General features: G+C 44.6%; 1 protein-coding gene across 1 annotated transcript; it reads left to right on the plus strand.

Annotated features, from left to right (window-relative positions):
* Positions 1-32,363: 32,363 nt before the first annotated feature.
* LOC122939300 (tigger transposable element-derived protein 1-like) lies at positions 32,364-34,385 on the plus strand. Its single transcript, XM_044295371.1, has 2 exons — positions 32,364-32,436; positions 32,572-34,385. The coding sequence occupies exons 1-2, from the start codon at positions 32,364-32,366 to the stop codon at positions 34,383-34,385; spliced, it is 1,887 nt and encodes a 628-aa protein (XP_044151306.1).
* Positions 34,386-72,089: the final 37,704 nt, after the last annotated feature.

Here is a 72,089-nt window from a genome sequence, read left to right on the forward strand (position 1 = left end):
TGCGCGCGGTTGCCCTACCTCCGCACCGCCCATACGATTGTGCCATAGAGTTACAATCCGGTGCCGTTCCTCCTCGTGGCAAAGTCTATCCACTGTCGGTAGCGGAGAATGAGGCCATGGAGGAGTACGTGAGGGAGGCGCTTTCACGCGGACACATTCGCAAATCCTCATCCCCGGCAGGGGCTGGATTTTTCTTTGTGAAAAAGAAGGGCGGCGAGTTGAGGCCTTGCATCGATTACAGGGGTCTCAATCGCATCACGATCAAGAACGCTTACCCGATACCCTTGATTTCCGAGCTGTTCGATCGCCTCAAAGGGGCCACGGTCTTTACCAAACTCGACCTGAGGGCGGCATATAACCTGGTAAGGATCAAGGCGGGCGATGAGTGGAAGACTGCGTTTAACACCAGGACCGGTCATTATGAATCCTTGGTTATGCCCTTTGGGTTGTGCAATGCGCCCGCAGTCTTCCAGGAATTCATCAACGATGTTTTCCGTGACCTGTTGCAGCAGTGTGTGGTGGTCTATTTGGATGACATCTTGGTATATTCTGCATCCATGGAGGCCCACATTCTGGATGTCAGACGAGTGTTGCAACGCTTACGAGAGAACAAGCTGTTCGGTAAGCTTGAGAAATGCGAATTTCACCGATCCCAGGTAACCTTCTTAGGTTACATCATTTCCGCTGAGGGGTTCTCCATGGATCCTGAGAAGGTTTCGGCTGTCTTACAGTGGCCCCAGCCCAGTGGGCTTCGTGCCCTGCAGCGCTTTTTGGGCTTCGCCAATTATTATCGGAAGTTCATCAGGGACTTTTCCATGCTAGCCAAGCCTCTCACGGATCTGACTAGGAAGGGCAGTAATCCTCAGGTCTGGCCGCTCGAGGCCATCCGAGCTTTTGAGGCTCTAAAGTCCGCCTTTGTGTCGGCTCCGATTCTGTCGCATCCCAACCCTGGGTTGCCTTTTGTCCTCGAGGTGGACGCGTCTGAGACGGGAGTAGGCGCCCTCCTGTCTCAGCGTAGAACACCAGAGGGTCCTCTGCTTCCTTGTGGGTTTTACTCCCGGAAACTGTCTTCCGCGGAGTGCAACTATCAGATTGGTGACAGGGAGTTATTGGCCATCGTGCAGGCCCTTAAAGAATGGAGGCACTTGCTCGAGGGCTCGGTGGTTCCGGTTCTCATCCTGACGGACCACAAGAATCTGACCTACCTCTCTGAGGCCAAGAGATTGACACCACGTCAGGCCAGATGGGCTCTGTTCTTGTCACGTTTTAATTACGTGGTCTCCTACCTACCCGGCTCCAAGAACATCAGAGCGGATGCCTTATCACGGCAGTACTCCGAGCTGTCCGGGGAGGAGTCGATTCCGACTACGGTCATACCCCCGAACCAGATCCTGGCCGCTATTCGCACCAGCCTGACTTCTCCTCTGGGTGAGCAGATTTTGGCGGCTCAATCTGGTGCTCCCTCTGGGAGACCCAACGGCAGATGTTTTGTGCCTGAGGAGTTGCGCACTCGGTTGTTGCGAACCTACCATAACTCCAAGGCCGCGGGGCACCCTGGAAAGAATCAGCTGTCCTGGGCGGTTTCACGTCTGTTCTGGTGGCCTTCTCTACGTTCCGACATCGCCGCATATGTAGCGGCATGCTCCGTTTGTGCCCAGAGTAAGTCCCCTCGGCACCTTCCGTTGGGCCTTTTGCAACCCATAGCCACCGGGGAGCGTCCATGGTCACACCTGGGGATGGATTTCATTGTGGACCTCCCTGCATCCCGAGGCCATACGGTCATTCTCATGATTGTGGATCGGTTTTCCAAAATGTGCCACTGTGTTCCTCTCAAGAAGTTACCCTCTGCACAAGAGTTGGCCTCGATTTTTGCCAGGGAGGTCTTCCGGTTGCACGGTTTGCCCAAGGAGATTGTGTCGGATCGGGGGAGTCAGTTTGTGTCCAGGTTCTGGCGCGCCTTTTGCTCCCAGTTGGGGATTCATCTCTCTTTCTCCTCGGCCTACCACCCTCAGTCCAATGGGGCCGCAGAACGATCCAATCAGGCCTTGGAGCAATTCCTTCGTTGCTATGTCTCCGATCACCAAGACAATTGGGTTGACCTCCTGCCTTGGGCTGAGTTTGCCAGGAACACGGCGGTGAACTCTTCCTCTGGGACGTCTCCCTTCATGGCCAATTATGGGTTCCAACCTGCCGTGTTACCGGAGGTATTCTCTCCCCAGGATATTCCGGCTGTGGAGGATCACCTTTCCGTCCTACGTGCTTCTTGGGTACAGATCCAGAGGTCCCTTGAGGTCTCTGCGCAGCGCCAGAAACTCCAGGCTGATCGCAGACGAGCGCCCGCTCCTTCCTACCAGGTCGGAGACCGCGTATGGTTGTCCACCCGCAACCTCAACCTTCGAGTGCCCACTCCCAAGCTGGCGCCTCGCTTTGTTGGTCCCTTCCGAGTGCTTCGCAGGGTAAACCCGGTAGCCTATGCCCTTGCGCTTCCTCCTGACATGCGGATCTCCAACGTGTTTCATGTCTCCCTGTTGAAGCCACTGGTGTGTAATCGTTTCACTTCCTCGATTCCTCGGCCTCGTCCGGTCCAAGTGGGCAATCGTGAGGAGTATGAGGTGAGCAATATCCTGGACTCACGCCTGGTCCGCGGCCGGGTGCAGTTTTTGGTCCATTGGCGTGGTTATGGTCCAGAGGAGCGTTCCTGGGTTCCCTCCGCAGATGTCCATGCTCCTGTCTTGCTCCGAGCCTTCCACGCACGCTTCCCTCAGAAACCGTTCCTTACTCCGCGGAGGAGGGGCCCTTGAGGGGGAGGTACTGTCATGGTCTTACCTCCTTGCTGTTCCCTTCGTTTGACATGTGCTGGCGGCCATCTTGGTTTCTGGGTTTTCTTGTAGCCTCCCACCCTGCGGCTCCTCCTTCCCACTGGGAGGAGCTGGATGCCCAGCTCATATATATAGGAGGTCTGTGGCTTCAGTTCCCTGCTTGGTCCTCCTGTGTTCACATGCTTCCAAGACTGCTGCTGCTTCTGGTTCCTGATCCTGGCCTCGTCTGACTACCCCGTTGGTTCCTGATTCCGGCTTCGTCTGACTACCCCGTTGGTTCCTGATTCCGGCTTCGTCTGACTACCCCGTTGGTTCCTGTTCCTGGCTTCGTCTGACTACCCTTCTGGTTCCTGACCTCTGTCTCCGCAAGACCCTGCTTCGGTTTAGCCATCCGTTCGGACTTTGCTTACGGCTTGCTCTTCAATAAAACCTTCTTATTTTCCACTTATCTCTTGTTGTACGTCTGGTTCATGGTTCCATGACAGGAGTCTTCCCTATCCTCCTGTCCTCCGCAGGCTCTGGCGTCATCCCCGCCGTCCTCCTCTGAGTCAGGTAGAGAATTATGCGGCGCCATCTTGTGTGTGCGCGCCAGCGCGAGTGCCAGGTATTTCCTCACATGCCGATCCATCTCTGTCTGCCCCTTCTTGTGTTTTTAAGGGTTGTAGGGTGTTCCCTCCGCCTGTCTCTCCTGATCTTCACCATTTTTATGCTGCTTGGGGTGTCTTTGTGTAGACTCCATCTCGCTCAGTGGTCAGGCTCCACCCCCTTACAGTCTGAAAAATATGGTAAGTAAATCATATATTTGTAAACAATCTCTTTTAAATGTATGTTTTTCATTTATCTCTATTTTTTTTATTTATTGTACTGTTGTTACCACATTGCAATTTCCATCTTTTTAGGGATTAAGTTTATCTTATTTTATTATCATGTACTTCAAAGTATCCATGAATCACTGCTAAGGTTATTATGTAGTAATATACAGTGACCTTTGCATAATATAGTAATATCAGCTTCTTCCAACCAGTAATGTAATCATAGGTCTGTATTAATCAAGGATGATCGGTCATTGATGTCCATAGCTTCAGAAACCCTTTTTCAGAGTCGAAGAATTAAGGCAGAGCTTAAAACATAATGAGAAATATCTGGGTCCAAGATCCACATTCATCTGGAAAATATCAGTGAACGGGTATCAAAGCACCCATATCTCGCATCTCTATCCATGTGGAGACTCCTCTGTAAATCTAAGTACATGTGTACCAGAATAGCAGGGATTAGCCTCTGCTACTGATAAAGTGAGGGCTTGGCAGGCAAGGCTGCAACTATCGGAGGGACGTGTCAGTAAATGTCCTTCCATTCTTATGTTCATCAAGCAAAACAAAGTCTCATCGCTGCTACTTTCTAAAGCATGGGAACCGGAATCTAGAATGGAAGTTTCCTCCTCAACTACAAGTCACCTATGTCCACAGAGTCCAACACACTATCAAGCCGATGCCATGTCCCCACACATAACTGTATGTCACCCTGATTATTAAAGAGGTTCAGGCTTCCAGTCCCTTTGGATGTCAGCCATCTAAACTTCATTAGATATGTTTTGAACTCTCCATAGACACTCATTTGGTCACAGACTATCCTGCCCGCTTCCATAATCGTCTACAGTTGAGCTTATTCATATATAGGGAATGGGATAAGGGGCTGACAGACATCTCTGGCACTGCTTATCTTCTAGAGAAACAAAAGATTAGGCAGGCTAAAATCCAATATGTACAAACCTTCTATCACCTGGACTAATGGGATTGTTGGGGGATCCAATCCAACAAAAATCTGGTTTCTATGCCAAGCAGAATACATGTACTGTTCATCCATTAGTGGGGCTCGTAGAAGAGAGGGGGTCCTCATAGGAAAGTACCCCATTATGGTGCTGGATTTTGCCAGTTGCATTCTTTCTAGACACGAGAGTCCTGCACAGGTTCTACATAGTTTGGCTCAGAGGCCACAAGGCACCATGAAGGTTTAAACTCCAAAATTGGGGACCAGCAGCCATGTCCTTCTCTAAGAAAGTGGCCAGGGGTGGATTTGGACACCATGCAAACAACATAATTTCATGGGGCCCCAGAGATCACAGGGCCTCTTGCTTCCCCATGCCAAGGCTTCATTCACAAGTCAGTGATTCACAGACATGTGCTGTCCATGTTCTCCACAGTTGACACACATACCTATTCATCTTAATGTGTGTATCCACACAGCAGTGTTTTAGCCAGGGCTTTTTTTCTCAGAGAAAAGGTGGTGGAACTCACCCCCCCCCCTACCCTGGCCACGCCCCTACCCACCCCTAGGACCGCCCCCTAAAACCGCCCCTTTAGAGAACAGGGATGCAAGTAAATCAGGGGCGGATTAAGTTTATGATAGGCCCGGGGCTGTCTAACCAACTTGGGCCCCCCCCTTCCCCTCCATTTTAGTTTAGTTGTTTTTTTTGTATGAAGAGACTGCGGTGCTTCATGAGCGCCACAGTCTCTTCTTAGGCCATATGACATCTTCAGACAAAAAAAATTACCCTAAACTGAAAAATTTGGTCGCCAAATTTAAAATACATATAATTATTATAAAAAAGACATGGAGGAGAATACAGCACCACTTACATCCATTGACATCTCCTGTCATGTAGACCTTCTCTTTCCTCTTCTCCTCCATTTGACCCAGACCACCATGGCAAATTCTTTCAGCCGCATCTCGTCTCTACAGTTTGTAACACAGACACGTTAGATTTCTCAATTTTTCCATCAACCTCCTCATCCTGGTGTCCCCACAGTGTCATCCTGCTGCCACTCCCAATACTGTGCCCGTTTTGCTCCCCAATGTTCAAGGTACTATAATGCTGAAAAAATTGTGACCTTAATAGACATAATTGGAGTCATTTATCAAACTGGTGTAAAGTAGAACTGGATTTCCAAAAGAGCTGTCAAATATGAAAGGTGGAATCTGATTGGCTGCTATGGGTAACTAAGCCAGTTCTACTTTACACCAGTTTGATAAATTACCCCAAATGTTCCTATAGTGTCCACAGCAGCCATAATGTCCCCTAGAGTTCCCCCAGTAATATTACCACCCTCTATTGTGCTCCAGGCAATAATCCCTGTATAGTGTCCCCAAAAATAATAGAATTGCCCCTACAGTGCCTCCCCAATAGCAACACCCCCATATAGTAATTTCCACCATACTGCCCCCACATAGTAATCCCCCCATAGTAATTTGCCCCCACACAGTAATTCCCCCCAAACTGCCCCCATATAGTAGTTTGCCCCCACACAGTTATTTCCCCTACATAGTAATTTCCACCACACTGCCCCCACATAGAAATTACCCCACACTGCCCCCACATAGCAATTTCCCCCACACTGCCCCCACACAATAGTTTCCCCCACACTGCCCCCACATAGTAATTTGCCCCCACATAGTAATTTCCACCACACTGCCCCACACTGCCCCTACATAGAAATTTCCCCCACACTGCCCCCACATAGCAATTGCCCCCCACGCAATAGTTTCCCCCACACTGAAATTTCTCCTACATAGTAATTTGCCCCCACACTGTCCCCACATAGCAATTACCCCACACTGCCCCCACACAATAGTTTCCACCACATCTGCCCCCATATAGTAATTTGCCCCCACATAGTAGTCCCTTCCATAATAATTTAGCCCCCCATTCCCCCTCCCATGTACTCGAGGTCTCTTCCCTAATATGTCCTCCTCTGTGTGTCGTCCCCCAAAGTAGGCACATGAAAAAAAAAATTAAAAGCTAAATACTCACCGTCCAGGGCCAGGCACTTACTCGCAGAAGAAGGCGGGATGAGGCAGGCGTGCACACGTCAATGTGCTGTTTCCCGGCACAGGCACGTGATGACGTCATCATGCACGCCTGCGCCGATATTTCACTACCGCATAGGCCTCAGGCCTATTAGGCCTGAAGCCTATGGCGGTGATAGGCGACGGGACAGGGAGCTATGCGCTCCCGTGCCCCGCCGCAGTATGTACCGGGTCGGCGTTGGGGCCCCCCCAGCGGTGCTGGGCCCGGGGCTGCCGACCCGAACGTCCCTATTGTAATCCGCCACTGGGCTAGGCCCAGTAACTAAAGGGGGGCGGGGCGAGTCGCAGAAAATAGGTGGCGGAACGCCGTTCCGGGGCGTTCCGCCAGAAAAAAAGCCCTGGTTTTAGCACAGAAGCATGCCCTATTTTGTTCGTGTTTACAAATCCATCACACCCATTATATTCTATTCTATGTCAGTAAAAAACATGGATGCAACACAGATGCCATCTGTGTTTCATGGACCATTAAGAAGAGATGTTCTGAATAATTAATTTTCAGTTAGGCAGTGTCTGTGGAACATGGATGATACACGGACAGCAAGAACAGACACATGGACCAAACACGGATTCTTTACAGAAATCTTCACAGATGAAACACTTACCATTTTATCACAGATTTCATCATGGACGTGTGAAGCCTAACTGGGATCCACCAGCAGGAGCACCACTTTCACCTGCATCTGCAACTCCCTGCTTCACCCTTCACCCTGTGACCAGTGATGTGGTGCTGGCAGGCTCAATGAAGTGACATCACTAGATCTGCTGCACCTAGCCACCAGATAACCCAGAGCAGATCTGCAGTAAGACATCTGCTCCATTAGTCATGGGAATATGGGCTAGGTGAGTATTCATTTTGGAGTTCTAAAATGGTATCATATGGTGTTGGGGCACATAAGGGGGCACTATTCTGTGTTGAGAACACATAAAGAGGCGCCATATTGTTTTATGGCACATAAAGAGGCACAATATTGTGTTGGGGGCACTATTCTGTGTTGAGGGCACATAAAGAGGCACCATATTGTGATGGGGGTACGTATGGAGGCACCATACAGTATTATGGCACATAAGGGGACGCCATATTGTGTTGGGGCACATAATGGGACATTATCCTGTGTTGGGGTACATAAGAGAACATCATACTGTGCATATGGGTTATTTAATGGGGCATTATACTGTGTGAGGGGTCATCATCATCATAATAGGGGTGCGACAGAGTGGAGCTTAGTGGTGCGTCAGGGGACCCCAGACATAATTTTACTTGGAGCCATGTAAATACCAAATCCACCCCCTGTATTAGTGCTAGTGGCATGGTATCCCTCCTATGGTAGGGTCCTTATGGATAACTATGGAATTTTTTTTCTTTTACATTCCTGGACTTGTTCTTCTATGGACTTCCTGTAAGTTACTCATCTACTAGGACTCGGCTCCCACTTGGCTCCATGAATACAAAACAACCAAATCCTTTGCTGTCACGAGTATTGTTATTTTCCTCTTCTCCCTTAATCACACATTTACTATGACCATTTACTTGGCTTGATATTCGGTATCGTATTCATCCGAACAGTGTGTTGATTTGATATGAACGGCTTTAGGGATTTCAGTATGTTTATCCACGTTGTTCTTTGGGGCGAAGAAGTTGGACAGATATGAAGCCGGATCTCTGCAGAGTTTTGCCAAGGCTCACACTTCGAAAGGTTAATTTATAAAGTAACTATGGTTTTATTTCTATTGTATTTTTTCTTATGACTGTTATACTCGGCAATAAATGGCTTAAATACTCTTTCCATTGATTGCAGTGACATATGTGAAGACCATTTGTTAAGGAAGCAGATTGCATAACACATCTAGAGCCAACTCCAGGGTTTGACAACAATATTGGAAACCTTTGGTCCAGCCAAATGCCAATGTCTAGAAGAAGTCGTGTCGGCTCTTCAGCTATATGATTCACTGACACCATGGCATAGCAGTAGGTGGTGCAGACAATGTGCATACAAAAGAGGTTCTCATAGGAGTTATATGTTGGATGCATGAAAAACGTCCAAGTCCCTGAGCCAGTATCCAGCTCCAAATGTACAAAAAGCTAAATGGGGTCCAACACTCCACAATAGTAAAACAACACACAGCAAATCCATTAAGAAGCAAGAAAAAGCTTATGGCACCAAAAATCTAAAATAGGCTGACATGTTTCAAGCTTGCCTCAGCTCGCCTCATAGCATATTGCAGTGCATAGGTAGCAGTCAAACCTGAACCCTAGTGCTTCATGGGGCCCAAAGGTCTGTTTACCACATAAGAAGACCCCAGTGTTATAAATGGTCCATGGTAATTGGGAGGCGATGTGACCTATTATGCCACTGGTAGGAGGTGAACAAGTCTAATTGGTTGCGAATCTCATACCTGGTGAACAGAATATACAATTTCTAGTTCCGGTGGGTTTCAATTTTAAGAAAAATAATTCCTAACTACAGGTATGATTGCTGGTGGTCCCACCACTTGGACCCTCAGCATTTGCTAGGATAGGGGTCCAGAGTTTGAGCTTAAATGGGATGCCATTGGGTTGGTTGTCACACCTGCAAGCTACTGCCTAACCCAGACTCTTTGGAACCCATGAGGATGTAGTACTAGGCTATCTTAGTCCCAGAATTATTGAATACAGCTCCATTGTCTACACGTGACCACTGCTCTATTCCATGAGAGGTTTAAACTGGTAATTAGTGGAGGTCCCTGTAGTGAGGCCTCCAAGCAGTCATACATTTAGCACCTCTCCTGGAAGTAGTATCCTATCTACTTCCAGATAACTTATTTTTATATGTCTACCATGGATTGTGTAACTAATAGAAGAAGGTCTTCTGCTGTGGCCTCTTCTACTTCTAACAGTCAAGCACAATATCAAACACCTCTTGGTATGGAGGTTTACACAAGTCCACCTAGAATGCGTAGAACATGGCACTGCAGTTCCACCGTGGCTAACAAGAAATTACGGATGCTATACAATATGACAGACATGGGGCTTAATTTGAAACAGGGTTGTCCACCCCGAATTTCCCGAGACCCAACAGAAGTAGAGTACAGCTAAACTTCTCGAAGTCCAGAACATTTCCTGGAAAAATCTGCTGGTTGCTGCCACTAGGGGGAGCTTGTTGCATTTTTTTAGTTGTTTTTGTTCTGCCAGTACAGATTAGTGGGGTAATCTGTTGGCAAAAGTGTAATCTATAAAGTTAGAAGTAATAGCAATAATAGAACGTAAAAAAAAAAGTAAGAGAGCAGTGTGAGTACTATGCATGCATGAGGCTGTAAAACACAATGTACTTGCACAGCGTGAACAGACAATATGTAGCGTACAGCACAGAGGTGGAGATCTGGGCACGCAGGATAGGACTTGGCAGGGTTACATACATTTCTACAGTGTTTTGGCAGGAAGTCTTAGGCTGGGTTCACACCTGAGCGTTTTACAGCGCGTTTTACAGCGCGTTTTACAGCGCGTTTTACAGCGCGTTTTACAGCGCGTTTTACAGCGCGTTTTACAGCGCGTTTTACAGCGCGTTCCTACGCGCTGTAAAACGCTCAACAAGGAGAAACCAATGCTTCCCTATCGGCATGGTTCTCACCTGGGCGTTTTACAGCGCGTACGATCGCGCTGTAAAACGCCCGAAGTACATGAGCTTCTTTGGGGCGTCTTGTCGCGCGTTCCCGTACCTAGACTTTCGGGAACGCGCGACAATGGGCGTTCGCTTGTCTCTGTATGCGCGATTGCAAACGCCGGTACAATCGTGCATACAGAGCACTCCATCGCGAACGCTCAGGTCTGAACCCAGCTTTAACCTTTCTTGTGTTTTCGTACAAAAAGGAGAAACTTTACTACAACTTTACTTCAACTTTTTTGACTGATTGGGCCCATTGAGCAGATAAATCGAAGGCAGACATATATAGCCCAAGCAGCTCATTCAGGGGGCCCAGAGCAGCAAGTGGACCACAATGGCCACAGATATTCTGCTTCTCTGGTCTCATCCCCCTACTCACGTTCTCAAGGGGTTTCTCATAGACACTGCATTATCCAAGTCAGCCTCAATAATTGTCTATGCTGCTCTGTAATGGAGGAGCAAAATGAAGGAGTCCTGCAGCATTAACCCCTTCCTGACGCAGTGATTTTCCATTTTTGCATTTTGGTTTTTCACTCCCTGCCTTCCCATAGTTACATAGTTGATACGGTTGAAAAAAGTCATAAGTCCATCAAGTTCAACTAAGGGATTGGTGGGGACACAAATCCCAGAAGGAAGTGAGACTTAGATTTCTACACGTTTTCATAAGCATTAATGTTGTTTACTTTTAAGAATTCATCTAAACCCTTTTTAAAACTGTCCACTGTTCCTGCTGTGACCACGTCCTGAGGAAGTCATAGCCATAACTTTTTTATTTTTCTCTGTTCACTAAGGCTACTTTCACACTTGCGGCAGGACAGATCCGACAGGCTGGTCACCCTGTCGGATCTATCCTTCCGCTGTTTCGTCGTGCCGCTGGACCGCCGCTCCGTCCCCATTGACTATAATGGGGACGGGGGCGGCGCTCCGGCGCACTACGGCAGTGCACGGCAAAAGGCCGCCGGACTAAAAGTCCTGCATGTCCGACTTTTTAGTCCGGCGGCCTCTGACCGCGAACTGCCGTACTGCGCCGGAGCGCCGCCCCGTCCTGCCGCAAGTGTGAAAGTAGCCTTAGTCGTTTGAGGGCTTGTTTTTTTGTGGGACAAGTTGTACTTTCTATTGCCACCAATTAATATTGCATAGGATGTAGTGCGAAGCGGGAAAAAAAAATTCCAAATGGGGTGGAATTCGAAAAAAAATCCCCCCACAGTTATACAGGTGTTGTTTGTACAGCGTTCATTATGTAGTAAAAATGACTTGTGGTCTTCATTATTTAGGTCAGTACAATTACGGCGATACCAAAAACTTATCGTTTTTCTTTCCTATTAATACGTTACGCCATTCACCGTTTGGGATAAGTCTTTTTTCATATTTTAATAGTACAGACATTTTCACACATAGCGATACCCATGATGTTTTTTTTTTTGGGGGGGGGGGAAAGGGGAGTGATATGAATTTTTATATTTGTTTTAACGTTATTTACAACTTTTTGATTTTAATTTTGGGGAAAGGGAGGTGATATGAATTTTTATATATATTTTTTTTTGTATTTTTTTTTTATACTTTTTCTTACTTTAATTTATCAGGTCTCCAAGTGGACCACAACATGCAATCATCAGATTGCAATTTGTATAGGGTAATGGAATTTTCTCCATTATCCTATACAGAAGTAGGTATATTACAGTTCAGTGTTGCCACCTGCTGGCCTGAACTGTAATATACAAGTAATGAGCCTGGAAGCCTAATACAGGCTCAGGCTCATTACTTTAAATGAACGCCTTCCCAATCTCTACCGGGGAAGGCGTTCCAGCCCATGAAACAGCTTTGTCCTATCATAACAACCCTTCACATATCTACAGGATAGGTGATATGTATCTGATCGGTGGAGCCGATGGGAACTCACTGATCACGAGAACAGGGTCGCAGAATCTACAGGGTAACTGCCGCTTCATTCGTTCAGACACTCTACTATCTCCGTGTCACGGATGGTGTTACAGAAAACTAGAAGACACAAATGAAGATCCGACTGACTTGATCCAAAACTAAGGAACAGGAGGGTAAGCCCTGTAAGAGCCCTAGCTCTCTCCCTTACTGCTCAGCCTATGCAAAAATCTCAATGGTAGAAAATAGCATACCCTCGTTCCTCGACTGTATGACACCTGAACACCCTATAATAGTGAGGGGACACGACCACCGGCTCCCTACACTTAATACGGAGGGAGTCAGGGTCACCTAGGATCAAGCCCACAGGCAAGCAGAGATAAAGAAAACAGACTTATCTTGTGGATGCAGCAGTAACAGCTTCTAGCATCAGCACACTCCAGGAAGTTGTATAAACCGCAAAGTGATGCAGTATGGGAGGGGATTTAAAGGGATGCAATCAGTGCAACTAGATGACAGCTGAGAGTGGGAAACGAGATGACAAAACAAAAGCAAAACAAAAGAACCTCAGGCAGGAGGTTCTGAAGAACGTCTGTCAGAGCTTCTCAGATGTCTTGCTGTGAGAGTACCCCTCCTTCTACGAGTGGACTCCGGACACTCAGAGCCCACCTTCTCAGGATGGGACCTATGGAAAGCCCTGATGAGACGAATGGCCTTAATGTCCGTCACTGGGACCCACATCCTCTCCTCAGGACCATAACCCTCCCAATGAACGAGGTACTGGAGAGAACCGCGGACAACACGGGAATCCACAATCCTAGACACCTGAAATTCAAGATTACCATCAACCACAATCAGAGGAGGAGGCAAAGAGGAGGGTACAGTGGGTTGGACATAAGGTTTTAATAGGGACTTATGAAAAACATTATGGATCTTCAAAGTCTGAGGAAGATCAAGACGGTAGGCAACGGGATTGATGACGGACAAGATTTTGTAAGGCCCAATAAACTTAGGACCCAACTTCCAGGAGGGGAACCTTCAATTTGATATTCTTAGTAGACAACCATACCAGATCACTAACATTCAGGTCCGGACCAGGCACACACCTCTTATCCGCCCCACACGCTTATATCTCTCACTCATGCTCTTTAGATTATCCTGAATCTTTTGCCAAATAGATGACAAAGACGAGGAGAATCTCTCCTCATCAGGTAAACCAGAAGCCCCTTCTCCAGAGAATGTCCCAAACTGCGGATGAAACCCATATGCACCAAAAAATGGTGACTTATCAAAGGACTCCTGATGACGGTTATTTAAAGCAAACTCAGCAAGGGAGAGAAAAGAACACCAATCCTCCTGATTCTCTGCCACAAAACAACGCAGATATGTCTCCAGATTCTGATTGACGCGCTCTGTCTGGCCATTCGACTGTGGGTGGAAAGCAGAAGAGAATGACAACCGAACCCCCAAGCGAGAACAGAAGGCCTTCCAGAATCTGGAAACAAACTGCGTGCCCCTATCAGAGACTATGTCTGAAGGTATACCATGCAGTTTAACAATGTGATCAATAAATGCCTGCGCCAGCGTTTTAGCATTGGGCAAGCCAGGAAAAGGAACAAAATGCGCCATTTTGCTAAAACGGAATCACCGTCTACCCCGAGGAGTGAGGCAGGTCTGTAATGAAATCCATGGACAGATGTGTCCAAGGACGGGAAGGAATGGGTAACGGAAGGAGAGGACACAACGATGGCCGTGAATGAGGGACTTTGGCACGAGCGCAGGTCTCGCAAGCTGCCACAAAACCCTCAACCGACTTACGAAGAGCCGGCCACCAGAATCTCTGAGCAATGAGATCCACTGTGGCTCTACCCCCCGGGTGCCCAGCAAGGACAGTATTGTGGTGCTCCTTAAAAACCTTGTGTCGTAAAGTGAGAGGCACAAACAACCTCCCAGGAGGACAAAGATCAGGAGCCTCTGACTGGGCTGCCTGCACCTCTGCCTCCAATTCAGAAAAAAGAGCAGAGACCACCACACCTTCAGCCAAAATGGGACCCGGGTCTTCAAAGTTCCCCCCTCCCAGAAAACAACGTGACAGGGCATCCGCCTTCACATTCTTAACCCCAGGGCGGAACGTGACAACAAAATTAAACCTTGAAAAGAACAAAGACCATCTGGCCTGTCTCGGTTTCAGACGCTTGGCCGATTCCAAGTAGGCCAGATTCTTATGGTCGGTAAACACGGTAATAGGGTGTCTGGCTCCCTCTAGCCAATAGCCCCATTCCTCAAAAGCTAACTTGATGGCCAACAACTCCCTATCTCCCACATCGTAATATCTTTCTGCGGAGAAGAGTTTCTTCGAGAAAAAGGCACACAGTCGCCATTTGGCAGGAGAGGGACCCTGAGACAAGACCGCACCCACACCCACCTCAGAAGCGTCCACCTCAACTATGAAGGGCAGAGAGATATCAGGTTGTACCAAGATGGGAGCGGAAGCAAAACTCTCCTTGATACTAGAAAAGGCCTTACGCGCCTCTACCGACCAGGTGGAAAAATCTGCCCCCTTTCTAGTCATATCAGTGAGTGGTTTAACAACAGAGGAATAATTCAAAATAAACTTCCTGTAATAATTGGCAAAACCCAAAAAATGCATCAACGCCTTCTGATTCTCAGGAAGCTCCCACTCAAGCACAGCGCGGACCTTCTCGGGGTTCAATGCGAAAACCAGAAGCGGAGAGAAGAAACCCCAGAAATTGCATTTCTGGAACCACAAACACACATTTTTCCAGTTTAGCGTACAATTTATTCTCCCGCAGGATGAGCAAGACCTGACGTAGGTGGTCCTTATGAGTTTTTAAATCAGAAGAAAAAAACAAAATGTCATCTAGATACACTAGTACAAATTTCCCCATTAAATTATAAAAAATGCTGTTCACAAAATGCTGAAAGACAGCTGGAGCATTCATCAAACCAAAAGGCATAACCAAATTCTCAAAATGGCCCTCAGGGGTATTGAAGGCCGTCTTCCATTCGTCTCCTTCTCTGACCCTGACCAGGTTGTATGCCCCTCTTAAGTCCAACTTGGAAAAAACTTTAGCCCCAACAATCTGGTTAAACAGGTCCGGGGTCAGAGGAAGCAGATAAGGGTCACGAATTGTGATACTGTTCAGCTCCCTGAAATACAGACATGGTCTTAAAGAACCATCTTTTTTCTTAACAAAGAAAAAAAACAGACTCTCAGAGATATAAGCACGCATAGCGACCCTTTCAGGTTGGGAGAGTTTGTATAAACGAGATTTAGGCAGCTTGGCGCCTGGGATGAGATTAATAGGGCAATCGTACTCCCTGTGAGGGGGCAGCTCCTGAACACCACTCTCAGAAAACACATCCAAAAATTCTGAGAGAAAAGATGGTACAGTCTTAGTAGAAACCTCAGAAACAGATGTTGTGAGGCAATTCTCTCTGCAAAAGTCACTCCAACCATTTATTTGCCTCGCTTGCCAATCAATGGTGGGGTTATTTTAGTGAGCCAGGGTAGCCCCAACACTAGAGGAGTAGGCAACCCGCTTAGGACGAAACATGACACATCCTCAACATGAGTATCATTCACAATCAAACGGATATTGTGAACTATGCCCTTTAACGATTTCTGAGAAAGTGGAGCGGAATCAATAGCAAAAACAGGTATATCCTTTCCCAAAGTGCATACCTGGAAACCATGTGGTATAGCAAATTGATTATCAATGAGATTGACAGCTGCTCCACTATCTACAAAATCTCACAAAAAATGTTCTTGCTCTCTAACCTTGCCAATAGTAACAGATGGAACGTTTTTAGAGGATTTTTTTCTTTTTGTTTCTTTATTACTCAAAAAAAAAACTGCCTGAATCTATCTCCTAGAGGGACAAACATTTGCCAAATGATTTATACCTCCACAACAAAAACAAACCCTCCTCTGAGAGCTGAATCTTCTATTGTCAGAGGCAAGCAAACCCAGCTGCATGAGCTCCTGCTCAGAAGGGATTGAGAGAGACTGAGACCCCTGCGCCCTGAATAAGACCGCCGCACTGTCCTTGGACTGAGTATGACAGGAAGGAGTGATCTCTCCTCTCTCTCTAAGACGCCTGTCAATACAAACGGCCCGAGACATGGCAGACTCCAAAGAGATAGGTCTCTCATAAAAGGCAAATGCATCTTTCAATCCCTCTGAAAGACCATGGCAAAATTGACTTCGGAGTGCAGCATCAGTCCAACCAGAATCAGCTGCCCATCTCCGAAATTCTGAACAGTATATCTCTGCGGACTGTTTACCCTGGCATAAAAGACTCAGCCAGAGCAATACGATCCGGATCATCATATTTCTGACCCAGGGCTAAAAAAAATTCATCCACTGAACGGAGGGGCCATGCCCCCACCGGCAGCGATAAGGCCCAGGACTGAGCGTTATCCCTGAGCAGCAAGATGATGATCCCCACCCTCTGCTCCTCATCACCAGAGGAATGGGGAAGAAGGTGAAAATGGAGTTTGCAAGCCTCTCTAAAACGAAAAGAATTCTCACTACCCCCGGAGAACGTATCCGGGAGCGAGATCTTAGACTCAGAACAAACTCCATGAACGCAAGCTGAAACGGTCACCTAAAACTGATATACAGTTTTACGGAGATCTGCTACCTCCAATGAAATACCCTGCATGCATTCAGTCAAATGTGAAACCGGATCCATGCTTGAGACAGTTTTGGCGGTTTATAATGTCACGGATGGCGTTACAGAAAACTAGAAGAAACAAATGAAGATCCGACTGACTTGATCCAAAACTAAGGAACAGGAGGGTAAGCCATGTAAGAGCCCTAGCTCTCTCCCTTACTGCTCAGCCTATGCAAAAATCTCAATGGTAGAAAATTGCATACCCTCGTTCCTCGACAGTATGACACCTGAACACCCTATAATAGTGAGGGGACACGACCACCGGCTCCCTACACTTAATACGGAGGGAGTCAGGGTTACCCAGGATCAAGCCCACAGGCAAACAGCTTCTAGCTGTAGCACACTCCAGGAAGTTGTATAAACCGCAAAGTGATGCAGTATGGGAGGGGATTTAAGGGATGCAATCAGTGCAACTAGATGACAGCTGAGAGAGGGAAACGAGATGACAAAACAAAAGAACCTCAGGCAGGAGGTTGTGAAGAACGTCTGTCAGAGCTTCTCAGATGTCTGGCGGTGACACTCCGGCAGTTCCCTAACCCTAACCTATCACTCCTATCACCCCATGGACTCCGAGAACCTGTTCTCATACATATCACCTGTCCTGTAGATATGTGGTAAGTGCTTATAGTGGCACAACCCTTTTAGGTACAGACAGTTAACCCCTTCAGTGCCCTAGGCCACCAGGAATGTTATCACTAACAACTTCACTGCCCTAGACCACCCATCAGCAATGTTACACTTTACTGCCCTGGACCACCAGGAATATTATCACTAATCCCTTCACTGCTCTAGACCACCAGCTATGTCATTATCAACCTCTTCACTTTCCTAGCCCACTAAAAATTGTATTGTTAATGCCGTCACTGCCATATCCCACAAGTAATGTTATCATTAACCCCATCACTGCCCTAGACCACCAGGGATTATCTCTTTTCCCTGCCCTGGTCTTTCAAGAAAATAATTTTTAAATCCCATCCTTGCCACATTCCGTTAGGAATGTTATCACTAACAACTTCACTGCCCTAGACCACCCATCAGCAATGTTACACTTTACTGCCCTGGACCACCAATAATGTTACCAACAACCCCCTACACAGATAAAACCATAAAACCCTTCACTTGATCTACATCACAAAGGGATGTAAACATTTCCCTGTTCAGGGCCCTAGACTACCAGGGGTATTACCATTGCTCCCTCACCCATGGTATTTTTATAGTTTTTAAATGTTTAAAAAAGGGACATGAATTTCAAGTGTTTTTCAAGTGTTTTTGGTAGCATTAGGAAAAAATCAGGGGAAAAAATCAGAAAAAAATTGTCCAAAAGGTTTGTAATAAACTGCACAATATTTTTCTATTGACTTTAATAGATAACAAGAAATCATTTTTTTACTGCAGTTATTCATTTTAAATACATGATGGAAGTTGCAGGTATGCTGGCAGGGAAGTGGCTGGGGGGGTTGCTGTTTTTGCATAGGGCCTCTCATATGTCGGCCCATATATAAATGGAAGACAACGACTTGGCCCCATTGCATTGCATACCACCGAGCAATGCAAAGTCATGCCTAGACATGGGTTATTGCTCTATATTTCACGCCCATATTCGTATTTTTTTTTTGAAGATGACATCAGTCCTATGCGGTATATCAACCAGAAGTGTAACTGTGTTTATTTGAATTTACAAGCAGTCTACACAGGCCAATAAACACGCCGAGTGAAAATACAGATGTGGCATGTTGGACGCGATTACCAGGCAAAGTTCAAGAAAGCAACAGCTCTGATGTGGAAGGTACAAAATGTTTACATGAGTCTCCTGCCAGCCAAGTGTGGCCATTGGGCCTCCAGCAAAATCATATTGTATGTCTATGTGTAGAGCAGATCAGTTATAATAAAAGGTTAACCCCATATTCGACATTTTAATATATGACCGCCTTTCCAGCTGTTACTGGGGTTGTCAACCAGTCGTCATAGAGTACCTAAAGGGTTTCCAGGTTTTTTGTAAAGAAGGTTTAACCCCTAACCTTCTAATATGCTTTGTGTTTTAGTTCCTCTATATTTTCAAGATACGTTTGCTGTCAGTGAATGAGAACACAATCCAAATATGAAAAAAGTAGGTATCCTGACTCTTAAAAACTTGTTATGTTTAAATACAAGAAAAAGGAGCACATTAGAATTAGTGTTGATCGAGCACCAAAGTGCTTGTGTAGAACACTTCCCGATGCTCGGGTGCAGACAAGAATAGGCATTTCTATGGGGGTGCCGGCCGGGTGTACAGCGGATCCGCAATACACTACGGACGTGTGAATGGACTCTTAGTCCAGAGAAGTACATACAATAGTATCTAGTGTAGACAATGCTCTGGACTCCAGACTGATACATTGTAGCAGACTGCTGATGATGATTTGTCTTTTTTTGGTAGTACACAAAAAGTATTAGCAAGACACAATAATAAAGTCTGACCAGCTTGCTGATGGTTTCCAAGTGGCTAAAAAAGAGGAAGCCACCTGACAGAAATAAGGCTACTTTCACATCTGCGTTTTCAATTTCTCTATTGAGATCCGTCATAAGATCTCAATAGCGGAGAAAAACTCTTCTGTTTTGTCCCCATTCATTTCCAATGGGGACAAAACTGAACTGAAGGAAACGGAGAGCACCAGAATACATTCCGTTCCATTTGGTTGCGTTCCCATCACGGACAGAATAACGTTGCAAGCAGTGTTTTTTTGTCCGCGATGTAGTGCGGAGCAAGACAGATCAGCAATGTAAGTCAATGGGGACGGATCCGTTTTCTCTGACACCATAGAAAACGGATCTGTCCCTAATTTTCTTTCAATGGTGTTCAAGACGGATCCATCATGGCTATAGAAGACATAATACAACCGGATCCGTTCATGTTTGTATTATTGTAATGGAAGCGTTTTTGCAGATCCATGACGGACCAGCAAAAAACTCTAGCCTTAGTTCAAACGTTATTTGAACCTGTTGGGGAAACATGACGTACCGGTACATTATGTGTAATTTCGATCGCCGCTCGGCGGGCGGTGATTGGAACTGGGTGCGTGCTCAAATCATTGAGCAGGCACCCTGGGACAATGTGCGGGGGGTTCCGTGACCCCCCAGGCAGTCGGAGGTGCCATCAGGTCCCCGTGCAGCTGTAATAGGGACCCAATGGCATGGAAGGCATCGGCGCTGCCTTTCGGTGACGAGCCTGTGAGATCCAGCCCCCTGGATCTCACAGGCAGGTAGCTGTATGAGTAATACACACAGAAGTATTGGAATGCATTGTAAAGGGGATCAGACCCCCAAAGTGGGACAAAAAATTAAGTGAAAAATAAGTTGAAAAAATAAAGTTTCCCCCCCCCAAAAAATTTTAAGTTTCAAGTAAAAAAAAACTAAAAACGTAATTTCCCCCAAATAAAGTAAAAAGAAAATTGGTAAAAAAAGTTGACATATTAGGTATCGCCGCGCCAGTATCGACCAGCTCTATAAATATATCACATGACCTAACTCCTCAGATGAACACCGTAAAAAATAAAAAACAAAAACTGTGCTAAATAAACAATATTTTGTCACCTTACATCACAAAAAGTACAACAGCAAGCGATCAAAAAGGCATATGCCCACTAAAATAGTACCAATCTAACCGTCACCTCATCCCGCAAAAAATGAGCCCCTACCTAAGACAATCGCCTAAATAATAAAAAACTATAGTTTAGAATATGGAGACACTAAAACATGATTTTTTTTGTTTAAAAAATTAAATCATTGTGTAAATCTTACATAAATAAAAAAATTGTATACATATTAGGTGTCGCCGCGTCTGTGACAACCTGCTCTATAAAAATACCACATGATCTAACCTGTCAGATGAATGTTGTAAATAACAAAAAATAAAAACGGTGCCAAAACAGCTATTTCTTGTTACCTTGCCTCACAAAAAAAATTATATAGAGCAACCAAAAATCATATGTACCCTAAACTAGTACCAACAAAACTGCCACCCTATCCCGTAGTTTCTAAAATGGGGTCACTTTTTTGGAGTTTCTACTCTAGGGGTGCATCAGGGGGGCTTCAAATGGGACATGGTGTCAAAAAAACAGTCCAGCAAAATCTGCCTTCCAGAAACCGTATGGCAATTCCTTTCCTTCTGCGCCCTGCCGTGTGCCCGTACAGCAGTTAAGACGACATATGGAGTGTTTTTGTAAACTACAGAATCAGGGCCATAAATATTGAGTTTTGTTTGGCTGTTAACCCTTGCTGGAAAAAATTATTAAAATGAAAAATCTGCCAAAAAAGTGAAATTTTGAAATTGTATCTCTATTTTCCATTAATTCTTGTGGAACACCTAAAGGGTTATCAAAGTTTGTAAAATCTGTTTTGAATACCCTGAGGGGTGTAGTTTCTAGAATGGGGTCATTTTTGGGTGGTTTCAATTATGTAAGTCTCACAAAGTGACTTCAGACTTGAACTGGTCCTTAACCCCTTAGGGACACAGCCTTTTTACACCTTAGGACCAGGCCATTTTTTGCAAATCTGACCAGTGTCACTTTAAGTGCTCATAACTTTAAAACGCTTTGACTTATCCAGGCCGTTCTGAGATTGTTTTTTCGTCACATATTGTACTTCATGACACTGGTGAAATGAAGTCAAAAAAATATTTTTTTTTGCACCAAAAAATACCTAATTTAACAAATTTTTGGAAAAATTTGCAAATTTCAAAGTTTCAGTTTCTCTACTTCTGTAATACATAGTAATACCCCCAAAAATTGTGATGACTTTACATTCCCCATATGTCTACTTTATGTTTGAATTGTTTTGGGAATGATATTTTATTTTTTGGGGATGTTATAAGGCTTAGAAGTTTAGAAGCAAATCTTGAAATTTTTCAGCAATTTACAAAAACGACATTTTTAGGGACCAGTTCAGGTCTGAAGTCACTTTGCGAGGCTTACATAATAGAAACCACCCAAAAATGACCCCATCTAAGAAACTACACCCCTCAAGGTATTCAAAACTGATTTTACATACGTTGTTAACCCTTTAGGTGTTGCACAAGAGTTATTGGCAAATGGGGATGAAATTTGAGAATTTCTTTTTTTTGTCAAATTTTTTATTTTAACCCATTTTTTCCACTAACAAAGCAAGGGTTAACAGCCAAACAAGACTGTATCTTTATTACCCTGACTCTGCCGTTTACAGAAACACCCAATATGTGGCCGTAAACTACTGTACGGCCACACAGCGGGGCATAGAGTGAAAGGTGCGCCGTTTGGTTTTTGGAGGGCTGATTTTTATGGACTGGTTTATTTACACCATGTCCCATTTGAAGACCCCTGATGCACCCCTAGAGTAGAAACTCCCTAAAAGTGACCCCATCTAAGAAACTACACCCCTCAAGGTATTCAAAACTGATTTTACATTCGTCGTTAACCCTTTAGGTGTTGCGCAAGAGTTATTGGCAAATGGGGATGAAATTGGAAAATTTCATTTTTTTGTCTAATTTTCCATTTTAACCCATTTTTTCCACTAACAAATCAAGGGTTAACAGCCAAACAAGACTGTATCTTTATTACCCTGACTCTGCCGTTTACAGAAACACCCAATATGTGGCCGTAAACTACTGTACGGCCACACAGCGGGGCATAGAGTGAAAGGTGCGCCGTTTGGTTTTTGGAGGGCTGATTTTTATGGACTGGTTTATTTACACCATGTCCCATTTGAAGACCCCTGATGCACCCCTAGAGTAGAAACTCCCTAAAAGTGACCCCATCTAAGAAACTACACCCCTCAAGGTATTCAAAACTGATTTTACATTCGTCGTTAACCCTTTAGGTGTTGCGCAAGAGTTATTGGCAAATGGGGATGAAATTGGAAAATTTCATTTTTTTGCCTTATTTTCCATTTTAACCCATGTTTTCTACTAACAAAGCAAGGGTTAACAGCCAAACAAGACTGTATCTTTATTACCCTGACTCTGCCGTTTACAGAAATACCCAATATGTGGCCGTACACTACTGTACGGCCACACAGCGGGGCGTAGAGTGAAAGGTGCGCCGTTTGGTTTTTGGAGGGCTGATTTTTATGGACTGGTTTATTTACACCATGTCCCATTTGAAGACCCCTGATGCACCCCTAGAGTAGAAACTCCCTAAAAGTGACCCCATCTAAGAAACTACACCCCTCAAGGTATTCAAAACTGATTTTACATTCGTCGTTAACCCTTTAGGTGTTGCGCAAGAGTTATTGGCAAATGGGGATGAAATTTGCAAATTTCATTTTTTTGTCTAATTTTCCATTTTAACCCATTTTTTCCACTAACAAATCAAGGGTTAACAGCCAAACAAGACGGTATCTTTATTGCCCTGACTCTGCCGTTTACAGAAACACCCAATATGTGGCCGTAAACTACTGTACGGCCACACAGCGGGGCATAGAGTGAAAGGTGCGCCGTTTGGTTTTTGGAGGGCTGATTTTTATGGACTGGTTTATTTACACCATGTCCCATTTGAAGACCCCTGATGCACCCCTAGAGTAGAAACTCCCTAAAAGTGACCCCATCTAAGAAACTACACCCCTCAAGGTATTCAAAACTGATTTTACATTCGTCGTTAACCCTTTAGGTGTTGCGCAAGAGTTATTGGCAAATGGGGATGAAATTGGAAAATTTCATTTTTTTGCCTTATTTTCCATTTTAACCCATGTTTTCTACTAACAAAGCAAGGGTTAACAGCCAAACAAGACTGTATCTTTATTACCCTGACTCTGCCGTTTACAGAAATACCCAATATGTGGCCGTACACTACTGTACGGCCACACAGCGGGGCGTAGAGTGAAAGGTGCGCCGTTTGGTTTTTGGAGGGCTGATTTTTATGGACCGGTTTATTTACACCGTGTCCTGTTTCAACCCCCCTGATGCACCCCTGGAGTCGAAACTCCCTAAAAGTGACCCCATTTTGGAAACTACGGGATAAGGTGGCATTTTTTGGGGGAGTATTTTTAGGGTAAATATAATTTTTGGTTGCTCTATATTACATTTTTGTGAGGTAAGGTTACCAAAAATTGAAATTCTGATATTTCATCTCCATTTGCCATTAACTGTTGAGGAACACCTAAAGGGTTAATAAAGTTTGTATAATCATTTTTGAATACCTTGAGGGGTGTAGTTTCTTAGATGGGGTCAATTTTAGGGAGTTTTTACTCTAGGGGGGCATCAGGGGGGCTTCAAAAGGGATATGGTGTCAATAAAAAAGGCCATCAAAATCGGCCTTCCAGAAACCATGTCGGTCCTTTCCTTTTGCAGCCTCCCTTTTACGGATACAGCAGTTTACGACCACAAATGTGGCGTTTCTGTAAACTGCAGTATCAGGGTAATAAATTTTAACTTTTGTTTGGTTGTTAACCCTTGTTTTCTTACCGGAAAAAACGGACTGAAATGGAAAAGTGCCAAAAATAGCGGTTTTGGCCCCGTTTTTTTGTTTTTTTTTTAACCGTGTTAATCTGGGTAGTTAGGTCATGGGATATTGTTATAGAGGAGATTCTTACGGACGCGGCAATATCTAATAAGTCTACTTTTTTTTACAATTATTTAGGTTTTTGACTATATTATCTTTTTTGATACAACTTTTTATTTGGGTATCTCTAAAGTCTAAGTGTAATTTTTTTAATTTTCTTTTAGCCAATTATCTTATGTGGGGGCTCATTTTTTGCGGTATGAGCGGACGGTTTTATTGGCACTATTTTGGGGGCTATATGACTTTTTGATCGCTTGCTATGAAACTTTTTGTTATGTAAGGTGACAAAAAAAAAATTTTTTGCACCTATTTTTTTTTTTTTTTTTTTACTGTGTTAATCTGGGGGGTTGGGTCATGGGGTATTTTTATAGAGGAGATTCTTACGGACGTGGCGATACCTAATAAGTCAACTTTTTTTTTACAATAATTTAGGTTTTAGACTATATTATCCTTTTTGATACCCTAAAAAAAAATTTGTATCTCTAAAGTCTAAGGGTCATTTTCAATTTTTTTTTTTATCTGATTATCTTATGTGGGGGCTCATTTTTTGCGGGATGAGATGACGGTTGTATTGGCACTAATTTGGGGGCTATATGACTTTTTGATCGCTTGCTATTAAACTTTTTATTATGTAAGGTGACAAAAAAAAACTTTTTTTGCACCTTTTTTTTTTTTCTGGACCGTGTTAATCTGGGGGGTTAGGTCATGGGGCATTTTTATAGAGGAGATTATTACAGACGCGGCAATACCTATGTCTACTTTTAATAAATTATTTTAGTTTTTTTGGGTGTCTCAAGTCTGAGAACCATTTTTTTTTTTTATCCCATGTCAGTCCTAAATTGGGATATAAATTTAGTACTCCATGGAAGTGTGATACTCCCTGAAGCAACCGTCAATGCAGAGGCCCGGATGATCGGGGCATGTGTCGCACTGAGTAGTCGTGTCCTTCCGTATCCCCCTCCTGCGACACACTCTGCACTTTTTTTGGGTTCGTCCCTTCTTTCCAGTATGGGGGACCACACCTGGAAAGTGTTGGCCAGGGACGATCCGGGCGCCTACAGTTCCCGAGGTACTCCGGCCTGCTCTTTCCCGGTCCGAAAAGATCAGGGCCTTGAGGACTGCCTCATAGAACTGGAGGAATGTCCCTGTGCTGCCAGCGCTTCGGGATAGTACAAAAGAGTTGTACATGGCAACCTGCACCAAGTAGACCGCAACTTTTTTGTACCATGCCCGGGTTTTGCGCATGGCGTTATATGGCTTGAGGACTTGATCCGAGAGATCAACTCCTCCCATATACCGATTGTAGGCGACGATACAATCGGGCTTGAGGACCGTTGCCGCGGTACCTCGCACAGGGACAGGGGTGATGCCGTTACCATGAATTGTGGACAGCATAAGGACATCCCTCTTGTCCTTATACCTGACCAGCAACAGGTTTCCAGTGGTAAGGGCACGGGTCTCACCCCTGGGGATGGGTACCTGGAGGGGGTGGGCAGGGAGGCCGCGTTGATTTTTCCGCACGGTCCCACAAGCGGACGTGGATCTGGCGGCAAGGGACTGGAACAAGGGGATACTGGTATAAAAGTTATCCACGTACAAGTGGTAACCCTTATCCAGCAGTGGGTACATAAGGTCCCACACGAGTTTCCCGGTAACACCCAGAGTGGGGGGACATTCTGGTGGTTGAATCCGGGAATCTCGCCCCTCGTACACACGAAATTTGTAAGTGTACCCTGAGGTACTCTCACAAATTTTGTATAGCTTCACGCCATACCTCGCCCGCTTGGAAGGCACATACTGGCGGAAAATGAGTCTCCCCTTGAACGCAATGAGAGACTCATCAACCACGACCTCCCTTCCAGGTACATAGGCCTCCATGAATTTGGCCCCAAAGTGATCGATGACCGGCCGTATCTTGTACAGACGGTCATGGGCAGGATCACCTCGGGGTGGACATGCTGCATTATCGGAATAATGCAGACATTTCCTGATGGCCTCAAACCGGGAGCGTGTCATAACCGTACTGTAAAGTGGGGTCTGATATAGGACGTCCCCACTCCAGTACAGCCTGGCACTGGGTTTCTTGACCAGGCCCATATGCAGCACGAGGCCCCAAAATGTCCTCATTTCGGCTGCACTGACCGGCGTCCAGCCACCGGGCCTGGCCAAAAAGGAGCCCGGGTGTTGAGCGACGAACTGTTGGGCGTACAGATTCGTCTGCTCCACCATCAGATTTACCAGTGAGTCACTGAAAAAATGACAAAAAAAGTCATATTCAGTGTAGCCCACTGTGGAAATCTGGATTCCTGATTGGCCTACAAAATCAGGAATCACGGGCTCGTATCGCTCTGGGCTACACCAGACAAGTTCACCGGCAGGGTGCTCCGGTGGATTTAACTGGTGGGCCGGGAAACCAGTACGAGCCCCAGAGCTGCTCGTACTAGTGTGGGCCACAGGGTCCCTAACATGGCGGTCCCCTTGCTCCGCCTGGCGGCGTCTCCGCCGCCTTGGGGGCTCATCATCATCGCTAGATGATGAGGAGGATGCGGATGACAACAGGAATGTGGGGTCATCCTCATCCTCACTGGGACTCTCGGACTCGGAGGCAAGCTGGGCGTATGCCTCCTCGGCCGAGAACGTCCGGCGGGCCATAGGGGAGTGTGTGTCTGCGTGTATATGTGCGTGTGTGTAACTCTTTATTTGGTGTGCGTGTGTGAGGGGGCACGGGTGTTCACGAACTCACCCTAAAACTAACAGAAAAAAATAAATAAAACTAACTAAAAAAAGGGCAAAAAAGTGAGGAAAAAAAATTCAAAACTGCTGATCAACCGTCCGAAGTTGATCAGCGGTGGGGTGTGCGATGCGCTTACAGTGGCCGGACGCTAAGTGCCGGTCACAGTCAGCGAACTCAAAAAAAAAAAAAAAAAAAAAAAGCACCCCAAAAAAGGTGGGGGGGGGGGGCAAGTGGCAGGGGGAGGGGGGCAAGTGGCAGCACCCCTGGGGGGTCTAGGGTCACACAGCTGTGCTGTGGACCCCAGACACCCTAACTAGGGTGATGCAATAAAAAGTAAAAAAAAACTAACTTTCCCTTTTTTTTCCCTGCCTATCCCAAACTTTCCCTAGCTGTCCCTATGTACCTGATGGGGTGCTGGGGCACAGATCGGGTCCTGGGGGCACAGATCAGGGGTGCTGGCAGCGATGGTGGACACAAGCAGGCAGCTCCTCTCTCCTCCGGCGCTGGAACACAAAAGGAGGAGGAGAGGGGCGCCTGCCTCTTTTGAATCTGCCGCCGCACCGCCCCCTGACCAATCAGAAAGCGATCCTGAGTGGTGATGTCACCATCACCACTCAGGATCGCTGGATGGTGATTGGTGGAGTGAAATCACACCACCATCACCATCCTGTTCCGGGTTATCGGGTCTTCAGAGACCCGAATAACCCGGAAACGCAGAAAACCGCAGGTCTGAATTGACCTGCGGTTTTTTGCGATCGCATACATGGGGGGGTCACCGGACCCCCCGACGCATTTGCCCCAAGTGCCTGCTCAATGATTTGAGCAGGCACGGGGTTCCGATCGCCGCCGGCCGCGCGGCGGTGATTGAAAATGCACAGGGCGTACATGTACGCCCTGTGTCCTTAAGTACCAGGGCACAAGGGCGTACCTGTACGCCCTGTGTCCTTAAGGGGTTAAAAAGTGGGTTTTTGAAAAATTTCAAGATTTGCTTATAAATTTCTAAGCCTTGTAACATCCCCAAAAAATAAAATGTCATTTCCAAAATGATCCAAACATGAAGTAGACATATGGGGAATGTAAAGTAATAACTATTTTTGTAGGTATTTACTTCATTTTACCAGTGTTATGAAGTACAATATGTGCCAAAAAAACAATCTCAGAATGGCCTGGATAAGTCAAAGCGTTTTAAAGTTATCACCACATAAAGTGACAGTGGTCAGATTTGTAAAAAATGGCCTGGTCCTTAAGGTAAAAATGAGCCCGGTCTCTTCTATTTTTCTGATACAGGGCACCAAATCCACTTTCCGCTCTTCCGGGCAAGCCGGACTAACTTTCTAGCTCCCTGATAAAGTGTGATGCATCCATTTGTCTGCCCGTGTACTGACTTCTGCCCGATTTCTGGATCCTTACTATCCACTGCCTCGGACTGTTTATTGGATTGCTCATACTCTGCATGCCCTGACCTCATCCTGTCACTACCTGCAGTTTTTCCTGATCCCTCAGTGCCCCACACCAGTGTTCCTGAACTCTGTGGGTCAGCTTTCAACCACACAGACTACTCCAGGAAGTAGCGGCCTGGTGGTTCCCCTGCAGTAAAGTCAAAATCCCTGAATAGGAGTTAAAGGATGAATACCAGGAGACTGTTGGTTAACTCAGTGATTCCACACCCACAGTTGTCACATAAATGCTAAACTTGTGGATACTTGCTGCTATCACTAGAGAGAGCTTAGAAGCTTATGGCATACTGTGTTATGATTGAGATTAAAGTGCATCTTTCAGCACTTTTAACCATGGTAAACTGTAAACAACACTAGATAGAAGCCGGGGAAAGCAAGACAAACGTACCTTTTGTGCAGCTTTTCCTATCAGGTGTAGTGTAAATTTTGCCAGACTCTGCTCCCGTAAGTGCCCAGGGCAGGGCTGCTCCCTTCTGCTCTGAGTATTGTAGCATGCAACAAAGAGACCACTATTGCTGTCACTCAGAGCAGAGGACAGGGGCTGTGAAGCATCTCGATGAAGAGAGCACTTCAAGGTGAAGCTCTGCCCTAGGCACTTGCAAGAGTAGAATCTGGCAGAATAAAACTTCATATTCACACTACACCGAATAAGAAAAGCTGCACAGACCGTATGTTTGTCTCATTCTCTGTGGGGGCCATTTTAGTACAGTGAACTCATTGTCATGTTCAAGAAACCATTTTTCCAGTCTTCAGCAGTCCAATTTTGGTTAACTCATGCAAATTGTAGCCTCTTTTTCCTATTTGTAGTGGAGATGAGTGGTACCCACTGGGGTCTTCTGCTGTTGTAGCTCATCAGCCTCAAGGTTGTGTGTGTTGTGGCTTCACAAATGCTTTGCTGCATACCTCGGTTGTAACGAGTGGTTATTTCAGTCAACGTTGCTCTTCTATCAGCTTGAATCAGTCGGCCCATTCTCCTCTGACCTCTAGCATCAACAAGGCATTTTCGCCCACAGGACTGCCGCATACTGGATGTTTTTCCCTTTTCACACCATTCTTTGTAAACCCTAGAAATGGTTGTGCGTGAAAATCCCAGTAACTGAGCAGATTGTGAAATACTCAGACCGGCCCGTCTGGCACCAACAACCATGCCACGCTCAAAATTGCTTAAATCACCTTTCTTTCCCATTCTGACATTCAGTTTGGAGTTCAGGAGATTGTCTTAACCAGGACCACAACCCTACATGCATTGAAGCAACTGCCATGTGATTGGTTGACTAGATAATCGCATTAATGAGAAATAGAACAGGTGTTCCTAATAATTCTTTAGGTGAGTGTATATACAGTATGTAATAAACTCCTCCTATTGGCAGCTGCAGAAAACGAGAAAGCTATTGTTTTGACATGGGTGTGGAACTACTGTGTCAACCAACAGATCTGGCTTTGGACTACTCCAAAGCCAGCGGAGAATCATATACCAGGAAACAGGGAAATCATAAATTTCCTACCAGTTTTCTGGCATGAAAAAGTTGCAAACTATTTGTTTGCGAATTTTTCCACACAATTTGTTGCTTAAGTGGCATTTCTCCATCTACTTTGCCACTTTGATGAAAAAGAGGCATGGCGAGGGCAGGGAGGGTACAGGTCAAGCAGAGGCCACGTGACTCGTGTCAATCAGAATGTTTATAGGCAGGGGTCAGAGTGAGGCAGTCATTCTGGGGGACCAAAGTGGCAGGAACCCAAGCAACTAAGTATGCTTCCCTCCAAATGTTCGGCCACGTGGGAAATCTAGGCATAAAGGTCCCCCATAGATTAACATCCCATTAAGCAACTCTCTAACATCCAATGTGGATTCTACTTTAATAAAACTACTGGAAAAATACTATTATTAAAAAAAATTATTGTAACTATATTATGTTACCTATTTAACTGTAACCCGATCACTTAGAAGAAATCTAATCCGCTAACTATTACATCTACTTTACATCTATCTGACATTTACAAGGAGGTTTCTCTGTTCCATTATCACCCACATCTTCTACACATGGAGGTCTAGATTAATGTGACACAGACTATTTATTACATTTGGAAGGTATTGATAGAGAAAGTAATAAAACCTTCTGTTCTGGAAGCGATTGCTGCGCTAACCACGTTGATGAATAGCTGAGAATAATTGGAAGTATCTGAGCTGTTGACTCATCAACAAAGAACTCACGTAATAAGCTTCTTATGTCTTTTGTGTTTTGAGGTATGTTGTGGTTTGGATGATATTTTGACTACTATAATCCACTGGGGAAAAAAAACTTTACATGTACTTTGTTTGTAATTTTACTATGTAGAGTAGTTGCAGTTTGTACTCTAGAGCTGCTCTTCCTACTGTAAATTGAAGTCAAAAAGATCAATCAAAGTGAGCCATTTTGGAGGCCATAAGAAGCTCTCTTTGGTCATTTAGGACAATAGTATACACAATCTCTTAAAGGGGAACTCTCTTCAAGATAACTTCCACTAAAAATGACAATGTGCAGTGTCGATGGGTCAGGGCCGTATTTACAGCAAGGCACATGAGGGCATGTGCCTAAGGTATCTGAAAACTTATTATTTATGTTGATTTTTAGTGCTGCTTTTCATGTGCTCTTATCACAACCTTTGGTTTATTGTAACCAGGAGATTTAAACCTCACACTGCTTACTCACAGCTGATGTAACAGTAATCTCTTCAGGAAGGCCGTGTACAGGTTAAATACCCTGTCCTGTCTCTACAGTTAACAAAAGTAAGTGAGAAAGGGACATCAGAGTAGTCAGATCAGGAGAAAGGTGAAGCCAGTATATGACCCATATGTACATTGCAAACTAGCAGAAAGGATTTATTTGCCTATCACATAGAAGACCATTCCATGATCAATACACTGACACCAAAGACACCTCAGTACAATTCAGATTTTATAAAATGTTTTTAAACTACATGGCAAATAACCACATCACAAAACCATGGCAATCATGGTAAAACCAAGTTTGTTCTCAACAGAAATTTTTACTGCATTTTATGTAGCTACTGTATACCCTCTGCTATTTTCATCCCCATAGCATTGAATGGAGAGGACACCACACATGCGTGCACCGTTCTTAAGATAGGAGCAGATCCTTGGTGTGGGGCCCACACCTATCAGACATTTATGGCATAGCCTATCGATGTGCCTGTAAATGTCCAGATGGGACAAACCCTTTAACTTAAATTGTCTGTCTCACAACTAGACCCAAGCATCGTGTATTGATGGCATGGTGACAACATTTAAAGTGTGCCAAACAGTTAACCAAGCCACTAAATCTATAGACTACTTCTAGCCAATACCACAAGTAATATACAATAGATAGCGCTCACCATGTAAACAGGCTTTAAAGATGGCGTCTCATAAATACACCATGTCTTATGGGTGAATATAGAAGTTATAGGTGGGAATACAGAATAGCTACTACAGTGATACCTCGGTTCACGAACGCTTCTGTTCACGAACAACTCGGTTCACGAACAGAAAAGTTCATAAAAATATGCTCCGGTTCACGAACTCCGCCTCGGTTCACGAACAGGAGCCGCGGCCATTTTAATGCTATTTCCAGGCTGTCACATGGTCGTGACTTCCTGTAGGAAGACCGTGGAGAGAAGAAGAGACACAGAAAGAAGTACTGCTGTGAGTACTCTGCAAACATTTTAAGTGCTTTTTGGTGTGCTTTTTAGCACATACAGTACTGTACAGTTCACTGGACACCCAATATGGCTCCCAAGAAGCATAGTGGAAAAAAGAAAGTGCGGAGCAGCAATGAAGGTGACAAGAACAGAAATGCAGGTGACAATGTGCAAAGTGGAAATGCAGGTGACAATGTGCAAAGTGGAAATGCAGGTGACAATGTGCAAAGTGGAAATGCAGGTGACAATGTGCAAAGTGGAAATGCAGGTGACAATGTGCAAAGTGGAAATGCAGGTGACAATGTGCAAAGTGGAAATACAGGTGACAAGAATGTGCAGCGCAAGCATGGTGGCAAAAAGAAAGTGCAGAGCAGTAGTAAAGGTGACAGCAAGGTTGTGAAGAAAATAACCATTGAGCTGAAGAAGGAAATTATAGAAAAGCATGACCGTGGTATTCGTGTGACTGATCTGGCCTCGGAGTACAAGATGGCAAAGTCAACAATCTCGACTATTCTGAAAAACAAAGCCGCCATCAAAGGAGCTGATGTTGCAAAAGGAGTAACAATGTTAACCAAGCAGAGGACGCAAGTTCTGGAAGAGGTGGAAAAACTTTTGTTGGTGTGGTTGAATGAGAAACAGCTGGCAGGTGATAGCGTTAGTGAAGCTATGATCTGTGAGAAAGCCAGGAAATTGCACAGTGATTTACTGCAAAGAAGCCCCTCTACAAGTGCAGCAAGTGACGAATTTAAAGCCAGTAGGGGGTGGTTTGAAAAATTCCGCAGGAGAAGTGGCATCCACAGTGTGATTAGACATGGTGAGGCTTCCAGTTCTGACAAGGCCGCAGCAGAAGCCTACAAGTTAGACTTTGCGGAATTCATGAAGACAGAAGGATACGTCCCTCAACAAGTGTTCAACTGTGATGAAACAGGGCTCTTCTGGAAAAAAATGCCGAACAGAACCTATATCACGCAGGAGGAAAAGGCACTACCAGGGCACAAGCCCATGAAGGACAGATTGACCCTTTTGCTGTGTGCCAACGCAAGTGCCGATCTAAAAATTAAACCACTACTGGTGTACCATTCTCAGACCCCTCCTGCATTTAGGGAACAAAATGTGAACAAGGCCAGATTGCCCGTCATGTGGAGAGCCAATGCCAAAACTTGGGTCACAAGGCAATTGTTTATGGAATGGCTGCACGAGGTGTTTGCACCCACCGTCAGAAAATATCTTTCTGATAACCAGCTGCCTAAAAGGTGCCTTCTTCTGATGGACAATCCCCCGGCACACCCTCCAGCTTTGGTGGATGATATGGATGCAGAGTATGACTTCATCAAGGTAAAGTTCCTCCCCCCCAACACAACACCACTTCTGCAGCCCATGGACCAGCAAGTCATCTGCAACTTCAAGAAGCTGTACACAAAGGCGCTCTTCACTAGGTGTTTTAATGTCACTGAAGAGACGTCCTTGACTTTGAAGGAATTCTGGAAGAAACATTTCAATGTTGTCCACTGCATTAACCTCATTGACAAAGCCTGGGAAGAGGTCACTCCCCGAACCCTAAATTCAGCCTGGAGGAAACTGTGGCCAGAATGTGTCGCTGAACGTGAACATGACTTTGAAGGGTCTGATGCAGAGGTAGTGGAGGAAATTGTGTCAATGGGCAAGAGTATGGGTCTGGACGTTGATGGTGCTGATGTGGAAGAGCTTGTTGAGGAACATAGGGAGGAGCTGACCACGGAAGAACTTTCTGAACTCCACGGTGAGCAGCAGAAGGCACTTCTTGAGGAGCATTCCACTGAGGAAGAAGAAGAAAGGGAGGAGGTTAGCAGTGATGCCATAAAATCCATTATGCAAAAATGGAATGAGTGCCATGATTTTTTTGAAAAGCACCACCCCAACATAACTGTCATGAACAGAGTGCTAAATCTCATGAATGATAATGTGGTCTCTCATTTCCAGAGGGTTATGCAGCGCAGGAAGAGACAAGTGACATTGGACAGATTTTTCAGACAAACTGAGCCTGCAGCTAGGAGACAAAGGAGAGAGGAAACCCCTGAAGGAGATCCCCCTGATGTCCTTATGGAGGGGGACTCTCCCTCCAAACAATAACTGCCTCCCACCTGCCTTCCTCCATGCCAGAAGTCATCTCAAGCAAGGTTAGTGTCCTCTCTTTATACATTACTATACTGTACTAATGTGTATTGTAATTTGTTTCATATTTTTGTGCTTCAAAAACCCCCAAAAAAAGGTCAGCACGGATTAACCGGATTTACATTGAACCCTATGGGAAAATGTGCCTCGGTTCGCAACCAATTCGGTTCGCGACCAGAGTCAGTTCACGAATTAAGTTCGTGAACCGAGGTATCACTGTACTTCTACATTGGGCAGACCCAATGCATGCATGCTTCACATGGATGGCCATCTATTTCAACAGCCACCATGTCATTCTACATTTTCCCTGCTTCATTAGACAACCACTTTTATTGCACTGTTTAGTTGGCACGCCTGTTTCTTATAGCCCTTGGGCACAGTTGAAGCATTAAGTCCATCTTTGATCCTGGTGTACACCTATACAAGACACTGTACACATAGCTGATAATGAACTTAGTGAGCACATGTAATTTTAATGGTTCCTATAACCAAACTGATATACGTAAGGTGACTCCATGAATCAATGTTAGGGTAACTCAATATCCTTTACATCAGATTTCCTCAAATCATTATACTTAGGTGTGGTTTATACTCTACACAATATTTTACAGCATGAACCTCAGAATAAAATTACTTCCCACCAGTAGAGTTCAGCGAACCCGAACTTTGCCGGAAAAGTTTGGGTTCGAGTTGGTGTTTGGGTTTTTAATAAAGCTTTTGAAAGGCTGCAGGGTAGCCAATCAACAAGCTTTGAAGCTTTTAAGCCATCACAGCCATGCCTAGTAATGGCATGGCTGTGATTGGCCGGTGCATCATGTGACCCAGCCTCTGGATCACGTGTAGCAACGCCCATCAGCTCCGAGTAGTGCAGGGACATGAAGCAGGAAGCTGAAGCGAGGGAAAGGGTTAGGAATCTGGCTATTTATTTTGTGGGTGACCTATAATGATTTTTTGTGAGTTCAATACACCAGCTTTGCACCCTGAAACAGAAATATAATAATACATCTGGCTGTTAATTCTGTGGGTGACCTATAGCGATTTTTGGTGTGAGGTACACATATTCCCATTTTTGGTGGGAGGTACACTTGCACTGCATACGTGACAGGGAAATTAATATAATTAATCCGTCTGTTAGTCTGTTAGTTCAGCCAGTGACATATACCCATTTTTGGTGTGAGATACACGTGCACTTTATACGTGTAAGGGAAATTAATATAGTTAATCTCACTGTTAGTTCGGACGGTGACATACACCCATTTTTGGTGTGAGATACACGTGCACTGCGTATGTGACAGAGAAATTAATATAGATAATCCGTCTGTTAGTTCGGTGGGTGACATATTCCCATTTTTGGGGTGAGATACACATGCACTGCATACGTGACAGGGAAATTAATATAGTTAATCTGTCTGTTAGTTCGGTGGGTGACATATACCCATTTTTGGTGTGAGATACACGTGCTCTGCATACTTGACAGGGAAATTAAAATAGTTAATCCGTCTGTTAGTTCGGTGGGTGACATATTCCCATTTTTGGTGTGAGGTACACCTGCACTGCATATGTGACAGGGACATTAATATAGTTAATCTGTCTGTTAGTTTGGTGGGTCACGTCAAAGAATGAGGAGAGCATCAAATAAGGGACGTGACCGTGGTCGTGGTGCTGCTGGTGCTGTTGGAGCTCCTGTTGCAGGGAGAGGACGTGGTCGTTCTGTGCCAGCTACAAGCCCAAATGAAACACCTTTCTCAGGTATCATAGGTGACAGGACGTTCAGTATCATTTTGTAGGCCCGAATACCGGTATACAAGTGATGAGGTCAGAACAAGTAGAGGTGGTAGTAGATTGGATGGCTGAAAGTGCCTCTAGTTCCTTCACATTGTCTCCCACCCGGTCCCCTGCTGAAGCCGCAGAGTTGGCACCTGCAGCCCATGGGCATCTCTCTTTCACCTCACCCCTTGAAAATCAGCCAAGCAGTCTAAGCCCCAAGTCATGCAGCAGTCTCTTATGCTTTTTGATGACTCTGCTGGCGGGGTTTCCGTGGACCATCCACCTAGCCCTGCCCCAGAAGTGGGAGAGATTGAGTGCACTGATGCCCAACCACTTATGTTTGAGGATGTGGATATGGGAGGACCACCACAGCACGTCTCTGATAATGATGATGAAATACAGGTGCCATTTGCTGCACTTTTCTGCCGTGTGCAGACCGGCAAGGAGGGAAGGGGTGAAGAGTGGGTGGAAGATGATGTGGAGGATGATGAGGTCCTAGACCCCACATGGAATCAAGGTCATGCAAGTGACGTGTGCAGTTCGGAGGAAGAGGTGGTGGTCACACAGCGCCAGCCACACAGCAAAAGAGGGAGCAGGGTGCAAAAGCAGAGTGGCCTTCCCCTAGCCAGTATGCCTGCTACCGCCCACCACACCCAGGGACTGAGCACACCAAAGCCAGCTCCAAGGAGCTCCCTGGCATGGCAGTTCTTCAGACAATGTGCCGACGACAAGACGCACTCGCACTGTGCAATCAGAGCCTGAAGCAAGGCATAAATGTTCTAAACCTGAGCACCACCTGCATGACCAGGCATCTAAATGCAAACTACGAGCTGCAGTGGAGTACCCACCTGAAAAACCACAAAAGATCTCAGGCTCCTCTTGCTCCCTCTTCTGCTGCAGTCTCGGCCTCTTCCTCCCCCTCTGGAGGGACAGTGGCACCTGCCACCCCGCAAACAGAGGATGTGGCAGCAACACCACCACCTCCACCACTGTGACCCAGCATGTCCACACTGTCCCATGGAAGTATAATGCCCACAGATGGGTCCAGTGTCTGGGGGATCCCTTGCCCCTTAGGAGGTTTCTACGAAATATGTCCCTCTTATAGAGCAAGTAAACGTGATGCCAGTTGCAGTTAAGCAATGAGGACAATCTAATCCCCTTTGTAGATAGTAGTGTTGGTACCCAGTGTAGAAAGGCCAGAGTGGTGTTAAATAGGCCACAATATCCCTGGAGATGTTGTGTAGTACTTTGTCACGGTGCTCCTACCTGAATAAGGGTGGATCCCAGACATGGCCGTCCAAAGCAGTGCAAAAGGGGATGAAGAACTTGGATGGGGTAGAAAAAAGTTGAGTCCAGACTTGGTAAACGTTTTAACAGTTGCTTTTACTTGGCATAAACAATAATCCATACAGTTTCCAGACTTTATCTTAGTTTCCAATAGGTTTCAGCAGGCAAATGGCAGGCAAATAATGTATCTGCAAACAAACTCCTCCTTGCTGTATCCTCAGTGTAGCTCTCTCAGCTCTGCTATGTTAGCAATAGTAGTCTGTCTCTTACTCTAGGCAATCCTAGGAACTTCTTGCCCTGGCTTTGAGTACCTCAAGCTTTGACTCAGCTTGGGCGAAGGAAATGCAAGCTGGGGACAAGGGGACATGCAACCAAAATGCACTTTAGAGGCAGGGCCTCTGGGCCTAGCAGAGCAGGCAGAGCTCTGCTATCCAACATACAACCTTTCCCCAGGAGGAGGAAGGGTAGACTCGACCTCTCCCAAGGAGTGTAGACTAGACACTCTCGCTTACACTAAACTCCTCCTCTCCTTCACCCTCTAGAGGGAGAGAGAGAATGGGCAATCCAGTCCATTCCCTGCAACTAACACAGCCAAGTGTTGCTGCCACCTTGTGGTAACCAGGCACATTACATGTAACATAACAATTACATGGAATAAATATGCACATTATTAGGAGATGACATGAAATAGATGACAGGTATTAGCACATAGGAAACAGTAGCAAGGTTCCAAAAGGAGTTGTAATGGCACTCTGGGTCATTACAGAATCGTTCAGCTGTCCATCTCCCAAAACACTGGAGAGAAAGAGGAAGTACCCCCCCACCCACCCGAGATCCCTGCCCCTGAATGCCAGCATTTCAAAATTCCTGGCCTTTGAAATGTTGTCATCCCGTCTGGTGGAGACAGAGACTTTTAAAAACCTTATGGCGGTGGCTGTCCCACAGTATATGGTTCCCAGCCGCCACTACTTTTCCAGGTGTGCCATCCCTGCTCTGCACAACCAAGTGGCGGACAAAATCAGGTGTGAACTGCGCAATGCCATCTGTGGCAAGGTCCATATAACTACCGATACGTGGACCAGTAAGCATGGGCAGGGACGATATATCTCCCTAACTGCACACTGGGTAAATGCGGTGGCTGCTGCGCCACCAAGGAATCCAGGACATTTCTCGTTGCCTCCTGTTGCCTCCTTCTCCTCATCCGGTCAGCGTAACACCTTCACCACCAACTTCAGCACAGCCAGGGGGAAACAACAGCAGGCTGTTTTGAAACGTATCTGTTTGGGGGGAAAACCCCACACCGCGAGCTGTGGACATGCATGGAACAACAGACCGATGAGTGGTTGGTGCCGCTGATCCTCAAGCTGGGCCTGGTGGTGTGCGATAATGGGCGAAATCTCATAGCAGCTCTGGGGCTAGCCGGTTTGACACACATCCCTTGACTGGCGCATGTGCTGAATTTGGTGGTACAGAGGTTCCTGAAAAATAATCCCGATATGTCAGAGCTGCTGCAGAAAGTGCGGGCCGTCTGTGCGCGCTTTCGGCGTTCTCACCCTGATGCTACTTGCCTGTCTGCACTGCAGCGTAACTTCGGCCATCCCGCTCACCGCCTCATATGCGATGTACCCACAAGGTGGAACTCCACCTTGCACATGCTGAAGAGACTGTGCGAGCAGCAGCAGACAATAGTGGAGTTTCAGCTGCAGCACGCACGGGTGAGTCGCTCTGCGGAACAGCACCACTTCAGCACCAACGAGTGGGCCTCCATGCGGGACGTGTGTACCGTGTTGCGCTGTTTTTAGTAATCCACCAACATGGGCAGTGCCGATAACGCAGTCCTCAGCGTTACTATCCCACTTCTATGTCTCCTTAACCACCTCAGCTCCACTAGCTTAAACCTCCTTAACCACCTCCGGACTGCCTAACGCACATGTGCGTTCCGGAGGTGGCAGGCTGGCGCACAGTCACGCATATATGCGTCATCTCGCGAGACGCGAGATTTCCTGTGAACGCGCGCACACAGGCGCGCGCGCTCACAGGAACGGAAGGTAAGCGAGTGGATCTCCAGCATGCCAGCGGCGATCGTTCGCTGGCAGGCTGGAGATCCGAATTTTTTAACCCCTAACAGGTATATTAGACGCTGTTTTCATAACAGCGTCTAATATACCTCCTACCTGGTCCTCTGGTGGTCCCTTTTGTTAGGATCGACCACCAGAGGACTCAGGTAGGTCAGTACAGTCGCACCAAACACCACACTAGACAACACTACACTACACCCCCCCCCCCCCCCGTCACTTATTAACCCCTTATAAACCCCTGATCACCCATGATCACCCCTTATAAACTCCCTGATCACCCCCCTGTCATTGATCACCGCCCTGTCATTGATCACCCCCCTGTCAGGCTCCGTTCAGACGTCCGTATGATTTTTACGGATCCACGGATACATGGATCGGATCCGCAAAACGCATACGGACGTCTAAATGGAGCCTTACAGGGGGGTGATCAATGACAGGCGGGTGATCACCCATATACACTCCCTGATCACCCCCTGTCATTGATCACCCCCCTGTCATTGATCACCCCCCTGTAAGGCTCCATTCAGACGTCCGCATGATTTTTACGGATCCATGGATACATGGATCGGATCCGCAAAACACATGCGGACGTCTGAATGGAGCCTTACAGGGGGTGATCAATCACAGCGGGTGATCACCCATATACACTCCCTGATCACCCCCCTGTAAGGCTCCATTCAGACGTCCGCATGTGTTTTGTGGATCCGATCCATGTATCCGTAAAAAATCATGCGGATGTCTGAATGGAGCCTTACAGGGGGGGTGATCAGTGACAGGGGGGTGATCAGGGTGATCACCCCCTGTCATTGATAACCCCCCTGTAAGGCTCCATTCAGACGTCCGCATGTGTTTTGTGGATCCGATCCATGTATCCATGGATCCGTAAAAAATCATGCGGATGTCTGAATGGAGCCTTATAGGGGGGGTGATCAGAGACAGGGGGGTGATCACCCTGATCACCCCCTGTCATTGATAACCCCCCTGTAAGGCTCCATTCAGACGTCCGCATGTGTTTTGTGGATCCGATCCATGTATCCATGGATCCGTAAAAAATCATGCGGATGTCTGAATGGAGCCTTACAGGGGAGGTGATCAGTGACAGGGGGGTGATCACCCTGATCACCCCCTGTCATTGATAACCCCCCTGTAAGGCTCCATTCAGACGTCCGCATGTGTTTTGTGGATCCGATCCATGTATCCATGGATCCGTAAAAAATCATGCGGATGTCTGAATGGAGCCTTACAGGGGGGGTGATCAGTGACAGGGGGGTGATCACCCTGATCACCCTGATCACCCCTTGTCATTGATAACCCCCCTGTAAGGCTCCATTCAGACGTCCGCATGTGTTTTGTGGATCCGATCCATGTATCCATGGATCCGTAAAAAATCATGCGGATGTCTGAATGGAGCCTTACAGGGGGGGTGATCAGTGACAGGGGGGTGATCACCCTGATCACCCCCTGTCATTGATAACCCCCCTGTAAGGCTCCATTCAGACGTCCGCATGTGTTTTGTGGATCCGATCCATGTATCCATGGATCCGTAAAAAATCATGCGGATGTCTGAATGGAGCCTTACAGGGGGGGTGATCAGTGACAGGGGGGTGATCACCCTGATCACCCCCTGTCATTGATAACCCCCCTGTAAGGCTCCATTCAGACGTCCGCATGTGTTTTGCGGATCCGATCCATGGATCCGTAAAAATTATACGGACGTCTGAATGGAGCCTTACCAGGGGCGTGATCAATGACAGGGGGGTGATCCGGGAGTCTATATGGGTGATTACCCCCCTGTCATTGATCACCCCCCTGTCATTGATCACCCCCCCCCCTCTAAGGCTCCATTCAGACATTTTTTTTGGCACAAGTTAGCGGAAATTTTTTGTTTGTTTTTGTTTTTGTTTTTTCTTACTAAGTCTCATATTCTACTAACTTGTGTCAAAAAATAAAATCTCCCATGAACTCACCATACCCCTCACGGAATCCAAATGCGTAAACATTTTTAGACATTTATATTCCAGACTTCTTCTCACGCTTTAGGGCCCCTAAAAAGCCAGGGCAGTATAAATACCCCACATGTGACCCCATTTCGGAAAGAAGACACCCCAAGGTATTCCGTGAGGGGCATATTGAGTCCATGAAAGATTGAAATTTTTGTCCTAAGTTAGCGGAAAGTGAGACTTTGTGAGAAAAAAACCAAAAAAATCAATTTCCGCTAACTTATGCAAAAAATAAAAAATTTCTAGGAACTCGCCAGGCCCCTCATTGAATACCTTGGGGTGTCTTCTTTCCAAAGTGGGGTCACATGTGGGGTATTTATACTGCCCTGGCTTTTTAGGGGCCCGAATGTGTGAGAAGAAGTCTGGGATCCAAATGTCTAAAAATGCCCTCCTAAAAGGAATTTGGGCCCCTTTGCGCATCTAGGCTGCAAAAAAGTGTCACACATCTGGTATCGCCGTACTCAGGAGAAGTTGGGCAATGTGTTTTGGGGTGTCATTTTACATATACCCATGCTGGGTGAGAAAAATATCTTGGTCAAATGCCAACTTTGTATAAAAAAATAGGAAAAGTTGTCTTTTGCCAAGATATTTCTCTCACCCAGCATGGTTATATGTAAAATGGCACCCCAAAACACATTCCCCAACTTCTCCTGAGTACGGCGATACCAGATGTGTCACACTTTTTTGCTGCCAAGGTGGGCAAAGGGGCACATATTCCAAAGTGCACCTTTCAGATTTTGCAGGCCATTTTTTACACATTTTGATTGCAAGGTACTTCTCACACATTTGGGCCCCTAAATTGCCAGGGCAGTATAACTACGCCACAAGTGACCCCATTTTGGAAAGAAGACACCCCAAGGTATTCCGTGAGGGGCACGGCGAGTTCCTAGAATTTTTTATTTTTTGTCACAAGTTAGCGGAAAATGATGATTTTTCTTTTTTTTTCTTTTTTCCTTACAAAGTCTCATATTCCACTAACTTGCGACAAAAAAAAAAAAATTCTAGGAACTCGCCATGCCCCTCACAGAATACCTTGGGGTGTCTTCTTTCCAAAATGGGGTCACTTGTGGCGTAGTTATACTGCCCTGGCAATTTAGGGGCCCAAATGTGTGAGAAGTACCTTGCAATCAAAATGTGTAAAAAATGGCCTGCAAAATCTGAAAGGTGCACTTTGGAATATGTGCCCCTTTGCCCACCTTGGCAGCAAAAAAGTGTGACACATCTGGTATCGCCGTACTCAGGAGAAGTTGGGGAATGTGTTTTGGGGTGTCATTTTACATATACCCATGCTGGGTGAGAGAAATATCTTGGCAAAAGACAACTTTTCCCATTTTTTTATACAAAGTTGGCATTTGACCAAGATATTTTTCTCACCCAGCATGGGTATATGTAAAATGACACCCCAAAACACATTCCCCAACTTCTCCTGAGTACGGCGATACCAGATGTGTGACACTTTTTTGCAGCCAAGGTGGGCAAAGGGGCACATATTCCAAAGTGCACCTTTCGGATTTCACCGGCCATTTTTTACAGATTTTGATTGCAAGGTACTTCTTACACATTTGGGCCCCTAAATTGCCAGGGCAGTATAACTACGCCACAAGTGACCCCATTTTGGAAAGAAGACACCCCAAGGTATTCCGTGAGGGGCACGGCGAGTTCCTAGAATTTTTTATTTTTTGTCACAAGTTAGCGGAAAATGATGATTTTTCTTTTTTTTTCTTTTTTCCTTACAAAGTCTCATATTCCACTAACTTGCGACAAAAAAAATAAATTCTAGGAACTCGCCATGCCCCTCACAGAATACCTTGGGGTGTCTTCTTTCCAAAATGGGGTCACTTGTGGCGTAGTTATACTGCCCTGGCAATTTAGGGGCCCAAATGTGTGAGAAGTACCTTGCAATCAAAATGTGTAAAAAATGGCCTGCAAAATCTGAAAGGTGCACTTTGGAATATGTGCCCCTTTGCCCACCTTGGCAGCAAAAAAGTGTGACACATCTGGTATCGCCGTACTCAGGAGAAGTTGGGGAATGTGTTTTGGGGTGTCATTTTACATATTCCCATGCTGGGTGAGAGAAATATCTTGGCAAAAGACAACTTTTCCCATTTTTTTTATACAAAGTTGGCATTTGACCAAGATATTTTTCTCACCCAGCATGGGTATATGTAAAATGACACCCCAAAACACATTCCCCAACTTCTCCTGAGTACGGCGATACCAGATGTGTGACACTTTTTTGCTGCCAAGGTGGGCAAAGGGGCACATATTCCAAAGTGCACCTTTTGGATTTCACCGGTCATTTTTTACACATTTTGATTGCAAAGTTCTTCTCACACATTTGGGCCCCTAAATTGCCAGGGCAGTATAACTACGCCACAAGTGACCCCATTTTGGAAAGAAGACACCCCAAGGTATTCCGTGAGGGGCATGGCGAGTTCCTAGAATTTTTTATTTTTTGTCGCAAGTTAGTGGAATATGAGACTTTGTAAGAAAAAAATAAAAATAAAAAATCATCATCATTTTCCGCTAACTTGTGACAAAAAATAAAAAGTTCTATGAACTCACTATGCCCATCAGCGAATACCTTAGGGTGTCTACTTTCCGAAATGGGGTCATTTGTGGGGGTTTTCTACTGTTTGGGCATTGTAGAACCTCAGGAATCATGACAGGTGCTCAGAAAGTCAGAGCTGTTTCAAAAAGCGGAAATTCACATTTTTGTACCATAGTTTGTAAATGCTATAACTTTTACCCAAACCATTTTTTTTTGCCCAAACATTTTTTTTTTATTAAAGACATGTAGAACAATAAATTTGGCGAAAAATTTATATATGGATGTCGTTTTTTTTGCAAAATTTTACAGCTGAAAGTGAAAAATGTCATTTTTTTGCAAAAAAATCGTTACATTTTGATTAATAACAAAAAAAGTAAAAATGTCAGCAGCAATAAAATACCACCAAATGAAAGCTCCATTAGTGAGAAGAAAAGGAGGTAAAATTCATTTGGGTGGTAAGTTGCATGACCAAGCGATAAACGGTGAAAGGAGTGTAGTGCCGAAGTGTAAAAAGTGCTCTGGTCATGAAGGGGGTTTCACCTAGCGGGGCTGAAGTGGTTAATGACCAGACCACTTTTTACAATTCTGCACTACACTACTTTCACGATTTATTGCTCGGTCATATACCACCCAAATGAATTTTACCTCCTTTGCTTCTCACTAATAGAGCTTTCATTTGGTGGTATTTCATTGCTGCTGACATTTTTACTTTTTTCGATATTAATCGAAATTGACCTACATTTTTGCAAAAAAAACGACATTTTGATTTTTAAAAAATGCAATAAGTGTATATTTATTGGTTTGGGTAAAAGTTATAGCGTTTACAAACTATGGTGCAAAAATTTGAATTTCCGCATTTTGAAGCAGCTCTGACTTTCTGAGCACCTTTCCTGAGGTTCTACAATGCCCAGACAGTAGAAACACCCCACAAATGACCCCATTTCGGAAAGTAGACACCCTAAGGTATTCGCTGATGGGCATAGTGAGTTCATGGAAGTTTTTATTTTTTGTCACAAGTTAGCGGAAAAGGATTATTATTATTTCTTTTTTTTTACAAAGTCTCATATTCCACTAACTTGTGACAAAAAATAAAATTTTACATGAACTCACTATGCCCCTCACGAAATACCTTGGGGTGTCTTCTTTCCAAAATGGGGTCACATGTGGGGTATTTATACTGCCCTGGCATTTTAGGGGCCCTAAAGCGTGAGAAGTAGTTTGGATCCGCAAAATACATACGGACGTCTGAATGGAGCCTTACAGGGGGGTGATCAATGACAGGGGGGTGATCAGGGACTGTATATGGGGTGATCACCCCCTGTAAGGCTCCATTCAGACGTCCGTATGTGTTTTGCGGATCCGCGGATCTGTGGATCCGCAAAACACATACGGACGTCTAAATGGAGCCTTACAGGGGGGTGATCAATGACAGGGGGGTTATCAAAACAGTGTCTAATATACCTTTTTGGGGTTAAAAAAAATCGGATCTACAGCCTGCCAGTGAATGATCGCCGCTGGCAGGCTGTAGATGCACTCGTTTACCTGTTTCCTGTGTGCGCGCGTTCACAGGAAATCTTGCTTCTCGCAAGATGACGCGCCGGCGCGTCCAGGAGGAATAACAGGGCCACCGCCAGGACGCAATCCTGCGTGCGGCGGTTCTGAGGCGGTTAAAAAAACACTTTGGGCGATGATGGAAGAGGATGTGGCACAGGAGGAAGAGGAGGAGGAAGAGGGATCATTTCCATGGTTATCCGGCCAGTCATTCACAAGTGGCTCGGAGGGTGGGTTCCTGCACCAAAAGAGGCCAGGTACACAACTGTCCAGCAAGGGCACAGTTCTGTAGAATGAGGAGGAGGAACCATGTTCACAGCAGGGTGGCACCCAAAGCAGCTTATGGGCATCAAAGGAGCGTGGCTGGGGGGATACAGAGGACACAGACGATACACCTCCCACAGAGGACAGCTTGTCATTGCCTCTGGGCAGCCTGGCACACATGAGCGACTACATGCTGCAGTACGACCGCCGAGTTACCCACAATCTAATCAGTGCTGATTACTGGGTGACCACCTGCTGGATCCCAGCTACAAGGACAACGTGCAGTCCTTAATTCCGTCACTGGAGCGTGATTGGAAGATGTGCGAGTACATATGCGCTGCTGATGGCTTTCCCACTTGACAACAGGGGCTCAATGGAAGCACAAGGCGAAGTAAGAGGAGGAGGAGGAGGAGGAGGAAGAAGTCGCCAATGCAGCTGGGGCACCGCCAGCACCTCAGAAGGCAGGGTTAGCATGTCTGAAATGTGGAAAAGCTTTGTCAGCACGCCACAACAACCAGCACCACCAGCTGATATGGAATGTCTTAGCAGGAGGCAGCATTTCAGCAACATGGTGGAGCAGTATGTGTGCACACGCCTACACGTACTGAATGACGGGTCTGCCTCATTCAACTTCTGGGTCTCCAAATTCGGCACATGGCCTGAGCTTGCCCTTTACGCCTGGTGCTGGCCTGCCCTGCGGCAAGTGTATTGTCTGAACGTGTGTTTAGCATGGCAGGGGGCGTCATCACAGACAAGCGCAGCCGCCTGTCCACAGCCAACAAGGACAAGCTCACGTTCATTAAAATGAACCAGGCATGGATCCCACAGGGCTTGTCCGTACCTTGTGCTGAGTAGACAAGTATACCGGCCGCACCCAGCCATTGTTATACTCCAGCGCACTTTCTCTTTGCATTCTCTTTTCTTTTTCCCAATATTTTGGGGGCTTCTCAAATTTATAAAAAAAAATAAAAATAAAGGGAAAAACAAACAAAAAAAAAAACAACAGAAACAGTGTTGGCTACCTCCTCCACCGTCGCTTTCACCTACACCGCTACATCCACCGCCTCCTCAACCTCCTACTCCACTTTGACCTTTGCCTCCTAGTTCAAGATTATTATTATTATTTTTTTTTCTATTCTGTTATTTTAAGTCATTTCCCTATCCACATTTGTTTGCAGGGCAACTGTCCTGCTCTTACCCCCATGTTGCTTCCTATTGCAGCCCTCTAGCCCTTACTACGACTATTTTACAGCCATTTTAGTGCATCAAAGTTCAGTTCCTTATTAACTTCAATGGGGTTTGGGTTCTATTTCGGGTCAAGTTCGGATCCCGAACCCGAACTTTGACCCGAAGTTCGTCCGAACCCGGCGAGCCCGAACATCCACGGGTCTGCTCATCTTTAGTCAACAACAATTATAAAAAGTCTGTAGATTCCACTTCTGGTGACAATTATATCATTCTAGAGTATCATTTCATTAAAGAGGTCCACCGCTTTAGACAATCCCTGACTGGAAGATGCTATGAGGAGCCATTGCTGTCCTCTATGTTGCGTCATGGATGACTTCTAAGTTACTTAGGTTAGTTCTGCTCTTTAAACCCTGAAGAACCAGAGTAGGGTTCTGGTTAGACATTTGAGATGCAATACATAAAGAGTCTTTAGGGCAATGCTCCCTTGGAAAAACTGCATAGTTTTTCCCCAAGGAACATTACCATGAAGTCTCCCAAGAAGTTCCGACTGGTTAATTCAGGGTTGAAATCTGTGGGACTATTTTTGATAAATGTTGGATAATCAATAATGCAAGAGCATTGAAATGTTTTCTGCTTTACTCAGGGGCCAGGCAGCTTCACTTACCTCCACTGCTAGCTAGCTACATGCAGGAATGTACAGCATTTCCCAGCTCACACTAGTGACATGCCTCTGTATCCACATTTGCTATCTTTTGTGTGCCTGCACTGCTTTTTATACATTCTGGGGAACACAATAACATGAACCCCACTCTGATTTGGCGCAGCCTTAGCTGTGTTACCAGACAATTAACCTTAAACTGCCACGGATAACATAATAAAGTGCAACTTGAAACATATACAGTGTTTCTTCCTGATTCCCCCAATATGTTAGATCATCAATTCATATCCCATGATGGTCTCAATACATATAGGGTGTTTTACAAATTGCCAATTCCCTCATATTTGAGGGGAAATTCCCTTTAGATTCGAAATATACAGGAGCAATTAAATCCCTGTATCAACATCCCATCTCCACAAATCTAGTACACATGACACTCAGGAAAATAATCTAATGTATATGACCCACCATAAATCTTAGGGTATCAGTAGATCCTACCAAAATTATCTGAATCTGCATACAAATCTGACAAAAAAGATATATATGGGTTAAGACAAGAGGTAACAATGTTTTCTGGTAAAAGAACCTTCCATAACCTTGGTCAATAAATCTGGTATCTAACATTCAGATATATGGCAGTAGTAAACAGATGTCTCCAAAGCCATAAATGTGTGTTACTCACTCACCTGCCACCCAGCACCACCAGTGGTACTCTGTTACTACTTCCTGGCTGCATCCATGGCAACCTGATTACATCACATTCACTCATCACTGTATAACTATTGAAATCATCAGTGGCCTCCCATATGCTGACTGAACCTTGATGTCATCCATGAGTCCTGCCTAGGTGTCCTTCTTATTTGTATTGGTGGCCTAGTCCTGGCTTGTCTCCTGATTATGGCTTTGGATTCTCCATTTGTTCTCCAGTTTGACTTTGATTATCTACCCAGCATTGACCTTGGCAAATCTGTCACCACCCATCCATATCAACTGCTTCTTCCCCAGTAATCTCTGCCACCAGTCCATGTGGGCAGCGTCCTTGGGATCTAACCATTAGATTCTATACATCCATGAGGTGTTTAAGCATTAGGAATGTCAGCATTTCTTAGGTCCTTACTGAGTTTTACCACTCTGCTAGGCCTTCTGTGGGGCTGGACATTTGATTATGTGAAAACAGTCTTTGCCCTAATACTGTGATGGATCCACTCACTTCAATAGGCAAACAAGTACAAAAGGTTCATCTTTGGACTCCATTTGATCTGAAGAGCATAGTCTGGCAAAAAATAAAGACTTGAATGAATGGCAAACAGGTCAAATGGAGTCTAAAGATGAGCCCTTTGGACATTGTGTCCCTCATTGAAGCAAATGGATCCATCAAAGTATACACGTGAATACTATTTTTGGATATGCAAATACATACCCACAATGGAAAGCCCGGAGTAGTGCTAAAACATAGTGTGAACCCAGCCTTGTGCCCTATTATAGTCATTGCCAAACCGAGGTATATCATCACGGGCTTTGTTGAAAGAATGTGTCAAGGATAGAATCCTGTTTCTCTAGGTATCTTCCAGTCTTCAAGTCATGTATCACAATTAGAAGACCAAGAGAATTATTGGATTCAACAAAAAGGTCATATCCTGGGGTCAGCAGGCGTAATTTAGTTTTTATGTCAATGGATCAAGGGAGCCATATGTCCAACCCTATTTCCAACACATGTTTCACCAGCTATCTGTTTCAATTAGATGGTAGACTGTTATTAGCATTTTACGGTTCATGGTGGTCCCTTCAAGGCTCGTTTCACAATTCAGGATATAACAATATACAGTCAGTTACTTGAGTATTACAGGCGCAAAGAACGATGGGGCTTCATTTTCCTCTGCAAAACATTAATATCTGGGGAGGTATCAAGTGCCAGAAGCTCTGAATTATATTATAGGATATATTGTCTGTGTATTTTTGTGTTAGCACTGTGTCTAGTGTTAATCTGTGTTGGTCTGTGTTCTAGCTTTGCATACCCTTATGCTAGTTTACTGTTCTTCTATAGCTATCTATATAGACCATGCCAGGTTTACCTTTAGGTCCAGGGTGTTAGTATCTATATAACACTTTCCCATGATTGTAACACTGATGGCTTACATCAATATTTGATCAGTAAGGGTCCGACTTTCAGTCAATAAAAGATCTACAACTCTCCTGGATGCACGACATCTCCTACATCTCTACCTAGGCACAGTGGCACATCCGTATAAGCAGTTTTGCCTGGTACAGCCAAGCTCCCACCAATCAAACATTGATGGGCTAAGTATAGGCCATCAACATTATAGGCCGAAAGAACTCCTTTAACTCTTGTAAAGATACTAATGAGCCATGGACATAGGTGTAAACTGACCACTCATAGTCCCAGAAAAGCCCAATGTCTATTCTAGCCTTTTATTTATACTATATAGGTAGACTTTTGGATAATTTAATGGGCAAATTTTGTGAGTTATTTATCTGATCTGATATTTTTGATGTTTTAGTCAGTATCTTTGGGTGCAGAACTGACGGTGTGAACCTCACCAAGTTTTCCTCACCTGATGCTTTTGACTTTATTCCATGAATGAGGATTAAAGGGATTCTGTCTGCAGTTATAACCATGAATAAATGCTTACAGCGCTTGGTAGGGGTGGGAGAAAACACGACAAACATAACTATTACAGAGTTTTTATTATCAGGAGTAGTGTAAATATGAACTTTTATTCTGCCAGGTTCTGCTCCTGCAAATTCACTGGAGACGGAGTTTCACTATGGAGTGCTCTTTAATTTGTACTGAGCTGCTTCACAGCACCTCCTCCTGCTGAGTGACAGCTGTATGATATCGTGGTTAGATGCTGCAGCCATCACTCAGACCAGAGGGGAGGGTCTGTAAAATAGCTCAATATAAACAGTAGGAGCAGAACCCGACAAAATTAAAAATAATATTCACACTACTCTTGAAACTCTCAGTACTGCTCTCCCGGATTCTATATGGTGTTTTCAGCAGATTTGCATGGTTAAAGAGTCATTGTGCTTTCACAAAATGTCATTTCATTTAATAGAGAATAGTGTAACTTGCAAATTTCTAGATCACTTCATTAGGGACCGTGTGCTAAATTACCCAGTATGGCGCTACCCCAACGCGCGTTTCGGCGTGCCTTCGTCTGGGGGTAATGCCATCACTGTGAATGTGGTATTTACAGCCTCTCTCAACCAATGAAACGTTGATACTCACTCGTCCTCAGATGTGCATGTCTGTCGGCACGCGAAACTCCAATCAAACAGTTATAATTGTACAAGGAAGCACAGCCATTATGCAAACTTTTTTTTTTTTTTTTTTTTTTTTACTCAGGTACACTTTAAAACTGCTGACAGACTCCCTTTAATGGCTTTGTTTTTTTGGGTGCATGATGGGATTGAGCATCAGATGCAGATGGCATATTTTTTGGGTAGACCCACTATTATTCATATGAATTCTCTAAAATTATAAAGTATGATAAAACTGGGAATTGTGTGAAGAATTCACCACATTAGTAATGTGTCTAGTTTCTTACTAAAACAATGTACATGTATGAAAGGTGACATGGCTTCCATGCACAAAATGTATAGTCTAGCTCCTTGACTACAGTTAATTCCTAGGATCCCATCCACACAATGCCCAAGAGACAAGGTTAATAGGACCCCAACACTGGAGAGCTCACGGTCACTGGTGTTTTGCTTTACTCACAAAGTATTTGATTTCCCTGCAGCACCACCACAGGTGAAATTAGGTATTCTAACTTTTTCTTAATAACCAGTAGACCATCTGTGCAGTACATGGACATGTCAGGTCCTCCAAAAGGAGAGATGCTCTTTGTAGTAACATCCTATTCATTGGAGGTTTTGAACAAGGGCTGTCCTCTCGGAATGGTCTAGCAGGCAGGGTGCACCACCAATGAGGCCAGGTGAGGCGATCGCCTCAGGTAGCACCACATAGGGGCAAGAGGGGAGCAGCTGAAGGGCCGGGCTTAGGTTAAGAAATTGGCATTGCGAAGGGGGGCGCCATTTCAGTTTTCGCCTCAGACAGCAGAAAGGGTAGGTGCATCCCTGCTAACAGGGTATTTGAAAATAACATTTTTTTAAGCCATTCAGCTCTTTTACTGTTGGTTAAAATCAAAACTAAAATTTTGCAAGCCCTTTTAGTGGTAATATAAAATCGAGATGTCCTATCAAGCGATCCAACATAAACAATCTAACAAAGGCTACATGACAATATATGAATTCTTGGGGGTTTATATCCTTTTTTGAACTGTATATATGAATCTTTTATGCTTCTTTATGATAATATCCATATCAGACCCATAGATTGATGACATGAGATATTTATGGGGATCTCCAGGAGTTTCATGTGGAACCCTGGCAGAAGATGTAAGATGAACACACTGATAGTGCTGTATGTAGGACTCGTTCCAGGAAAGGATTACATCACTCAGGAAACATCAAAATAACAGCAGACAAGTCACAGAAATGATAAAGACCAGTTTCCCTACTTGAGTATATGCATGTTTCTGGATGTCAGGCCGTGTAGACAAAGTAGACAACTAACCACACATTTATGGGTGGAGGGCCCAATGTCCCATTCATCATAAAATTGATACACGTGAGAATGGCAGCACCTCATAAATTGCAAAACTACAATAAAAATAGTGTTATAAATCACAGGCTTTATAGGTAGAACATCTTTTTAACCTCTCAGCTTTGGCCGGAGTATTGAGAAGTTTGGCCAGCTTTGAATAAACATTTATGAAGGTGGATTAGACCTGGTGGGCAGGGATGAGCAGACCCGTGGATGTTCGGGTTCGCCGGGTTCGGCCGAACTTTGGGTCAAAGTTCGGGTTCGGGACCGGAACTTGACCCAAACCCGAACCCGAACCCAAATGAAGTCAATTGGGACCTAAACTTTGGTGCACTAAAATGGCTGTAAAATAGTCGTAGTAAGGGCTAGAGGGCTGCAAAAGGAAGCAAAATAGGGGTAAGAGCAGGACAGTTGCCTGGATAGGGAAATGACTTAAAACAGCATAGAATATAAAAAAATTCTAATCTTGAACTAGGAGGCAGAGGTCAAAGTGGAGTAGGAGGTTGAGGAGGCGGTGGACGTGGCGGCGGTGGAGGAGCAGGTAGACAACACAGTTTTTGTTGTTTTTTATTTAAATATTTTTTTCTTTATTTATTTATTTTTTATAAATTTGGAAAGACCCCAAAACATTGGAAAATAGGAAAGAGAATGCAAAGAGATAGTGCGCTGGAGTATAGCAATGGCTGGGTGCGGCTGGTATACTTGTCTACTCAGCACAAGGTACGGACAAGTCCTGTGGGATCCATGCCTGGTTCATTTTAATGAACGTGAGCTTGTTGGCTGTGGACAGGCGGCTGCGCTTGTCTGTGATGACGCCCCCTGCCGTGTTAAACACACATTCGGATAATACACTGGCCGCAGGGCAGGCCAGCACCTCCAAGGCGTAAAGGGCAAGCTCAGGCCATGTGCCCAATTTGGAGACCCAGAAGTTGAATGGGGCAGACCCGTCATTCAGTATGTGTAGGCGTGTGCACACATACTGCTCCACCATGTTGGTGAAATGCTGCCTCCTGCTAAGACGTTCCATATCAGCTGGTGGTGCTGGTTGTTGTGGCGTGCTGACAAAGCTTTTCCACATTTCGGCCAGGCTAACCCTCCCTTCTGAGGTGCTGGCGGTGCCCCAGCTGCGTTGGCGACTTATTCCTCCTCTTCTGCCTTTGTCTTTTGCTTCCAATGAGCCCCTGGTGTCAAGTGGGAAAGCCATCAGCAGCGAGTCTACCAGCGTGCGCTTGTACTCGCGCATCTTCCGATTATGCTCCAGTGACGATATTAAGGACAGCACGTTGTCCTTATAGCGGGAATCCAGCAGGATGGCCACACAGTAATCAGCCCCTGTTAAAATGTGGGCAACTCCGCGGTCGTTGCGCAGGCACTGCAACATGTAGTCGCTCATGTGTGCCAGGCTTCCCAAAGGCAACGACTAGCTGTCCTCTGTGGGAGGTGTAGTTCCTGTGTCCTCTGTATCCCCCCAGCCACGCTCCTTTGATGCCCATAAGCTGCATTGGGTGCCACCCTGCTGTGAACACAGTTCCTCCTCCTCATCATCATCCTCCTCATCCTGCAGAACTGTGCCCTGGCTGGACAGTTGTGTACCTGGCTTCTGTTGGTGCAGTAACCCACCCTCCGAGCCACTTGTGAATGACTGGCCTGATAACCATGGAAATTATCCCTCTTTCTCCTGTGCCACATCCTCTTCCATCATCGCCCAAAGTGTTTTTTCAAGGAGACATAGAAGTGGGATAGTAACGCTGAGGATGGCGTCATCGGCACTGGCCATGTTGGTGGAGTACTCGAAACAGCGCAACACGACACACACGTCCCGCATGGAGGCCCACTCGATGGTAGTAAAGTTGTGCTGTTCCGCAGAGCGACTCACCCGTACGTGCTGCAGCTGAAACTCCACTATGGCCTGCTGCTGCTCACACAGTCTGGCCAGCATGTGCAAGGTGGAGTTCCACCCTGTGGGTATATTGCATATGAGTCGGTGAGCGGGAAGGCCGAAGTTACGCTGCAGCGCAGACAGGCGAGCAGCAGCAGGGTGAGTATGCCGAAAGCGTGCACAGACGGCCTGCACTTTCTGCAGCAGCTCTGACATAAATTCAGCACATGCGTTAGGCAAGGGATGTGCATCAAACCGGCTAGCACCAGAGCTACTACGAGATTTCGTGCGTTATCGCACACCACCAGGCCAGGCTTGAGGCTCAGCGGCACCAAACACTCATCAGTCTGTTGTTCCATGCCCGTCTACAGCTCCTGCGTGGTGTGGAGTTTTTTTCCCCAAACAGATGAGTTTCAAAACTACCTGCTGTCGTTACCCCCGGGCTGTGATGAAGTTGGTGGTGAAGGTGTTACGCTGACCGGATGAGGAGGCGGTAGAGGAGGAAGCGGAGGAGGAGGCAACGAGAAATGTCCTGCAATCCTCGGTGGTGGTAGGACATGCATCAAACTGCTATCCGCCTCAGGCCCAGCCGCCACTGCATTTACCCAGTGTGCAGTTAGGGAGCTATAATGTCCCTGACCGTGCTTACTGGTCCACGTATCGGTAGTTATATGGACCTTGCCACAGATGGCTTTGCGCAGTGCACACCTGATTTTGTCCGCCACTTGGTTGTGCAGGGCACGGATGGCTCGCCTGGAAAAGTAGTAGCGGATGTGGACATATACTGTGGGACAGACACCGCCATAAGATTTTTAAAAGTCTCTGTCTCCACCAGATGCAATGACAGCATTTCAAAGGCCAGGAATTTTGAAATGCTGGCATTCAGGGCCAGAGATCGTGGGTGGGTAGGGGGGTACTTTCTCTTCCGCTCCAGTGTTTAGGGGATGGACAGCTGAACGCTCCCATGGGACAGTGTGGACATGCTGGGTGACGGTGGTGGAGGTGTTGCTGCCATATCCTCTGTTTGTGGGGTGGCAGGTGCCACTGTCACTCCAGAGGTGGAGGAAGAGGCCGAGACCGCAGCAGAAGAGGGAGCAAAAGGAGCCTGAGATCTTTTGTGGTTTTTTAGGTGTGTACTCCACATTTAGATGCCTGGTCATGCAGGTGGTGCTCAGGTTTAGAATATTTATGCCTTGCTTCAGGCTCTGATTGCACAGCGTGCAAACCACTCGCGTCTTGTCATCAGCACATTGTCTGAAGAACTGCCTTGGAGCTGTCTTTGGTGTGCTCAGTCCCTGGGCACGGTGGGCAGTAGCAGGCATACTGGCTAGGGGACGGCCACTCGGCTTTTGCACCCTGCTCCCTCTTTTGCTGTGCGGCTGGCGCTGTGACCACCACCTCTTCCTCCAAACTGCACACGTCACTCTCATGATCTTGAATCCATGTGAGGTCTCGGACCTCCTCATCTTCCACATTATCTTTTACCCACTATTTACCCCTTCCCTCCTTGCCGGTCTGCACACGGCAGAAAGCTGCAGCAGTTGGCACCCGTGTTTCATCATCACCATCAGAGACGTGCTGCGTTGTCCTCCCATGTCCACATCCTCAAACATAAGTGGTTGGGCATCAATGCTGGGGCAGGGCTAGGTGGGTGGCCCACGGAAACCCCGCCAGCAGAGTTAGCAAAAAGCATAAGAGACTGCTGCATGACTTGAGGTTCAGACTGCTTGGTTGATTTGCAAGAGGGTGTCACGGATGAGGTATGGGGGAGAACATCACACTGACAACAGGAGGGAAGGGAAAAGCCACTAGGCCTCAACGATAGGGAAAGGGAAATGGTCACCTCCTATAGAACCCTACTCCTTGCCCTGACTCCTATCCGTATGGGCACAACTTGAAGGTAGCCTCTCCCTGAGGCCTAGTAACTAAAGACACGGGGAGAGACAACAAAACACAAAATAATGAGACACTTAACTTCTGTAGAGAGATGGACGAGCAGGAACACCAGAGAGGACAACACACCAAGTCTTCCAAAACCAAATGAAACTATCAACCGCATAGCCAGAAGGATGAGGTCAGACTATATAGGGGAGGTGTAATGACCACTAAGCTACACCTGAAGCAAGGGGTGTGGTAACTGACAACAACAACACAGAAGCAAGGGAGGCTGTTATATCCCTTCATGTGCAGCCAGTCTCTGGGATCTTTTGACATCTGTCATGGGAAGGACTGACAGATGCCCATGGGATGCAGGTGCCAACTCTGAGGTTTCAGCAGGGGACTGGGTGGGAGACAATGTGAAGAAACTTCTTCAATAGCCAGATTCCTAACACTCTCCCTCACTTCAGCTTCCTGCTTCCTGTCCCTGCACTACTGAGAGCTGATGGGCGGTGCTACACGTGATCCAGCTTGTATAGAGGCTGCGTCACATGATGCACCGGCCAATCACAGCCATGTGGAGAGAGAGAGATTTTGAGGGTTAATCGGATCTCGTAGGATGTACTGTATATCCAGAAGACCCAAAAGAACTTGAGGCGCCAGGGGATGGAGAGGCTTGAGGGGAGATGGGGACGAGTAGGGGTAGGGCGACTGGAGAGGCTGTTTAAGGGTTAACCTTGCAGACTGGTCTGCAACTGAATACAGTATAGGAGAGGAGGCAGATGAATTGGGTGTGTGGTCACACCCAATGTCCTGCAGAGGTGACCCTAGGTGAGCGCCAGTCCACTGCGTGGAGTGTGGGATGGAACAATGGTCTGTGTTAGTAGGATAAGCGTTTCAACGGTTCAGTATTACATATAAGACCATAAAAGCAATAATAAGGCGGTAAGAATATAGAAAATAAAATAAGTGACATAAGATAAAGTTACCACTGGTGGTGGGAGATATATATATACAGTCATGTGAAAAAATTAGGACACCCTTTGAAAGCATGTGTTTTTTTGTAACATTTTTAATAAAAGGTTATTTCATCTCCGTTTCAACAATACAGAGAGATTAAAGTAATCCAACTAAACAAAGAAAACTGAAGAAAAGTCTTTTCAAGATCTTCTGTAAATGTCATTCTACAAAAATGCCTATTCTAACTGAGGAAAAAGATAGGACACCCTCACATGTATTCCCTCTTAAATTGGCTCAGATCTCACACAGGTATATCACACCAGGTGCACATAATTAGTAGATCGTTACTCTGCATGTTGAATGAGGCTTGCCCTATTTAAACCTCAGACATTTAGTTTGGTGTGCTCCTGACTGTTGAAGTGAGAGTGAGCACCATGGTGAGAGCAAAAGAGCTGTCAGAGGACTTCAGAAAAAAGATTGTAGCAGCCTATGAGTCTGGGAAGGGATTTAAAAAGATCTCAAAAGATTTTGAAATCAGCCATTCCACTGTCCGGAAGATAGTCTACAAGTGGAGGGCTTTCAAAACAACTGCCAACATGCCCAGGACTGGTCGCCCCAGCAAGTTCACCCCAAGAGCAGACCGCAAGATGCTAAAAGAGGTCTCCAAAAACCCTAAAGTGTCATCTCGAGAACTACAGCAGGCTCTGGCTACTGTTGATGTAGAAGTACATGCCTCTACAATCAGAAAGAGACTGTACAAGTTTAACTTGCATGGGAGGTGTGCAAGGAGGAAACCTTTGCTTTCCAAGAGAAACATCGAGGCCAGACTGACATTTGCCAGAGATAAAGTTGACAAAGACCAGGACTTCTGGAATAATGTTCTTTGGACAGATGAGTCCAAAATTGAATTATTTGGACACAACAGCAGAGGACATGTTTGGCGTAAACCAAACACAGCATTCCAAGAAAAGAACCTCATACCAACTGTGAAGCATGGAGGTGGAAGTGTCATGGTTTGGGGCTGCTTTGCTGCAGCAGGACCTGGTCAGCTCACCATCATAGAATCCACGATGAATTCTACTGTGTATCAGAAGGTGCTTGAAGAACATGTGAGACCATCAGTTAGAAAATTAAGCGGAACTGGACCATGCAACATGACAATGACCCAAAACATACTAGTTAATCAACCAAAGATTGGCTGAAAAAGAAGAAATGGAGAGTCCTGGAATGGCCAAGTCAAAGTCCAGATTTGAATCCCATTGAGATGCTGTGGGGTGACTTGAAAAGGGCTGTACGTGCAAGAAACCCCTCAAACATCTCACAGCTGAAAAAGTTCTGCATTGAGGAGTGGGGTAAAATTTCCTCAGACCGATGTCGAAGACTGGTAGATGGCTACAAGAACCGTCTCACTGCAGTTATTTCAGCCAAAGGAGGTAACACTCGCTATTAGGGGCAAGGGTGTCCTATCTTTTTCCTCAGTTAGAATAGGCATTTTTGTAGAATGACATTTACAGAAGATCTTGAAAAGACTTTTCTTCAGTTTTCTTTGTTTAGTCGGATTACTTTAATCTCTCTGTATTGTTGAAACGGAGATGAAATAACCTTTTATTAAAAATGTTACAAAAAACCACATGCTTTCAAAGGGTGTCCTAATTTTTTCACATGACTGTAATTGTATATATATATATATATATATATATATATAAAGAATGTGCTTTTACTCACTTCACAGGGTGGGGGGGAGGTGTTTACTCGGATAAGCATAATACACCGGTAAACCTGTACCCCCCGCAGCCTGGATCGCCTCTAGATGGTAAAAGATGAAGGCAGCCACAGTCAGGAAGCTTCTTTTCAACTTTCTTTATTCTAGTAAATAAAATCCGTCTCAACACGTTTCAGGACCAGATGTCCCTTCATCAGGAGAAGCTTGCAGGTAATGTGTATGGTGGGGGCTATATATAGCAGGGATAATGAACTGGATGAAGAAGAAAGGGCGCCAAATAGGTGGGAGTGTTTGAAAAAGGGCGCCAAATAGGTGGGAGTGTTCCGTTAATCAAGGTGCACCAGCTCCGCCTGACCCAGAACTCTGAGTGCACGATCGCTGTGGGGCATGCATTCAGAGGATGCGTGCCAAGCTGGGATGCATCCTTGGCCACTGCACATGTCCGGAAGTGATGTTCCGGTGCGGTGCGTTCCAAGTTACGCACGTCTCGGAAGTGGCATAGTAGATGTCAGCGGAGTGTCTTCCTCGGCTGAGCTGATAGAAAAAAGGTGTTATGCGCTGGGTGTTTTGGGTATTAAGGGTATTAGCCCTATGGCTATGGATAAACGTTTGTCATGGAATGGTGTGTTTCTAAAACTTTGTGGCAACTTCATATCGATGTGTGTAGTGTAGACGGTATAAGCGGGGTAACTTGGAAGGGGATGAAGTAGATATAAAGTGTCTAAAAGGACTATAAAGTAGGTTACGTGCTTGAGGGGCCATAGGGATATATAGTACAATATGAAAACTAAAAAATATAATAAAAATAAAGTTAAAATTTAAATTAGAAAAAAAATAAACCCCAAAAAGGTGTGTGTATAAGTGTATACATCCGTCCCTGAATTAATCTGTATATGGTGAAGGATAAACAGAAATGAGTAGAGGGTGGTTGCATTGGAGCTATGTTTAATAATTGGTATGTTCTAACATTTCATTTAAGCTAAAGGGGGTGAGGGTGTTCAATCGGTAGATCCAGCTGTCGACATAGCTGTTGAAAGGAAGATGTGATCTGTTCGAGTGGGGTTACCCTGAGGCCTGTAGGGTTGCCTTCATGTATTAAAGAGAAATGGCATGATATGCTGTGTGTTAGAATCTTTCAGTTGATGTTGGACCGATGTTCGTTCATGCGTTCTCTGAGGGTTTGTGTGGTGCGACCGACATGCAGGGGCATTAGAGCAGGTATATGATTTTTCTGTACCGCAATTCATTGATGGTTTGAACTGTATTGGTCCTACAGGGTGTGGTAGGTCGATTTATTTTTGGTATGTATTGATCATCTGGCAACATTTGCATTTACGGGCACCTCATTTGAACGAGCCAATTGGTTCTATAGGTATCTTGGGTTTCTGTTCAGGCGTAGAGGGATTGAGTTTATTGGGACAAGATGGGGCCAGCATATTTTTAAGGGTTTTTGCTCTACGGAAGGTGAGTTTGGGTTGTTTGGATATTTCTTTGCCTAGTATTGGATCTTTAAGTAGTACGGGCCAATGTTTTGTTAGAATTTGTCTGATGAGTTTATGATTTTGGTTGTATATGGTTATAAGGCCTGGTCTGAATGGGGTCTTTTTGGTGTGTTTGATCCTGTTTTTGGGTTGTAGGCTCTGTTTTTGGTCTATTTGTGAGATCCTTTTTCTCGAGTCGTTGATGAGTTAGGAGGGGTAACCTTTGTCTGTGAATCTTTTACCAAGGATATCTAGTTGTTTGTTCATGATGTCGTTATTTGTGCAGTTCCGTCTGATTCTCTTCATCTGGCTGAAGGGTATGTTTGTCTTCCATTTGTGATAGTGGCTACTTTTAAAATCTAGGAAACTGTTGGCATCTACTTTCTTAAAATGTGTACTGGTGGATATAGTATTATTGTTAATATTAAGGTGGAGGTCTAAAAAGATGGCTTCTCTGGGATGGGACTCAAAAGTGAAGTGTAAATTCCAATCGTTATGGTTTAGTGTCTCAATGTATGTTTGGAGGTCTTTGATGTCTCCTTGCCAGATTAGGATAATGTCGTCGATGTACCTTTTATAAAAAAACAACATTGGGGTGATTGAGTAGACCAAATAGATTGGCTTATGACGGCTCAAATTTTGTGCCCATAGCCGTACTTTTTTCCTGAATATAAAAACTGTCATTGTATAAAAAATAATTATGGCGTTAAATGAAATCTATCGATTTAAGAATAAAATCTTTCTGTGTGAGTGGCATAAGGGTGTCGGTGTTTAAAATGTTTTTGGTTGCTTTAAGGCCTATTGAATGTACAATGTTGCTGTATAGTGCCGTGATGTCTAGGGTTGCCCAAATGTATTCGCTCTGCCACGAGAGGCCTTCTAGGTTCTGGGTAAGGTCTGCCGAATCTCTCAGATAAGAGGGAAGGGTGCTCACGTATCTTTGAAGAATGCCATCTATCTGCCCTGATAAATTGGAAGTCAGAGAATCTATACCGGAAATTATAGGTCTACCAGGGGGATTGGTGAGGGACTTATGTATTTTGGGCGCAGAAGGAAAAGAATGCCATACGGTTTTGGAAGATTTTGCTGGACTGTTTTTTTGACACCATGTCCCATTTGAAGCCCCCCTGATGCACCCCTAGAGTAGAAACTCCAAAAAAGTGACCCCATTTTAGAAACTACGGGATAGGGTGGCAGTTTTGTTGGTACTGTTTTAGGGTACATATGATTTTTGGTTGCTCTATATTACACTTTTTGTGAGGCAAAGTAACAAGAAATAGCTTTGGCACCGTTTTTATTTTTTGTTATTTACAACATTCATCTGACATGTTAGATCATGTAGTATTTTTATAGAGCAGGTTGTCACTGACGCGAAAATACCAAATAAGACTACTTTTTATGGTTGTTTGTTTCAGTTTTACATAACAAAGCATTTTTTTTTTTATGATTCTTTAGTGTCTCCACATTCTGAAAGCCATAGTTTTATTTATTTTTTGGGTGACTATATTTTTATAGAGCAGGTTATTACGGACGCAGCGATACATGCAAGATAATGAACCTGGGGCGTAAAAACCCAAGGGCAGAATATAAAATCAGTGATACAGTCCTAACCTCAGGGGTTTAGGGGTCATTATTTTAGAAGACTTAAAGGTAGGCAGACAATGTCATAGAGCAGCAGGAAATGCTAGAAGAATGCTTGGGTGTATAGGGAGAGGCATTACCAGTAGAAAGAGGGAGGCGCTCATGCCGCTCTACAGAGCACTAGTGAGACCTCATTTGGAGTATTGTGCTCAGTACTGGAGACCATATCTCCAGAAGGATATTGATACTTTGGAGAGAGTTCAGAGAAGAGCTACTAAACTAGTACATGGATTGCAGGATAAAACTTACCAGGAAAGATTAAAGGACCTTAACATGTATAGCTTGGAAGAAAGACGAGACAGAGGGGATATGATAGAAACTTTTAAATACATAAAGGGAATCAACAAGTAAAAGAGGAGAGAATATTTAAAAGAAGAAAAACTGCTACAAGAGGACACAGTTTTAAATTAGAGGGGCAAAGGTTTAAAAGTAATATCAGGAAGTATTACTTTACTGAGAGAGTAGTGGATGCATGGAATAGCCTTCCTGAAGAAGTGGTAGCTGCCAATACAGTGAAGGAGTTTAAGCATGCATGGGATAGGCATAAGGCCATCCTTTATATAAGATAGGGCCAAGGGCTATTCATAGTATTCAGTATATTGGGCAGACTAGATGGGCCAAATGGTTCTTATCTGCCGACACATTCTATGTTTCTATGTTTCTATGATACCTAATATGTATACTTTGTTTTTATTTATGTAAGTTTTACTCAATGATTTTACTTTTGAAACAAAAAAATCATGTTTTAGTGTCTCCATAGTCTGAGAGCCATAGTTTTTTCAGTTTTTGGGCGATTATCTTGGGTAGGGTATGATTTTTGCAGGATGGGATGACGGTTTGATTGGCACTATTTTGGGGTGCGTATGACTTTTTGATCGCTTGCTATTACACTTTTTGCAATGTAAGCTGACAAAAAATGGCTTTTTTTTACACCGTTTTTATGTTTATTTTTTTACGGCATTCACCTGAGGGGTTAGGTCATTTAATATTTTTATAGAGCAGGTTAATACAGATGCAGCGATACCTAATATGTATACTTTTTTTTAATTTATGTAAATTTTACACAATGATTTCATTTTTGAACCCAAAAAAAATCATGTTTTAGTGTCTCCATAGTCTGAGAGCCATAGTTTTTACAGTTTTTGGGAGATTATCTTGGGTAGGGTATGATTTTTGCGGGATGAGATGACGGTTTGATTGGCACTATGTTGTGGTGCGTATGACTTTTTGATCGCTTGCTATTACACTTTTTGTGATGTAAGGTAACAAAAAATGGCTTATTTGACACTGTTTTTATTTTTATTTCTTTACGGTATTCATCTGAGGGATTAGGTCATGTGATATTTTTATAGAGCAGATTATTACCGACGCAGTGATACCTAATATGTATACTTTTTTTTATTTATGTAAGTTTTACGCAATAATATCATTTTTGAAACAAAACTAAATCGTCTTTTAGTGTCTGCATATTCTGAGAGCCATAGTTTTTTCAGTTTTTGGGCGATTATCTTAAGTAGGGTCAAATTTGTGGGATGAGATGACAGTTTTATTGGCACTATTTTGGGGTGCATATGACTTTTTGATCGCTTGCTATTACACTTTTTGTGATGTAAGGTGACAAAAAATAGCATTTTTTACACCGTTTTTTTTTTGGTTTACAGTGTTCACTTGAGGGATTAGGTCATGTGATATGTTTATATAGCATGTTATTACGTACGCGGCGATACCTAATATGTATACTTTTTTAATTTACTTAAGTTTTACACAATAACAGCTTTTTTTACTTTCTTTTTTGTCCCACTTTGGGACTTCAACTTTTGGGGGTCTGATTCCCTTTACAATGCATTCCAATACTTCTGTATTGGAATGCATTGGCTGTATAAGAATTACAGTGTGTATTACTCATACAGCTTCCTGCCTGTGAGATCCAGGGGGCTGGATCTCACAGGCTCGTCACCGGAAGGCAGTGCCGATGCCTAAGGAAGGCATTGCGCTGCCTTCCATGCCATCGGGTCCCCATTACAGCAGCACGGGGACCCGATGGCACCGCCAATCCCCGCCGGAAACGACCCGTAAACACCGCAAACCGCAGGTCTGAATTGACCCCCCCCCCCCCCGCACATTGTCCCAGGGTACCTGCTGATTGATTTCAGCAGGCACCCAGTTCCGATCACCACCTGCCGCGCGGCGGTTATCGGAACTACACATGTCGTACCGGTACGTCATGTGTCCTTAAGTACCAGGATATCATGACGTACCGGTACGTCATGTGTCCCTAAGAAGTTAAAGTTCCAATACTAGGCAAAGAAATATCCATACCTTCCGTAGAGCAAAAACTCTTGAAAATATGCTGGCCCCATCTTGTCCCAATAAACTCAATCCCTCTACGTCTGAACTGAAACCCAAGATACCTATAGAACCAATTGGATCGTTCAAATGCGGTGCCTGTAAATGCAAATGTTGCCAGATGATTAATACATACCAAAAATAAATCGACCAACCACACCCTGGAGGAACAATACAGTTCAAACAATCAATGAATTGCGGTACAGAAATATCATATACCTGCTCCAATGCCTCTTCAACTATTATGTCGGTCGCACCACACAAACCCTCAGAGAACGCATGAGCAAACATCGGTCTAACATCAACAGAAAGATTCTAACACACAGCATATCACGCCATTTCTCTTTAATACATGAAGGCAACCCTACAGGCCTCAGGGTAACCCCACTCGAACAGATGTTATGTCGGAAAGAGATGTTCTGGATCTACCGATTGAACACCCTCACCCGCTTTGGCTTAAACAAAATGTTAAAACATACCAATTATTAAACATAGCTCCAATGCAACCACCCTCTACTCATTTCTGTTTATCCTTCACCATATACAGATTAATTCAGGGAAAGATGTATACACTTATACACACACCCTTTTGGGGTTAATTTTTATTCTTATTTTAATTTTAACTTAATTTTTATTATATTTTTTAGTTTTCATATTGTACTATATATCCCTATGGCCCCTCAAGCACGTAACCTACTTTATAGTCCTTTTAGACACTTTATATCTACTTCATCCCCTTCCAAGTTACCCCGCTTATACCGTCTACACTACACACATCCATATGAAGTTGCCACAAAGTTTTAGAAACACACCATTCCATGACAAACGTTTATCCATAAATACAACCAGAAAAAGAAATACCATACAATGGCCGCACATCAAGATAATAAGCAATTTATTGAAATATCAAAGTTAAAAACAACAACATGTACATGGGGCAGACCCCAAGGATAGTACAATAAAAAGTATGACAATAGTTTTATCAATGTGTGATAATGTCCCACAAGTAGATCAATACACAAGCAATTATGCCATAAAATCCCTACAAAAATTGTATCCCTCAAACCTACAGCGGGGACATAAACACGGTGGTAACACACATAGCATACAAAACCTATCCTGGAGGCATGCATTCAAGCCTAACGCGTATCGCTGGTTCCTAGACCAGCTTCCTCAGAGGTCCATGTACGTTGTGAACCTAGGAGTTCGTCCTATATAGTCAGTATCATTAATCATTTAATTACATAAATATAAATCAGATGTGGTCATACCTGTTAGAAAGATTAAAATTGGGTGAAGGAGCCGATAGGTGTCACCTAAATTTGTCCCGGTGCATGATCCATGCGCACCCGCAGGCGCCAGCAAAGCCGGCGTGTTGACAACGCAGGTGCGCATGCGCAAGATGGCTCCCGGAACAGACACCAGCGCCATGATGCGCTCCAAACAGCGGAAGAGCAGTGAGGCGTCTGACATCACGTCCGGGAGCCACATCGCGACTACATCCCAATGGAGCGCAGGATGCAAATGGAGACAGACACAGCGATATATGGACACCGAAGACATATGTACAATATTCATAATTTAACATGATGAAATCAATTCATGGAAAAATGTATAAAGATCTTTATAAAAATTATTATAAAAATTATCATATAAGAATAATGCATTTATAAATCCACCTTCAATTGCATGGTTATTAAATGTCATAATAAATATATATTCTGTAATGCAATAATTTACCGATATCATATGACCCCAAATATCCACTTATTATCCAAATACAATGTGATTCATAAAAATCAAATTCATAAAATCTAAGAGATACAACTCATCACGTGCATGCTTGAGGTGGAGGATCACATTTCATATCCATAAGATCCATTATTATAATATTGTCCTCCACAAAGGTACTTAACCCATGCTGAATCTAGAAAGATGTATAATCACATGCATAATTCAAGGAGAAAGAAATCACAATTCATATCCATAATCTCCATCTGTCTCATTACAAATAAATAAATACAATGAACCATGCTTCAAAATAATGAATATTAAAATGGTATTCATATTGTAAAGAGACTATCTCATATTAGGACAGTAGTCACATTGCACTCCGCAGGCCAAAGGGAGTGGACCATGCACCGGGACAAGTGGCCAGAAAACCGCATGCGCATCTATGAGGAAGAGAACAAACCTAGGACATTTATAAATAAACAATATAAATCTTATTTAATAATTATGGGGTCCAAATATTTATATGTCCAGACCAAACCCAATTTTCAAAAATACATTCAGTAATGGTCACAGCATATAGATCAGAATATATAATCTGAATGAAGACCAGGTTAACCACCTGAAAAAAGAAGAACATGTGAGGTGGGAGTGTTGAATAGGGAAAGAAGGGAAGGGAAAAAAGGGGGAGGGGGGGGAAAGGAAAAAGGGGGGAGGAGGGGGGAAAAAGGGAAGGGATATGGGAAATTTTGTGGATTGTGTTTACAATAGTACATGACCCAGGGTCCCTGGAATCACACGAATAAATCATGCAAAAACCTTCTACATGCTACCCAAGGTGCACAAAAACTTGGAGGACCCACCAGGTCGGCCAATTGTGGCTGGAATTGGGGGACTGTGTGAACAAGCGTCCATTTATTTAGATTTCTTTTTACAGCCATTCGTCCTGGGGTTAAAATCCTACATCCGTGACTCTATGCATCTTATTCAACAACTCAAAGACATCACCCTGCCATCTGACATTCTATTGGTCACATGTGATGTTGAGTCGCTATACTCCAATATTGCTCATAATCATGGGATCGCCGCCGTCGAGTTTTTCCTGTCTTGTTCTATTGCGGGCGATCCAGCCCACCACACTTTCCTGGTGAGTCTACTTGAATTTGTTCTCTCACACAATTATTTTGTCTTTGACCGGGTTTTCTACAGGCAGGTCTCGGGCACGGCCATGGGGGAACGTTGTGCGCCCTCTTATGCCAACCTATTTTTAGGTTGGTGGGAGGCCACACGTGTCTACCCAATGGATGGCTTTAAGGACCATGTGGTGGGCTGGTATCGTTTTATAGACGATATTTTGTTTTTCTGGCAGGGTTCAAGACAAAGATGTGAAGATTTCATTAACCAACTTAATGACAACCAATACAACATAACCTTGACATCTAACATCTCGGACTTGAAGGTTGACTTCTTGGATCTTCAAATCAAGGTAAATGATGGCAGGTTGGTAACTTCTCTTTTTCGAAAACACACAGCAACCAACAATATACTGCATTTTTCAAGTTTCCATCCTAAACATCTGAAGACTGGTATACCCGGGGGCCAGTTCCTGCGCCTACGGCGTAATTGCACGGAAATGCGTGACTTCAAGGCGGCCTCAGAGGATTTATCGAGACTACACGAGAGGGGTTACCCAAAAAAAGTCATATCACGGGCATTTGAGAATGCGAGGGGATCCATACGTGAGGACCTATTTATACCCAGGCCCAAACCAAGGGATAGTAAGGTACGACTAATTACCAAGTACAACAACCAATGGTCGGACCTTTATAAAATCTTGGATACCCATTGGTTTTTATTACAATCTGATGGCAAATTGGCGGCATATGTGGATGATAAACCTAAGATGATAGCACGAAGAGCCACCAATTTAAAAGACACACTAGTATCCAGCCATTTCCAACGCCCGGTTTCATCAACGGGCAGGGGTATTACTTTCAAAGGTACATATTCCTGTGGGAACTGTAACATATGTCAATTTATGTTGAATTCCAATATCTTTTCTCATGGGAACAACTCTAAATTGTACCTAAAACATTACATCAACTGCCGTTCTAGGAACGTAGTATATGCTCTTTTGTGTCCCTGTGAGAAGATCTATGTGGGCCAGACTATGCAAGAATTGAGGAAGAGAGTTCAACAACATATATCCAATATTTGGCTGGCAGCAAGAGATAGGAGCAAGGGTGAAAAACCACTTACATCAGTGGCAACTCATTTTTTGGACCACCACAATGGTAGGTATGATGACCTACGGGTGGTGGGATTGGATTTGATCAGGGGCAGCATCAGGGGTACACACATCTCTAGGTGTTTGCTCCGGTCTGAAGCAAGGTGGATATATAATCTTGGTTCACAATCGCCGGGGGGCTCAATGAGGAACTCACTTTCACTGGTTTCTATATGTAGACCCACATCCCCAAACTTCATGGGTCTACATATCACTTTGTTTGTTTTTCCTCTTTTTTTCTTCACATTAATTTACAATTATTATATATTCTTTCACATCTAGGATCACAGGACTGAAGTTCACACAGGATTCACGGCATCACAAACCTCTTCCCTTTGGACACTTATTTGTCTTATCAATCATAAATAGAGGAATGGCTCATCAAAATGGCACCTAAGTGTGATCACTGGCCCCGGACCATGGCTTTTTGGCATGATTTATTCGTGTGATTCCAGGGACCCTGGGTCATGTACTATTGTAAACACAATCCACAAAATTTCCCATATCCCTTCCCTTTTTCCCCCCTCCTCCCCCCTTTTTCCTTTCCCCCCCCTCCCCCTTTTTTCCCTTCCCTTCTTTCCCTATTCAACACTCCCACCTCACATGTTCTTCTTTTTTCGGGTGGTTAACCTGGTCTTCATTCAGATTATATATTCTGATCTATATGCTGTGACCATTACTGAATGTATTTTTGAAAATTGGGTTTGGTCTGGACATATAAATATTTGGACCCCATAATTATTAAATAAGATTTATATTGTTTATTTATAAATGTCCTAGGTTTGTTCTCTTCCTCATAGATGCGCATGCGGTTTTCTGGCCACTTGTCCCGGTGCATGGTCCACTCCCTTTGGCCTGCGGAGTGCAATGTGACTACTGTCCTAATATGAGATAGTCTCTTTACAATATGAATACCATTTTAATATTCATTATTTTGAAGCATGGTTCATTGTATTTATTTATTTGTAATGAGACAGATGGAGATTATGGATATGAATTGTGATTTCTTTCTCCTTGAATTATGCATGTGATTATACATCTTTCTAGATTCAGCATGGGTTAAGTACCTTTGTGGAGGACAATATTATAATAATGGATCTTATGGATATGAAATGTGATCCTCCACCTCAAGCATGCACGTGATGAGTTGTATCTCTTAGATTTTATGAATTTGATTTTTATGAATCACATTGTATTTGGATAATAAGTGGATATTTGGGGTCATATGATATCGGTAAATTATTGCATTACAGAATATATATTTATTATGACATTTAATAACCATGCAATTGAAGGTGGATTTATAAATGCATTATTCTTATATGATAATTTTTATAATAATTTTTATAAAGATCTTTATACATTTTTCCATGAATTGATTTCATCATGTTAAATTATGAATATTGTACATATGTCTTCGGTGTCCATATATCGCTGTGTCTGTCTCCATTTGCATCCTGCGCTCCATTGGGATGTAGTCGCGATGTGGCTCCCGGACGTGACGTCAGACGCCTCACTGCGCTTCCGCTGTTTGGAGCGCATCGTGGCGCTGGTGTCTGTTCCGGGAGCCATCTTGCGCATGCGCACCTGCGTTGTCAACACGCCGGCTTTGCTGGCGCCTGCGGGTGCGCATGGATCATGCACCGGGACAAATTTAGGTGACACCTATCGGCTCCTTCACCCAATTTTAATCTTTCTAACAGGTATGACCACATCTGATTTATATTTATGTAATTAAATGATTAATGATACTGACTATATAGGACGAACTCCTAGGTTCACAACGTACATGGACCTCTGAGGAAGCTGGTCTAGGAACCAGCGATACGCGTTAGGCTTGAATGCATGCCTCCAGGATAGGTTTTGTATGCTATGTGTGTTACCACCGTGTTTATGTCCCCGCTGTAGGTTTGAGGGATACAATTTTTGTAGGGATTTTATGGCATAATTGCTTGTGTATTGATCTACTTGTGGGACATTATCACACATTGATAAAACTATTGTCATACTTTTTATTGTACTATCCTTGGGGTCTGCCCCATGTACATGTTGTTGTTTTTAACTTTGATATTTTAATAAATTGCTTATTATCTTGATGTGCGGCCATTGTATGGTATTTCTTTTTCTGGTTGTATTCATGTTATATATATATACCAGGCCAGCACTCTGTTTAAATGATTTTTGGTGTGCCCCCCGTGTTTTAGTATTAAACGTTTATCCATAGCCATAGGGCTAATACCCCTAATACCCAAAACACCCAGCGCATAACACCTTTTTTCTATCAGCTCAGCCGAGGAAGACACTCCGCTGAAATCTACTATGCCACTTCCGAGATGTGCGTTCCAAGTTGGAACGCAGCGGAGCATCACTTCCGGACATGCGCAGTGGCCAAGGATGCGTCCCAGCTTGGCACGCATCCTCTGAATACACGCCCCACAGCGATCGTGCACTCAGAGTTCCGGCTCAGCCAGAGCTGGTGCACCTTGATTGACGGAACACTCCCACCTAGTTGGCACCCTTTCTTCTTCATCCAGTTCACTATCCCTGCTACATATAGCCCCCACCATACACATTACCACATTACCTGCAAGCTGCTCCTGATGAAGGGACATCTGGTTCCGAAACGCGTTGAGCCGGATTTTATTTACTAGAATAAATAAAGTTGAAAAGAAGCTTCCTGACTGTGGCTGCCTTCATCTTTTACCAACTAGAGACGATCCAGGCTGCGGGGAGTACAGGTTTACCGGTGTATTATGCTTATCCGAGTAACCCCCCCCCCCCCCCTCCTCCCGTGAACTGAGTAAAAGCTCATTCTGTATACCGCATTATTATTGCTTTTATGGTCTTATATGTAATACTGAGCCGTTACTGAAACTCTTATCCCACTAACACAGACCATTGTTCCAACCCACACTCCACGCAGTGGACTGGCGCTCACCTAGGGTCACCTCTGCAGGCCATTGGGTGTGACCACACACCCAATTCACCTGCCTCCTCTCCTATACTGCAATCACAGCCATGCCATTACTTGGCATGGCTGTGATGGCTTCTAAGTTCCCACAGCTTAAAAGGCTAAGTTCCCTGCAGCCTTTTCAAAAGCTTTATTAAATGCCCAAACTCGAACCCGAACTTTTCTGGCAAAGTATTGTTGACCGGCTTTCGAAAAGGGGTGTAATGTTCCTTAGAGTCACGTCAGAATATAAAATGTATAATATGATGTTACAATGTCCAGAACAAACCTTTGAACATTTGCCAGGACTCTTGAACTACCATAAAGAGTGAAATGCTTCACTTTTGGTTCTAATTTGGAAGCATCCTCTGACAAGTAAGCTTACAACTGGGACATAAATCAATAATTTGCATGTTCACGTCAGTCAGGAGGTTTTCATTATTCCTCTGGTAAACAATTTCTAGCAGGATACAACTGACCCTTTATTGTAGTGAATGCAGAAGAAATATGAGAGGAGACATCGGCTGTTTGTTTTCTAAAATGCTTGACTTGGAGAGTATAATTTCACATATGCTGAGCAACAAACGAAACTGCTGTTATATACTCAACAGTGAAATTCTTGGAGAGATTTATGTATAATGTACATTTGGCATATGCAAAATGATAAAGAAATTATAAAGATCTACAGGGAACTGGCAATTATTACATCTCCAACATGTGGAGCTCCAAGGGAATGTCCATCATCAACATGTTTTTTTTTTCTTTTAGCTAAATAGATCCAAATTTCTGTGTTAATTAATTTCTTAATATAT

Source organism: Bufo gargarizans, chromosome 5, assembly GCF_014858855.1.
Source record: "Bufo gargarizans isolate SCDJY-AF-19 chromosome 5, ASM1485885v1, whole genome shotgun sequence".
NCBI classification, from domain to species: Eukaryota; Metazoa; Chordata; class Amphibia; order Anura; family Bufonidae; genus Bufo; species Bufo gargarizans.

Excerpts from the sequence above, each read along its gene's own strand:
- LOC122939300 (XM_044295371.1), top strand. The coding sequence starts at position 32,364 with ATGGCTCCCAAGAAGCATAGTGGAAAAAAGAAAGTGCGGAGCAGCAAT. Across the intron at positions 32,437-32,571 it reads TGACAAGAACAGAAATGCAG|GTGACAATGTGCAAAGTGGA; the intron begins GTGACAATGTGC and ends GTGGAAATGCAG.